Below are 64,481 nucleotides of genomic sequence, written 5' to 3' on the forward strand. Positions count from 1 at the left end.
GTGGCTTTGATCTCCTTCTAGGGTCAGGAGATCAAATTTTGGAAGTGGAGTCTAAATAGAAGTGGTATGAGTGAGATGAGAGTTTATTCTAAATTCTATCCAGAATCTGGAAGTCTCACTAACACCTAAAACCTTTTATACAAAACTCTAAATCATGCAAACAAGCACTGGAATTGTAAGGTGGGCTGTTAACTAGTGATATGAAAAGTTTGATAAGTTTTAGATTGATTTGATATGGAGAAAAACAAATATATTTTTGTTACATCAGTTTTATTCAGAGATGGCCTAATTTAGAAAATATGTGAAACCTTTTTAAATTGGAGATGATACCTGAAACAATCTAGTATAGATCAGGAGAGTTTTGTTGGGTTTGACACATTAGGGATATGAATTTGGAAACAAAAAAACTTAGAAAAGTAGAAAATAAAAACACAAGACAAAAAACTAGAGCTTTCTTTGGGCAAATGTTTCTTCAATAATTTCAACATATCATTACAAGTATTTTTTCATATTTTTTAAGTAGGGAAGAGACGAAAAGAATGAAAATAAACTTGTAATTTTGGAATTGATTTAATGGGTGAATTAGGACAAATGACTGAAGCGATAAATATATTCTATAAAAACAAAACAACAAAACAAAGGGATGACATACAAGCTTTAGAGTTTTTGTTCTTGGAACAAAAAAGTAAACAACACCACGGCACAAACAATACAAAATTTGCATGAAAGAAGTACAGAAAAATTAAATTTCCCACTCACCAAAGTAGGTTTCCAAAGAGATCACTAAATCCCTTGGGTGGTTGGCCACCAAACCTCAAAGCATAAAAGAATTCTTCATTGAAGTATCGAACACAATCAAAATTAATTAAATTTCAGAGAAGAGAGTAGTTTAAATACACATACAATACACCCTTTCATCATGTCGTTTCACTACAAGCAACTAATTCAAGAGGGAGTGGCCGACCCCTACATGTAATCACCCAAACTGCTACCTATGACCGACTCCCTTTTCTTTTACTTCATGCATTGACCTTAGTCAATGCCACACAAGCAAACCTTGACTCCACATAAGCAAATGGTCAATGTCACATAAACAAATGTTTAACTTCAACATAAAGACACAGACACTTTACATAAACACAAACAATTAACGCACACCTTAAGAGAAACTAAATAATTAATAACATAAAGGAAATAAATACAATTGAAGGTCTCTAAGGCCTTTAAAGTCATCATTGTCCTCTCAAACTTGTTTTGGCCCTTGATTTAGATCTAGTATTTGGGCCACTTCTTCTAGCTTGAGACCTAGTGATGAGGTCACCACCCTGTGCCACATCAGTTTCCCTAAACTCAGAAAAACTCCTTTCGAGAGAGTTGAAATTAACATACTCGTCTACTAAGTTTGGTTCAAGCTTTTGAAAATCCTCTCTAGTGATTCAAGCGTCATCTGTAGATAGTTTTTCCTTCCACCTTACTAAAAATCGCGAATAAGAACATATTATACCTTCCGCAAGTGAAATTATATATCAGAGATATATTGTAGATGAATGTTGTTTTAGACATTTGCTATTGTAGAAGATGGCTAATAAAGAAAGCCGTATTTGTGATGAGATGACTTGAATTACAGAGAAACAATAATATAAACAAAAAGTGTTAGTTCCTTGTGTTTTTTTTCTTCCTCCTTTTTATCTTTTCTTCATTTTCTTAATTTCTATTTCATTTTTAAAACATACACAAAAGGAGTGGGAGGAGATAGACAGAAATTAATCATTAGGGAGAGAAGCAACAAAGAAGAGTTGAGAGACGAGGCGCTTGGCTAGAGAAAGAGTGGGAAAAAAAGGGATGGGAGGGCGCCTTGGTGACAGGGTAGGGCTCTTTGGTAACAGAAGTAAGCTTAGATCCTATCAAACAACACAAACGACAACTTTAAAACTTACAGAATTTTAAATTCTTTTTCTTCCATTTTATCTTAAAATCCACAAGCCTTGAGGAGTGCTTCCCTTCACATGCCGTTGGTCTGGTCGAGCTTCTATAGCAAGTTTATGTTGTGATTTCACACTTCTTAGTCATTAAGTTGTCAGAACTTGGATAGGATTGGATGACTAGAGATAATGAGTTGGTGAATTTACAAGATGAAAGATTGAGGTAACGAGCAAATAGGAAATGACAACTAAAATAGATTTAACTTAAATCCACAATTCTCATGAACTCCTTTTCTTCGCCCAGCATTGGTCTGATTGAACCTTTGTGGCGAACCAATCACAGTTTCTCATCTCTTTGCCGAAGAGTTTATATGAATGGAAATAGTTGGGGTGTGAATGTAAGAGGGGGCTTAGCTAAAAGTGTCGGCCAGAAGTGAGTAGATCGACAATAGGCTGGGATGGACGTTTGAGAGTGTGGGATGCAAGATAGCTCTAGGGATGGAGCTCAAGGGAGACCGCAAACAGTATGAGATTGTAGGAACAATGGGATCTCCGCATGGATTCACAAGATTCCTATGAAGGAACACAAGAGACCAAGTAGAGTGGAAGTCGAGCAAGGATTGTCAGCACCGAATGATAGGTATTGGGTTTGGGCTAGGATAGCATTTTTTTTATAAGATAACCAAACATCCTTCTACGCTCAGGAATGCCAAAATGCAAGGACTAAGGCAAAATGGATACCCATATTTGTTTAGCAGGAAATTTTGAGAGATTTTTTTAATAATAATAATATTGATATTTGAAACAATATAAAGACAAAATAAAGATGAAAATTTCATTTGTTTAAAATAAATTGTTACTATTATAAATATAAGTATTTTATTTAGTAAAATTTAATTCCATTTAAACATAATAACATTAAATTTTAATTAAGTTTAATGATACATACATGTTTGCATTCCTCGTAAATTGTCGCCGTTAGGGCATGAGTTCATTTTTCATCAATGGACAAATTAAATTTCTCACAAGTTTAAATTACTTAGCATTTTTCAAACTTTTTATTCCCTTCTTGTAAGCTTTGAGTTTAAATTCAATTTGATACTCCAGTAAAGTTTTTTATTTACAAATTATCACGTGAGAAATTCTTGCTTTTCAAGATTTTGGCCTCACTTTACTATTTTGTCTATTACTTCCCAATGAGTTTGGCAGCACAAGGGATATTTTCTAGGCAATTTCGATGTTTCGGGCTTGGTTACATAGTCTGTTCTAAGAAAAGAAAAATCGTTTAAGAAATTTTGACCACAGTCGAGAAGTTTCGCAATAATTTTATGTGAGATCGCATTAGTAGTTCATAATTAACTTGCATTTAGTTTTGTTGAACAACCTCAAATAATACTTAACACAGTAGACGATCAAAGCCTAAAAAACATAGGCTAAAGAGTTATAACATATGTGTTGCAGAGAGTGAAAAAGGAGGGACCGAAAGAGGAAAGTAGAGTAAATGTACAATTTGAACAGATAAAATAAGATAAAGTGGAACTCACTTACAGGGAGTCCTAATCTTTTCAAGGAATAAACATCCATCATTTTAGCAAACTTTGACAGCACTGAGGAAAGATGACCACCAATTGCATTTTTTAAACAATCTTTGGAAGCCAAAATTAAACAATACCAACCAATATGAGGGTCTGCAAATGAAAAATAACTTTTTCTAGCATCCGCATGATTTGAACAGTGCCTTGAAGGCTCAAACAACCTTTTCATAGACTCAGAATAGTTCCCTAGGCTCCACTGCATGAATAAGATAGCACTAACTAAAGGGACAAAATGACAAATAAAACATAAGAAACTACAAATAATGATAAGACTTACTTCAAGAATGCTGGATAACCAGTAATCTTTTTTCTCAATAGCATTTGGAAGAAGGGTATTGGAAATCAGTTGTTTCTCTAATGGTCCACTATATCCCTCAAGAAGTCGACAAATAACAAGAGCAAGCTGTTCATCCCCTAGATTCTTGGCACATACAGTGATAGCAGAAGAAGGATCACCGCCTAAAAGAAAAAAAGCTACTGCAAGCTCTAGCTGGTGCATTCCCATTAAAACGTAGGCATTCTTCAAAGCTGCGGCTTTGTTTTTTTCTTCCTGTATTTAAAAAACATAAAGTAGATAAACACTGACAGTAAGATTCAGTCACTTCGGAGAAACGAGATGCATGATAATTTTTAGTGCATTGGCACAATGATACTAGTAACTAAAATCCAAATTATAGGGCATCCAAGCATAGCAGAAATCTACAATATAAAATAAGATATAGTGAGAGAAATTACAATAAACGGAAAGGAAAACCTGCGTTCTAATGTGTTGCTACTGTTAATCTAATTTTTCTAGCCAATATTAACTCAATATACTTAATACACCATTTTGACTTGCACTGGTAAAAAAAGAGTAAGGAGGTGTAGCAAATATTGGAAACAGAAAAATGCATATGCACTCTAATCCATTTCACTACAGTCATCATTATCAAACTTATTCCAACAACTTGGGTGGGATTTATGAATAATCAGTCATTCATGGGAAACTTACTAACGATATCTCTATGGCATTTCAGATTAGGATGCACAATATAAGAAGAATTCAAATTTGTATTATTATTCTTTAAGAAATGTAAGTCCTAAAATAGCATAGTGCGTAAATTCTATTAGCCTAGTGGATCTGTCAACGACAAGTTACACCAAATCACATTCATACTCTATGCAAGCTCATTAGAACCAACTGGCAGGCACCATTGAACCAATCTTGACAATCCTTCTATTTCCCTCAAATAATCAAAACTTTCCAGAAAAACCTAAAAGATAAGCAAAATAAAAAAAAAAGTACCCATTACGTCCACTTTTCCCGACAATGAGCTTCATAAATTTAAAGTTAGTATTATTCAAGAAAAATCTTGAAAATTATTATCATTATGGATCAAGAAGAGAAATTTCGGTGCATTGGAGTTCTTTATGATAAATAAAAGGCTCCTTAGAAGCATAAAAACAAGTTCCTGAAAGCACAACCTCAATAGTTATCTTTTAAGGACGTTGATGATGACAAGACTAAGTGAAGCAAAACAAGATATGCATCAACACCATATTAAGATTATTCTAGTTCAGCTGTCAAATGGAATAAATTTCCCTTTAAGGGCTATTAGGGCAGCAAACTATGGAGTTCATATACGTAAAACATAAATATTATGATACATATAATGCCTCACATTCATGTCAACGAGCCATATAAATCCTAAAAAGACAGAAATTACATCCATATACAAAATTTTGCACCAAATACAGTCAGAATGATGACCCAAATGACTGAGGAAAGGACACACTCAATAAAAATGGAAGATTTATTGAACCACACATCCTGCATAGTAGGGTCATGGATAAGCTATTAATCGAAAACAAAGTAAGAATGTTTTAGAGACAAATAATTGTTCTTCCTCCATCAGTAATGGGCTTACATCTTTTTCCACAAGTGGTATACGTGTGAACGAAGTTTGTATACTATTTGTGATCTCTTACATAAGGGGTGGAAGAAATATATACATTGCATGACCTTTAGCAAGACATGTCCCTATAGATAGATCAAATCATCATCACTTGAACATGGGCTATAGCTCTCGACATATCCATAATGTGAATCAGAAGGCCATCCTCAAAGATATGAGTGGCTATAAGAAAAAGTAAACAGACAAGTGACCCAACATGTGACACATTAAGTAGGGGGACTTTCATGCTGTAACTAAGTTCTATGTGAGGCCAAGTTTCCACTTCATTGTTATTGACAGCACTCTATATGAGTGAAACAATGTTATACGCTGACCCTCCGTATCATTAGTAAAGTGCATGCTCACAACTACGCATCACACTGCTTTGTTGTTTCCCTACATCATGTTGTAGTGCTATGTGATGAATTTCAGTTCATAACGAAATTCTGGTTCAACGTTCATGGTTCAATTTAACATATGCCGTAACAACAAGACGCATATTCTTTTTTTTTTTTATTCACTAGTTCTCCATTCTATCCTGTTGAGTTATTTTCTTCTTAGTGGTTCTTCTCATCATGCTCTCACATGCTAATTTATTTAAACAGTTTATATTGGTTCTTTTCATTGGCATTAACAGCTTCTCGCTAAAAAGTTTCTTCTCAAAAATGCTTACATATTCGTAATGAGTACTCTTGGTCTTTTCCTTCTTCTGAAAAGCTGAAATTACTTGTTATTTATCATACCATTACATTTGCTTAAAATTAATAGCTATGTGGTTTAAGCAGAATTAATCAAATTACTATTTTATGTGCATGCACGCCCACACACACACCATGCTAGTTCATAAAAAGCATAGCTTCATCTTGTGCTCTGAGCATTGAAGCAAAAGGAAGCACTGATGCACTTTGAAAGCACTGGTCTTCTATTGTGGTGGTTTTGCTGATGGTAATCCACTTCTGTAACACCCCAACAGGCCCCTTCTTAGAGGTCGGCTAAGGTGCGACAGAGGCTGACAATTTCGTCAGTCCAACTCTCACCAACACTCGTCCCGACTTTTATAATTAGAACCCAATGAGCTAGAATTAGTCTAACTGGATCGTCACAATATGTGTTATATATTGCATTTCAATTATATATTCGAAAGCATAAAAATTAAATAATCCAAAAAATGAAAACTATACAGAGCTACTAAATTCATGACAATAAAAAAACTTACCCAAAACTTATACAAATCTCTCAAAATTAACGTGCAAAAGTTGTACAAAGACACACCTGGGTACTCGCCCAGGTGCTTGTTGCCCCTACCCGAAAGGCAACAACAAAGAATGAGCAAACAATAAGCTCAGAAAAATAATCAGGATTATTATAAGATGTTACACATGAAAAAAAGCAACGCACGTGCTTGTAAAAAATTGTACATGTTTGCACACAAAGTATAATATGGTAGCATTAGAAAGAAATTACAAAAATCAAGACTATAATGTAATATGTACGTCATAAACATGAAATCATAAGGATAATCAAAAACATGTTCATTCATTTCATAGAGGTTATATCATAGTAATGTCACTTATTTAATGTATATAGTTCAGTTATTTCCATGTCTTTCATAATGAGTCGTCACCCTGCTCCAAACGCCAAATAAACCATTGATAAAGGTTGGGTTTTTCCCAACATAGCAGCTATCGACAGCCCCTCTGATACCCGCAGTTCTCTAACATTCTGACACCGTCTGATCCAAACGATTTCCAAAGTTTCGTCCCCATATAAATATCAGAAGTTGGGAATATACCTTTGCATGTAATAGTCTAACCATACATTAATCATGACATTTCCTATGGCATAATAGCTATACCACACATTTATGGATATTTAATATACATGTATAAATCATAAATGAATATGTGCACTATATCATAGTATATCATGACATGTATGAATCACAAATGAATATCTGCAATATATCATAGTATAACATAGCATCATATATATATAGTAAAAGACGTTTACTTGCATTCATACATTTTAAACAGTTAATCATCTACAATATGCATGCAGTCTAAATTCTTCTATGTCGAACAAAAAATCCTATTCAAACTTATATAAGATTATTTTTCTTAAATTAGCACAAGATTAATTCACATGATTTGATGCTGCAACCGTACGACAAGTTTCTATACACTCATAACGAGTTCGCCTACTTGTATAAACAACTTGGGGAGCGTAGACATCTTAGACATTAAATTTCAATTTCATAACATGATTTAACCCAAAACATAACTTATTCGCCCGAAACATACCTCAAATAGACTTTTCCGCATAAATCGCCCTTCCAAAGCCAACAATTCTCGCCTCAACTCCTAATGCCTTAATCTTCACTTTCACCTCGCTAATTTCGTGCTAAAACTAAAATAGAAGCATTCAATTTGCTTTCAACGATTCCGACACGAATTTAACACCTAAGACGGCTACCGAAAACAAGAAAAGTATGAAAAACGAGGCAAACATCAAAACAAAAGTGAGAGGAAGGAAATGAAGGCTAAGAATGGTCAGAGAAAGAGATTCACAATTATAGAAATTGTGTCGAAACGCTAAATCCCGAGCTACAGGATTGCGGGAGTTCGCGGCAGACGACGAGATCAGAAGGGAGGGGAAGGTCGAGAGAGAAAATTCGGGAGAAAAGGGAAAAGAAATCAAAGTCTGCAAGCCCTATTCAACTGAAAGTTATGAATGTCAATTTTCTACGATAGCAGAGTGATTAGGGAGAAAAATTATGATTTAATTATAGTTTAATTAAATTAATTGAACTTATAACTTCAACAATTTATATCTCTCAATCCGTTCATAATTCATGCGTGGTATTTTATATCAATTTGATCGATTTCATGCGTAGAATTTAATAAAATTATTTCGAACAAATTCTGGGAGATTAAAATTTTGAGGTACTTTTTAATTGTGTCAAAGTTTACCTAATTCCTTGAAATTTGAGTATTACAAAAGTAGGGGTGTCCAATGAGTATTGGGCTTGGGACCAAAAGGATGAGAGGTTCCATATGTGTTACGCAATCACTTGGAATTTTTGTTACCACTTCTAGAATTTCTCAACTGCTAAAGTATGGTGGTAAGCATCATCTAATGTAGCAAGATTGAATAAATCAACATCCCTATATATGTCAATATGAAGACCCTGAATGAAATTGGACATGAAAACCTAATCAGGCTCGCATTACAGACAAAATGAAATAATAACCTCAGCTTTATCCAAAGATGCTTTGGAAGATATGAATCATTTTTTAAGTTTGTGTGACTAAGCAAAATCTTTGCAAATGGCACAGTGAGATATATTTGGTGAAGCCGTGAAGATATTGATTGATTCATGGCAAACTGTGCATCAATAGGGCTCTTTCTGGGATATATATAGCTCATATTCAATGACTCTTTAGAAGCATTTGGCCAAATATAGCTCATATTCAATGACACTTTAGAAGCATTTGGCAACTCTTCACAATTTCATCAAACATATTTATCAAATGAAATTTTGAACCAATCACAACTTTCCTGGACTTCAGTCTATAAATCAGTGAATGCATTGGAATCATGATGACCTTAGAAGGAAGAGTGGTCAACCTTAATAAGCATTTTGGAATCATTAGTGTAATCAACCTGATAGCCACTGGACAAGCTGCAAGGATGTAATGTTTCATTTCATCTATCAGGAGAAGAATCGATGAACCAAACATCAGTGAGAACCGAAGCAAAGGGTTGGGAAGCCAAAGAGAGAGAAAACAAGAGGATCGAAAGCCTGCACAGTGAGTTCAGCTAGAAAACGAGGCGGTCAAGCAAGATTCACTTAGTTTGGAGTCAAGCGTGTGCGAAGGAGAGGACGACGACGTGGGAGATGTCCTAACCGGCAACGAGGAGGCTTGAGAAGTATCGACATTGGGGTCGAGCAGCGAAGAGGATGATGTCGACCCCTCTAGCAGGACGGAGCCAAGCAAGGAGTTGTGCGTTTTCGGGTAAGGATTTTGACCAAGCAGTGAAAAGGAAGAGAAGAAGAAGCGTCGCAGAGGAGGAAGAAGCGTCGAGTTCCTGCGGGAAGGAGCCATGATTATTTTACGCTTAAATTATAAAATGATCGAAGTTAAAACAAATTCAAAAACAAATCATTTATCATCGGGGTGAGTACTCGTACTTTTCATATATAGTAATAACTTATTTCTTCTCAACTATTTTGCAGTTAATGATACCTGCACATGTTTTATTCTTATTAAGATTTTTTTCTTCATCGATAATAGTGTTATGAATGTTATAGCTACTCTCTCATGAATTTGAAATATACTTTATATAGTATGTTGAATTGAATGTAATGAATACATGAACGATATGTTTATGTTGACTACTTGTATGTGCATGACTGACTATAATGGAGTTAACTTTTGATGGAACTAATGAGGGAACACAAAGGTATTCATGCACATATATGAAAAATAATATTGATATTGATGTATATTAATTGATAAAATTTTTAGATAGTGCTCATGTGAGTTGTAGATATATAATATGTTATTAATATAGAAATGTTTTTTGAATAGCATTAAAATTTCTGTTGATTTATTAAAAGCTTAACAGACATGCATGTTGCTTCCTTTTCTTTTATATTACTGTGATTTTTAAGCCCAGTTTGGGGCAACAATCAGGTCGCGGTGTGACTTGAAGCCGCAGAAATCCGTCGTTAAAGGCGGCAGTGTTACTGCGTCGTGGGGTGTTTCAAGTAAACTTGGGTCGCGGGTTCGAGCCCTCGTTTATTACATTACACATTACCCGCTTGCCCCTCCGCCCAGTCCTTCCTCTACAATCTCTCGCTTCCTCTGCAATCTCTCGCCTCCTCTGTTGTAACCACTTGTTCCGGGCTCCAGTATCCCTTTCCCTATTCTTTCTCGCGTACGTCATTTTGGTTTCTCGTTTCTATTGGATTTTGATGTCTCTGTTGGATTTTTTTTTTGTCTCTGCTAGTTTTTTATGGGGGTGACGAAGGCGATGTTGGTGTTTTTGTTTGTTGTGAATTTGAGATGAGTAAGGTTTGTTGAGTTGTGTTGTGGTGTTAGATTTGTTCAGTTGTGGTGTTGCGTTTCTGCTGTGATAGCGTGAACTTGTGGTTGGCCAGTGTTGAATGGTTGTGACTTTGTGTTGGCCTGTGTTCTTGTGTGGTGTGATGGTTTGCTGTGTCGTGAATTGTGTTGTGTTGATCAGTGTTGTGGTTTGGAGTTGGCTATGGTTGTGGGTTGTGTTGTGTTGGTCAGTGTTATGGGTTGAGTTGTGTTGGTCAGTGTTGAGTTGTGTCTATGGTTTGTTGTGTTGTTGTTTTGTCCAGTGTTGTGGTCGTGGGTTGTGTTGTGTTGGTCAGTGTTGTGGGTGGTGTTGTGTTGGTCAATGTTGTGATTTGTTGTTGGTTGTGAATGTGGGTTATATTGTGATGGTCAGTGTTGTGGGTTGTGTTGTGATGACCAGTTTTGTGGATTTTGTTGTGTTAGTCAATGTTGTGGGTTGTTGGTTGTGGGTTGTGTTAGTCAGTGTTGTGGGTTGTGCTGTGATGACCAGTGTTGGGTTGTGGACGTGATTTGTTGTGCTATTGTGTTGGGCAGCAATGTGGTTGTGGGTTGTGTTGGGTTGGCCATTGTTATGGGTGTTATGTTGGCCAGTGTAGTGGTTTGTTGTTGGTCGTGGTTGTGGGTTGTGTTGTGATGGTTAATGTTGTGGGTTGTGTTGTGCTGGCTAGTGTTGTGGGTTGTGGGTTGTGTTGTGATGGCCAGTTCTGTGGGTTGTGTTGTTTTGGTCAGTGTTGTGAGTTATGTTGTGATGATTAGTGTTGGGTTGTGGTTGTGTTTTGTTGTGTTGTTGTGTTGGTCGGTGTTGTGACCATGGGTTTTGTTATGTTGGCTAGTGTTGTGGCCATGGGTTTTGTTGTGTTAGTTAGTGTTATGGGTGATGTTGTGTTGGCCAGTGTTGTGAATTGTTGTTGGCTGTGGCTGTGGCTGTGGTCGTGGGTTGAGTTGTGATGGCCAGTGATATGGCTTATATTGTGTTGGTCCGTGTTGTGGGTTGTGTTGTGTTGATCAGTGTTATGGGTTGTGTTGTGTTGGTCAGTGTTGTGAGTTGTATTGTGATGGTCAATGTTGGGTTGTGGTTGTGGTTTGCTATGTTATTGTGTTGGTCAGTGTTGCAGCCGCGCATTGTGTTTTGTTAACCAGTGTTGTGGGTTGTGTTGTGTTGGCAGGTGTTGTCGGTTATTTTGTGATGTTTGGTGCTATGGGATGTGTAGTGTTGGTCAATGTTGTGGGTTCTATTGTGATTGCCACGATGAGGCTCCACAATTTCATTTGTCGACATCATTCCCTCAATGACATCGAATTCCGTCAGGCGAACGAAGATCATGAGCATGTATCTACCGAAACATTTGAGTATTGTCTGAGGCATTCTCTGTCACAGCATGGGAATAATAATTCCAACACCTGTACCTTACTCGTGGAAGGTGAAAATGAGATGACAGTTGAGGGAACAAATAACTAAGGTGATAGTAGGATGGTGATTGGAGTAATTATTCTGTTATTATTTGTATTTTATTCAGTACTGTTTGCACTTTATTTGAAATTATTTGTATTTTATTCATTTTTTGTTTATTTCTATTTATTTAAATATTTGATTTTGATTGTTTGAATTTTTTACGCTATCTGTAAGTTTTTTTTTTCATTTGCATTTCATTTATTTTTGTTTGGTGGGTTTGAGGAGTCGATGATGAAATGTTTGACTTTATAGGTTCTTCTGGATGGCTTGTTAGTTGCAGTTTGTTTGTGTCACATGTGAAATCCAAATAAATGCAACCAAGTTTCTCACTTCTTTTCGGTGCAGAGGTTTTTTTGAGATTCTTCTGAAAGGTCTTTTTTGGTGATATGCATATATGATAGACACGAGCTTGATATTACGTGGATTAAAGACAACCAAAAACCCTTTTGGTCTCCTGTCTTCTTGTTGTGACAGATTCGTTAGTTAGTATACTGATTTATCTGAGACCTCACGTCTGCACAAAATTGCAATTACTTACTTCTTTTATCAATTTCTACTTGTTTATTTTGTACGGTTCCTATTTATTTTCATTCCTTGCATATTTGATATTGATTGTTTGGGATTTTTTTGCTATTCGAATGTGTTTTTTTTCATTTGCATTTAATTTATTTTTCTTTCGGTGTGTCTGAGAGGTCTCTGATGAGACGTTTGACCTTATTAGTTATTCTAGATGACCTGTTAGTCATTGGTTGGTGTCATATATGAAATCATAATGCAGAAAATCGAGTTCTTCTCTTCTTTTCGGCAATAAGGTTTTTTAGGGTCTTCTGAACGACCTTTTTTGTTGATATGCATATGTAACACACAGAAGCTTGATTTTACATGGGTTAAAAAACAAAAAAGAATCCAGTTTTTTATAAGGTTTGTTGTCTTATTGTAGTAACAATATTGGCGGTTGGTATACTGGATTTTTTGAGACCTCACGCCTGCAAAAAACTATAATTAATTACTTTTTTTAGCAATGTCAACTTGTGTTATGGCTAATGGATTGTTTTATATAGCATTCAAGAGATTTGGGAGTTTCTTGGCTTACTCAACTCTTTAATATTATTTTAAAATATAAAAAGATGCCTGATTGAAGGAAGAGTATTTTGATTCTCATTTTTAAGAATAAAAGGGATGCACAAGAGTGTGCAAATCATAGAGGAATTGAGTTGACGTGTCATATTTTAAAATTATGGGAGAGGGTAATTGAACATAGATTAAGATGTATTACAAAGATTTTTCATAAACAATTTGGATTTACGTCGGGCAAGTCTACTATGGAAGCTATACATTTATTGAGAGGTTTGATAGAGAAATTTAGAGATAATAATGAGGATCTAGATTTAATTTTTATTGATTTAGAAAAAACTTACAATAATAATAAATATCCTTTGAAGAGTTCTTGAGAAGATAGGTGTTAAGATGACTTATATTCAAGTCATTAAATATATGTATACCAAAGTTGTTACCAGTGTTCGAACTGAAGGAGGTTGACCAAATATTTTCTTATTTTTGTTGGATTACATCAAGGATCGGCTTTAAGCCCATATCATTTTATTTTAGTTATGAATGGTCTCACTGGGCATTTACAGGAGGATGTACCTTGGTGTATTTTCTTTGCCGATGATATCCTTCTCGTGGATAAGACGAAAGGAAAAGGCCGGAAAAACTTAAATTATGGAGGTCTACATTGGATTCTAAAGGCCTTCGTTTGAGTAGAACCAAAACAGAATACATGAAATGTAATTTTAGTAGTAGTAGCTCTAGTGTGTTGACCTCATTTTTAGTGAGGTCTAGCATTTCTCTTAGGGTTTAGAATCTAGTCTTAGGAATCTCCATTTGACTATCCCAGAGACTTAGAAATAGAACCCGCCTCATTTAAGAAATTCAACCTACTTCTTTACCCTTTTAGAGTTTCGCGTGTGGTATCGACTTCTAGCACTTAGAAGGGTGAAACCAACATGAGGGAACTCAAAAGGAGTCCCTATAGGACCTTTAAGCCTTAGTGTGGCCTTTTACACAATTTGCACTTCCGCACGCACAAACTTCGCAATTCGGAGTCTCTGATAACTACAATTCGCATCGTTTGCACCGTTATCTGTTGAGGACTTGAATAGATTGTTGGAGACGATTGATCGCAAATCGAAATTTTATGAAATTTGAATTTTGATGTGTTTTTGACCCGATTGTCAACGATGTCGTCCGAGCGACCCTAGATGACAAAACGGACTGCATCGACGCGTCCGGAATGTCGATTTTGCCTAGGGAGGACACCCATTTTGCTAAAGCACTGCGCGCGAATAAATTACATGAGATTTAATATATATATATATATATATATATATATATATCTTTTTTTTTTTTTTATAGCGCTATATCTCTATACACACACACTAGTTTGACTCTGAGGAACTTGCTCCCTGGAACACTTGAGTGACAACTTTCTCTTCATCCCGATGCCTCTCTCGCTGCCACTCGGCTCATCACTTGGTCTTGGGTACTTCGGTTGCCTCGCCTTTTGTAAACAGGGAAGGCGTTCTTCTTCTTCCTTGACCTGATTCGAGTACCGAAGAGGGTGTTGGTTGGCTTCATTCTTTCCCCCTCTCTTCTCTGCCAATAAATATAGTTTCTTTTCGGTTTTGGGGTTGTTGAGAAGTTTCTTAAGGAGAGGGGAAATGGAGATCTTTGCTGTTGGAAGATTTTAGGAAGGAGATTTCTGTGGGAGCATCTCTTTGAAACAATTTTTGCAGTACAGCGTTTTAGATGTCATATTAGAGAGGTATTTGCTCTTCCCCTTTTTTCTCCTGTGCCTTAGTTTCCTGCGGTTTTCTCTCTGTAGAACCCCTTATGCTCGGTTCAGTGGATAGTGCAGCATGCTTATGTGATATCACACTTATGTTTTCTTTGAAATACTTGGTCCTCAAGCATCTATAGATAAAAATATGAGCATATTCTAGGAGCTAGACTTGGTTACTTGCTTAAAGTAGTGAAGCTATGGCATGTTTCTGTTTATTGTAGCATATTTATGTTCGAAACAATTAGAAGAGTTGAGACACGGCTTTGGAATAATTTTGTTACTCCTCTTGTAAACATGTTAGGATATGTATTATGAAGCTTTTCATCTATTTTTATTTAGCATGAGATATTAGAGAGATTATTTGGCCTTTCATGCATATTGGGGGTTCGATTTTGGCATCTTATAACTTTCTCTTGCTTAAAATGCATGTTATCTATAGTTTGCTTTAATATTTTGGTTTGACTCGAAGGGGGGATCTTTCATGCTTGGATGTTTGAGGGAAATTAGTTCATGCTTAGAACGACTATATTGGTGGCCTAAAAAATATTTTTCATGACACTGCTACAGTTTAAAATCTATTTTGGCTCCATATGCTGATGTTTTACAGGCTTGTGAGCTATTCCTTGGCTTTGAATGGCTCGGTTTTACCTTGAAATGGCTGGAAATTTAATTTCTGTTAAAGCCTGAATTTATATCGATACTTGGGTCCTGTTTTAGCCTTGTTGGACTCGGTTTTTGTGTTGGTTTGTGTGGCTGGGTGTTTTTTGTCTTAGCTACTACCCAAGAGGTGGCTTGGGAGTTTGGTTTGGTTCGTTTTTAGTCCTACCCGTGGGCTTGTTGATAGACTATTTGGTTTGGCTTTGACCACTGCTAGGCTCGGTTTTGGCATCTTGTGTGTGTTTTTGGCTTAAATATACATATTGTGGAGGAATTTATTTTGATTTGGAGGAGTTCCATAGTTATTCTTGTTTAAAACATATGGTAGTCCTATATTTTGATATCTTGAGGGCATAGAGATGTTTTCTACCCTTTTGTTGTAGCCTGAGTTTGAACCTCAGTTGTGTTTCGGTTTGGCTCTAGCTTGAAGCCCGGTTTTGCTTTGTCTTGCCCCCATCCGAGAAGTGGTTTGAGTGTGGTTTTGCTGGCTTTAGTTCCTACCCAAGAAATGACTTTGTTTTTTTTTTATTTTTGTTGGCTTCGGCTCCTACCGAGAGCCTGTTTTGGCGTACTGTGTTGTCCTTATTCGAGAATTGTTAGCTGGTTTTGATGGATTGGTTTGGAAGCTTATAAGGCTGCAGCTTTGACATATGTTTGGTTCCTTACCACGGGTTTGTGATGTTGTTGAGATTTGCGCCTCTTGCAGTCCTTACCCGTGAGATCTATTGGAGTTTGTCGAGTTTAATTTAGCCCCTCTTGTTGAGTTTGAATCATTTGAATGATTGTAAATGGATTAAACTTGTTACTTTGAGAGATTTGTGATGTTTTGTACTCTCTTATGTATACCAAAATTTTTAGGGAATTGATTTGAGTTGCCCTGAACCGTGAGCCTTACTTGTTGTGCCTTGGATTGGCTGTGGTTGTGGGTCTTAGCAGCTGCTCCTTGCTGCCCTGAACCGTGAGTCTTAACAGTTCTTTTCTGGGCCCTTTTATTAACTTAGTCGTGAGCCTCCTCTCCTTCTGCGCCTCGGGTTGCCTTGGCCGTGAGCCTCTTTTAGCCTTGAGGTGCCTTAGTTGCCTTAGCTGCTGCTTCCTCTTGTCTATTGACACCGGCCGTGAGCATTCATTTGGTTCTGTGGGAAGATTTCATGCTTATTTGATGTATGAGGCTATCTATTAATTCGAAAGTTGGAGAATTTTAATTTCGAATTTCGGCATGAGTAGTTTGGAAATATTAGTGGTGGTTTCCCCGAGATCATTTTCTTTTTGAAATTTGGGAGATTTTAAATCTTATTTTGGAAAAGTATTTGGTTGAGACGAATTAATTTCATAAAAAATGTCATTGGGGTTTGGATACCGGCGTTAGGAGGTCATTTTGACTCGGGTTGGTCCAATTTTAAAAAAAGTGAGGAAGTGATATCCATTTCGGATTGATTCAGGAATTTTCGGGTCTTACTTTTCGTATCTTTTTGTCACGAGCTTTGAGGGCTAATTCATCCTTCGTTCTTTTCGATGTTTTAGGTGAATCAGTCTCTCCTCTCTCTCACCCTATTTTTGTTCTTTTTTTTTCTTGCTTCTTAGTTCGGTTTTCGATGTTTATGTTCAATGCATAAGTGTCCACGTATAGTCTTTTGTTATACGTGAAACCATCAAATAAGGTCGTAAGTAGTCGTTTTAGGGCGTACGGTTGTGATGATAAAGGCACACCGAAGATAGAGCAGAAAGATGTCTTATCCTATAACATCAAGATCTATGTATTTGATGAACAATAGGATAACGATATCCTTCACCGATAGCGGGAGCTGGGCTCGAACCTCCTCAGGTGATTTGCAGTCCCACGCCCGAAAATGTAATCGACTTGTGGACAATAAAAATTGTTAAAATCTATTTCAAAATATATATATATATAGTTTGTTTTGGGGCGTAGGGTGTTAATGATAAAGGCACATTAAAGATAGAGCAAAAAGATGTCATATCCTATTACATCAAGATCGATGTATTTGATGAACAATAGGATAATGGTATCCTTAACCGACATAAGTCTAGCGAGAGTTGACTCAAACCTCCTCAGATGGTTGACAGTCCCACGCCTGACAGCGTAATCTACTTGTGGACAATAAAAATTGTTAAAACTTATTTCAAAAAAATAAAAATATATTTTTCGCTATAAAATAAAATTTGATAATCTCTTTTTTGAGATCTATGTACATGTCAAAAACATAAATTTTAAAAATACATTTTTAAAATTGATTGTCCACCTGACGAATACTTGTTTAGACTTGGAAAAAGTTCTCTAAGTGAGGTTCAAGACACTTCTAGACGAGTGGCGAGTTCTATACATTCGGGTGATCGAGTAGCCTTCGCGGACCCTCGAGTATAAATATATATCTCAGTCTAGCCCCATACGAGTGCTTGCGGTCCCCCTCACCCGAACTTTTTTTGTTTTATCGAAGTTTTGGGGCACTCGTGTTACTTTTCCTTTCTTTCGATATTTCTCCAAGATTTTTGAGGATTTTTTTTTTTTACTTGAGTCTTTTCTTGTTGATTTTCTTGAGTTTTCTGTCATGAGTCGTTACACTCTTCTTCGGATTTCTTGGACGACGTTTCTTCCAGACTTCGTTTTTTGCGATGCATTTAGACTTGCTATACTTAAGGAACAGCGGATCTCACGAGCGTATAGGTTTGTTTTACATTTTCCAGCACTTTATTTTTCTGTTTCTACCTGCTACTGTACCGTACAGCATGTTATACTATTCATGTTTCTGTCTGCTATTGTTCTTCCTGTATAGCATGTTATACTATTCATGTTTTTACCTGCTACCGTACCGTACAGCATGTTATACTATTCATGTTTCTGTCTGCTATTGTTCTTCCTGTATAGCATGTTATACTATTCATGTTTTTACCTGCTACCGTACCGTACAATTCTTTTTATATAGGACGTTTAAAGGACTATTACCATAGGGTCGTTTGATTTCACATCATAACTAGACACCCTAGAAAACTTAAATTCGTCACGTCGAGGAGTTTGGAGCTAGCGCGGTGGGCAGCACGACCATCTTCAACAGCAGAACATGTATTCCCCAGCTAAACAATTCTTTTCCTAGAAATTAAATAACAAGTCATAGGATTTCGAAGTAGTTTGTTCAATGCGACATAAATCCTCACTTTATCTGTTAGGCCTTTGCACAGTCAAACTGTGCAATTTAAGTCCTAACTCGTTCTAGGTTCTGAGGTTGTCGTCCGATACGACATAAATCCTCATACCTTCTAGGCGACTTGTGTGACTATATCATGCAAGTACAAGCCCTAATTAAATAAAATTGACAGGATGAAACACTTGAATAATTTCTTTTCAAAACTGAAGTCAAACCATAGGATAGACTGGGAAGTCACCGAGGTTCGCCTCCGGATCTACGACCTCCCCTAGTTCTTTCTCATTTGGATTCCTCAATAATGTTTCACATTCGAGCATTTCCCCTTTCACACATCTTCGTCTGGTTTCATTGAAAAGTTATATCCTTTTGACTTCTTTGAAGATAGTATTCCCTGTTTTTTATCGAGAGTTTTCTTAAATGACTATGGTCATTTAAAATGTAATTAATTATAGAGGTTTGTCCTTATAGGAAGTTTTTCCGAATCTAGCCAAAAATAAACCTTATTTAATTCTTTGTATTAAATAGGGGAACTTATCGGCAAATAGAATGGTTTCGCAGACCAAACGGATGTCATATATTTCTTAGTTTATTTGATCGAGTCTCATCCTCAAGTCTCGTGTTTATCCCTCAAGATAGATACAGGATTTGAGGTAGAGTGCTCTTTCATTTAAGCTGTGAAAAATATGAAGTCAGTTTGATTTCACATTTTTCTAAAATTATATATATATATATATATACGTAAATTAAAAAGTCCTTCCGAAGCGGGCCCTTTTCCGCGCCGACATAGTGACATAAGTGTAACTATGGGTGATCAAATTATTTAAAGGGGTGATCGATTTAGGTATCTCGGGCTATTGCTCAAAGCGATGGTGATATTGATGGGGGTGTTAATAGTAAAAATCAAGTTGGTTGGTTGAAGTGGAGGAATGCTTTGGTCCTATTGTGTGATAGAAAAATACCGCTTAGACTGAAAGGAAAATTTTATAAGATAATGGTGAGACCTGCAATGCACTGTGGCAAAATGCGAAATGAATATATCTGTGATAGGGTTGGTGCAGCGCTAGTGACGGACAAAATTAGAGAGTCGTCTCAGATGGTTTGGTCACATTAAATGCTGACCATTTCATGATCTGATTAGGAAAGTAGATGTTTTAGATTCAACTTATGTTAAGAGATGCAGAAGTAGACCTAGAAAAACTTGGGCGTATTGTATTAAAAATGGTCTTGATTTATTAGAATTAAATGAAAATATGACACTAAATAGGAAGCAATGGAGAAAAATGATTCATGTAACTGACCCCACTTAGTGGGTGACCCCAGACACTAAATAGGAAGCAATGGAGAAAAATGATTCATGTAACTGACCCCACTTAGTGGGATTAAGGCTATGGTGTTGTATTAAATTTTATTAATTTTCACTCTAATTTAACATAAATAAATGTAAACATTAGTTTCATATTTTAAATAAATCTTTCATATTGCTATTATTATAATATTTAATGGTATTATTACACATATACAACCTAAATGTTATATTTTATTAAAATATAATTTTAATAACGATACCTCAGCTTCAACTAGCAGGCTACTCCCTTTAATTTTCCTTCGGCTCGATCACTTAAAATTGAGTATCACTGCACATTAGGAACTCCAGCACTCGCCTCCTCTGCTCAATACCGGTGTCACCTCCTCAGCAAGGCTCAAGCTCAGCTTCGTCTGCTCGGTTTAGAGGACCTGTCTCTTACCTTGGTCAAACAGACAAGCAAAGCCACTCCTTCCTTATTTGTCACACGAAACTTCCTCGAAAGACGTTATCGTATGCTTCCCTCCCAATTGCGAGCACAGCTGCTAATGCACACACACGACTAAGGTTCTTCATTAAATTTCCGAGCATCGTCTTCCTTTCTCTCGATCAACTGTGGTGTCGACAGCAAGGTAAGACTTTTCTTCTGAACATTAGGGTTAGATATGATTCTTCTTTCTCCTTCTTCCCTCTGAGTTCGATGTCGTTGTGACGAAGAGGGGTCCGTTTCTCCTAAAAAAATTTAAATATTTGTTCATCTCGCTTGCTTTCCTCCCCCCTCCCCCCACGTTCACTTAAAAAAAAATGAGACAGAAATGCTCGGTTGTGAGGCTTTACATGCATGTTGAAGAAGTCTTGATATTGGATTAAAACAATCACCGAAGCTTAATTTGGTAAATTTATAAAGGCAATGGAAGAAATAAGAAACAAATAGAGTCAAAAAGACCATACGCTCTTCATAACATACTCACTTGATGGTAAAATCTCAATTAATAGTGTGCATATCGGCGCATGATTGTTATAAGAGATGACAATTAGCAAAAAGCTCTAGAAAAAAAATTATTGAAGTATTTAGAATTTAATGGGTTAGAAAAATTCAAATACTTCTTGGGAATAAGTGACTCAATCTGAACAAGAAATATTTCTCTCCCAACTGAAATATGTTATGAACATATTGAAAGAGACCAAGATAACAGCGAGCAAGCCGTGAGAAACTACAACTGAACCAGAATAAAAAAATAGACCTCCATGAAAGAACTGATGTAAATACGAAACAATATCAAAGGTTAATAGGAAAATTAATTTATTTATCCCACGCTCATCCTGACATCGTGTTCACGGTAAATTTAGTCATATACAAACCTAAAGAGTCATAACTTCAAACCACTTATAGAATCTTTAGATATATCAAATCAAGTTGAGGAAAAAAAAAACTTTATGCACCCTACAAGTTGAAAGATACACAAATGCAAACGAAGTTGGATCAACAATAAATAGAAGTTTTATCTCATAGTATTGTACATTCATAGGAGGAAATCTCATACCTTGGAGAAACAAACAATAACATGTGATTTCAAGATCAAGTGCTGAATCAGAATTTAAAGTTATTGCTCAAGGGATTTAAAGGTTAAAATCATATTAGAAGATTTAAAAACTAAATGAAAAAGCCTATAAACATATATTGTGATAACAAATCACCATTTACACACAATCCAAAGTAACATGATTGCACTAAGCATGTTAAAGTTAATAGGCACTTTATAAAAGACAAATTGAAGGGACATGATTTTCACTTCATATATTGAGCATAGAAAATCAATTGGCTGGCTTATTCACCAAAGGACTCGGCAACCCAACATTTAAAAATATCAAAAGCAAACTTAGAATGATAGATCTCTACCATCTAGCATTATGGAGAGTGTTGAAGCTATGCTCCAATCATAACAAAAAAATTAAGGCACAAGGATCATGACTTTGTATCATTGGATTGTTTCTCTATGACCACCTCAGATAGCAAATAATTTATGGCATGCAGATCAAAGCAATGTACTCTTAGATTTGTCTACCTATAGCCCTCATATAGCAATTCGTGTGCTTTCCTGTAGGATCACCGTCCCCAAACTATTTTTTTCTCTTTCTTTAATTTAATTTTATGTTGTGATGCCTTTAGGAGTTGTATATATAGCAAAACAATTAAGGCATACGAATCAATACTTTGTGCCATTAAATTTGTCTCCCAATAACCCTCAGATTGCAATCCACATGCTTTCCTGTAGGATCACCAGCCCCTACGTATTTTTTTCTCCTTTTTTTATTTTTTTATTTTTAATTTTGTAATGCATCCAGGATTTGTATCTATAGCCCCCCCCCAAAAAACCCCCGGCCGCCACCCGCCCCCTAACTATTTCTTGAGAATTCTTTCCATCGTTTAATTTTCTACATATGAAAAGTCATATTTTAACAAATAAATTTAAAATATTCATATACAAGCAAACCACCTATGACTAGAATGAGCTCATCCAAGAAATAAAACGCCTAACCTGAAGCAAGAATCAATTGGTAAAGCATGCGTTAACTCAATCACCGACCAGAATGTGCATAACATAAGGCACAATTAAATATCATTATGCCAGCATGGTACCTTAAAGTTTCTTGAGAGGAATCCAAATAAAATTTTGTCTTTCTCATCATTGCTGATCTTGAAAAGTCCAGCCAAAACTTGGAGCCTATTCAGTGCTAAGTATAAAAGTGCACAGTCCTTGGGATTCTTCCGCTTGAGATACTGAAGTCTGGCTAGCTTCTCCATCTGTAGCAATAACAAACGAAAGAAAAGTAATGAAGAAGTGTTGAATTATTAGCAATTATTGTTCGAGTGTCATTGTAAAATTTAAACGGAAGGATAACATTAAGATGCTTCAACCTGAAATGTTAGCATGGAAGCTCAGAAAAAATTTTGAGAAAAGTATTTCAACCATGAATAGACGTGATCAGAGAATACAGACAATTTAATTCAAGAAAATCACTTCAAAGATAGCACAAAAGAAATAACACCGCAGAGAATATACAATAAGCCTTTCCGAATAATGCTTGCATGGACTTCAGATGTTTATTGAAACAGGAAAGAAACAAACAAACAAAAGAGATTCACTTTAAATAGATACATGCACAAGGAATCAGATATTTTGCTTATATTTATGTGAAAGCTTGAGGAGAGTCAACCAAATCTACAGGGTTGTAGGAGCAGGCAAAAGGGACAAAAGTTTACAATTCTGTTTAGAACCCAAGGAAACAATTGTTATAAAAGAAAAACAAAATACCTTCCGAATGGAGGAACTTTGTAAACTTATACCACATCTATTAATTATGTTTTCCATCCTTGGGAATTTATGCTACTTTGAGAATGCTTATATCAATCCTTAGAATATTAGTTCCAGTTACAGCTTTGTCGTATGATTATGCCTCCAGCATGAATGTTCAAGTTCAAGCTTCACAGTTAAATGGAGAAGTTAAGAACAACTTGTGCTCATTGAATATTCAAGGCCCAAACAGTAGCTCAATGATGTTTAAATATACTAGAACCAGGATTTTATTCAAAAAAGTTTGCATACGGTGATATACCAGTCATTTGATTACCACAATCAAAATAATAACCATAAGATTTACTCATAGTAATTGATACAATTCAATTTAGCTGTAATGAAGCTCTGTTAAAGGAAAAGAAGTCTAGCATACTTTCATTGCCCTAAAATGGCCAAACTCCAATATCTATAAAGGAAATAGGCCACCGGCACTCTTCCAGAAAAATGAAAAGCTTGATGTCAGTCCGTAACTAACTGCAAGGAATGTATACATGATTTGAAAATTTTCCTCTTAGACGACTACTTCTAAAATGCAGAATGTCACTTCTAAAAATCTGCATAGATTGCATTTAGTGAACAGCGTAAGCAAAAAAATTAAGCATTTTTCTATGAGCTACTTATGAGTAAACTTTGTGCCTATTCATGCCAAAAACAAGGCCCACACTACCATTGCAAACTTCAACAGCGTGGATGTAGAAGGCAAGATGTATTATTTTAAAAACTGAAAAGACCCCACCATTGCAAGTACGAAAACACAGATTAAAGAAAAAATTTTGAGTGCTAATGGCCTGAAAGTATAAATAACGGGCCCATGTAAACTGGCATTCTGATTCTATGCGTTACAAGACCTTGGCAGCATAAAACCATGAGATAATCAATAAGTATCAAAACAATAAATTAGCCTGAAGCATAAATTTGCCAAAAATGAGAATAAGTTAATTTAATGTATCAACAATTTTCAATATAATACCAGTAAGACTATGAGGGATAATAAAAATGTAAATCTTAAGTATTTTCATCAAGTCAAAAAATTTTTTATAAGACCTTTCGCCGAACAAGATAAAATTATACAATAACCTTAAAAAATGTAAGACTGGCCAAGACAAACCCATTCTTACTCTTGCCCTTAGCTGGGATACATTCGTCAACCAAAATCCCACACCCAAATTGCGCAATTCTAGCCAAGAAGGTTCAGTAGACAACATCGAATTTAATAGATTTTCCTGGCAGTCAGACTGGCACGCACATGCAATCATCCATGATGCAATAGCAAATTCTTCCATGGAAGCCACTCTTCCAACCTTCCGAATAAAGTGAAAATGCTGAAATCTCACTCCAACCCAAAACCTTTGAATTGCAAAGTAATCTGATTAATACATTAATTAATAAATACATAACAGCACCAAATTCACGATTTCAAGTTAGTATTTTTATAATGACCAGAAGAAAAGGGAAAACATGGATCTCTTCTGCAGTAGAAAGAATGAAACATAGACAATATCACGTCATCCAATTATGTAAAGAAAAGTTGGACCTTTCAATTTGATAATGTTTCTTTGAGTGCAAATCCTAAATGGTAGGCATATTAGACATTAGGATAAGCCATCAAAAGGTTACCAAACAAAAGAGAAAAACATTTAAACCTGATATACCAATAACAAACACATAATTAGAAACCCAGTTTAAGACCTAGTAAATATGACAAAAATAGCAAGGCAAACCGTTTTCCAAAACAAGTAACAAATTACTCAAGAATTTTTAACCGAAGAAACTATTAAAACTCAGATACTGAATCCATCAATGCAAAACCCAAGTAATAATACACCTCGGCAGAAACCTAAACACACTATGGATATACATCAAGTACAAAACTTACCTCCAGATTTAACTTCAAGAGTTTTGGCATGTAAAATAAAGCATAAAAAATAAGATCATTAGATGAGTACATAAATTACTAAGAATTATGAGAGAGAAGGGATGGACCAAAGGTTATGCAGATAGAAGTAGTTCAAAATGATTTGTGAAGAATAAAGTTAAGAACTCAGACAGTAGAACATAATTGTGAATGATAAATGAGGATGCATAAAGCTAAAGCTAAGATGTTGGAACAAGGGTAATGATGATGACAAAATTTACCTCTAGGATGATAAGAAGCCCAAACAATGCCTATGTTGGACTAACAAAGTCAAACTTAATTATCAGTTAAGTGAGACAAACTGGCCTAGTCAACCACTATTTTGACATTTTGAGCATTAAGAAGGTGCTTCAACGAAAGAATTGAGCTTGAAAACCATTTAAAATAAATTGAGGTCTTAATAATGCATTAGCTCCAACCAAGGTAGGGTTTAAGGAAGGGTTGAAATATGCAACCTAACCCTACATTCACTCAGATTATTATGTGACTATAAGTGGTAAAGTTTTTAATAAAGTCAATAAACTTAATATATTATATCAACCTCTCCTAATATACTGCACTGGTGGAAGTGCACGAAGAGAGGCATGCAAAAGAAACATATAATCAGTATAGTGTATTCTCTTGATAAAATTTAACCCTAAAAAATGTGTCAGAAAGATCAAGAATTTCATATTAAACAAGTATCATAGCAAGTATTAATTAAAAGGAAACAAGTTGCACGACCCCAGCAAGGTCGTGACACAAGCTCCCTAGCCTAAGGCTGCAAATTGTTCTGGTAAAATTCATTCTTAGCCATTAAATTTTGAATGAATTTAATCTATTCAAAAAAAAAAAAAAAGGAAATTAACCTTAAATCAAATTCAAATTTCACCCTAAACCCGACCTTAAACAAAATCCTACAATAGTGAGCAAGGTTGGATTTAATTTTAGCATTCTTAATTGAAAATTTCTGGCATTGACCTCGCCACTAGCAAAGCCAAAACATTAAATGTGAAGTACCACAACTAAAGCTCATTCATGAACCAGAACAATGCATTTATCATCGTGGCAAGGAATGCATGCCTGTGTCAATTCATTCTTTGCTTCCAGAGTACCTAGGGAATGTCAAGATTGTAAAAATATTCATTGTTCCTAGCATTATTTAAGAGAGCCTTTACCATCAATTGATATGATGCCCAATCAATGTATTATGTCATAGAGATTTATTCAAATTCCAAATTAGGTGCTTTATAATACAATTATGTATGACATAACTATTTGCTCATTTTAAGTGATACAAGAACTATTCTACAACATCACCATCATTAGCAAACCTAAATTTTAAAGATCCCTTACATTTATAAATACCCCATCATGAGAGTCATTTAATGGTTACAGAATATGGATGAGGAGAAAAATTCCCAAGCTTTCATATTGCATTCTCCACTACAGAACCAAACCACAATGCTTCGAGTATTCTCCCTTTCACTTACAAAAGCAATCAAGTCATTATTAAATATTGGAAACTTTGTTTACATGATTACTAAAAGCTTCCATCAAGTTCTCAATAATAAACCGCTGAGGCCAAAGATACTCTTCTCGTTTTCCCATCTAAAATAGCTACTGCATTTGTATTTTTCTCTTGGACATAATATTGTAATCTTATCAGTTCACTCGAATCTCTTCCTTTCAACACTCTAGAGCAAATCCTATAAACAGTCAAGATTATTGTTGTTATCCTACATAGGTGCAAGATGGAATATTTTACTAGCTTTCTCTCAAAGTGTGCAAACCACTATAAATCTATCTACTTTTCTCAATGCTTCTCTTTTATTCTATATTTCCTCATAGAGCAACAAAAACACGATACTTTCTCGTATCTCTCAATTTGAAATGCTAAATGTCACTTTTTCCATGGTTAGCAAAGAAAAGTAACGTTCCACCATTCAAATTTCTTAGTGCCATCTGTGGAAAAATCTGTTTTTATTAGAGTGAAAAGAATCTATGGTAAATCAACATCCACCAAATGATGCTGCTCCAAATCAGTTTCATTCTCAACCTAAATTCTACCCCACCGGTTCCTCTATAAGTAATGCCTTTATTAACCAACGCTAATTTGATTACCACATGAAGAGCCTTTGCAGTAAATACCCAGCCTGCTGAAGTCATGCAAGTCTCCTTTGCCAAATAAGCTTCTCACTTTACCAGTAACAGCATGGGGGTTCAAATCAAGGATGTTCCCTTAGCATTTAACCTCAAGCTACCATTCATTCACACAAAATTCCCTTCTCCACAAAATACTGGAGGAAGTTGAAACATTGAAGTTTAAAGTTCATTAGCTCGAGACCTGTAAGAGCATTTGTTGATTCCTCTGACCAGCTGGATATTTTCAATAACATAATTTCTTTGTATATGTTTTTAATCCCATGAAGTGTCTCCTATGCACCACCAACTCAGATGCAACCCAAAGATGATTCAAGTTCCTTCCTCTTGATAGCATTCTTCATTGAAGAGTTTTCTTATACCTTTCTCAAATTTGTCTTGAAGTTTTATACATCCTTTTCCCTAGATTTTATGGCTCTAAGAATATTTTATCCCTTTAAGAACTAAAGTGGTTCCATGTTTTGACTACAAATCAAATCATAAACAATCAGAACTACAACCATTATATTTGAAGAATTTTTTAGATCATTTGATTGATACCTTTTGCATGGTTGCAAGGATGGCAATTCTAGGTTAGCCCTGCAGCATCCTAAGAAGTTTTGATCAAAAACTTCGCAAAATCTATCTTCTACTAGTAACCAAATGTAAATTCAATATAAATCTTCTTTATACGGATAATAACATCCATATATACTAGGACCCTAGGCACAACTATCCTAGAGAGTTTAGCAAAATATCAAAATCCTCATGAAGTGATTATCCAAAAATAGAACAAGAGAAAATAGAGTAGATTAGTTCACGTAGAGAAAATAAATCTGTGAAAGCACAACTCAAACAAGAGTAGCAGATAATTCCACAAAATAATCAAAATGTGGACATCACGTAACATCCACGATAAAAAAATCATTCACATAATAGAGCATGACGAAACACCCAAAAGCTTTACTAGATTTAAAATTAAAGTAATGTTAGACATTCTCAACTATTGTTGCTGACAAAAGAAGGCCACCCCTCTTCTCCTTCTATGATAGTGTGGTTTAGGTATTCAAATTAAAACTTAAAATTGTTGTGAACAATCTCTATGATAGAAATACAATTCACATTGAAGGTTAATATCCCATGTTTGAGTTCAAGCTTGAATTATGTTGAGTAAGTATGAGTGGCATTCGAGCTTAGCAAATAGGTTATCAAGCTAAGCACATTCCTATGCTAGTATCAGCTCATTTATCCCCTGTTTTTTGGGAAAGCAATATTGTACATAAGATGTCTATAGAAATTCTCATTTATAATATAAGATCAGGTTTACTATCTTCCTGTAATATCCTAGAAAAAAAAATCCAACCAACTGTCAGTCATTAATAAGTTAAGAAGGCAATCATGAAAAGGAAAAAACGAGAGAGCATGCGCGTCTTAACTCCCATAAATCATAATCGATAGCGAGAGAGGAAGAGTAGGCAAAGGAGTGAGGGCAAGGAATTGAAGGGGCAAATAAGGTGGACAAAGTAGAACGGTGAACCAATGCACCTCAATTTCCAAAGAACGAAGGAGCATAAGAGACGGAGTGGATGATTTCACCTAATGCAAAGCACAGAGTGCTTGAGAGAAAGATGGTATGCGAGTCCAGTGAGTAAGTGCATGTCGGACGAGCTCAAGCAAGATCAAGTTTCTTAGTGAAGTCAAACAATGATGAACAATTAAGTGAGTGAAGCTATTTGCGTGAGTTTCTGTGATCGAGCAACGATATAACTCGATCAATTAATCACGTAAAGGAAGAAGGCCCGAAGCAATATAGGAGTCAATCATAAATTTGTTGCAGCACTGAGCTAACGATTCTGGCGAAACCAACTTGATCAAGTAGAGCCAATAAAGCCCAACTTCAGAAGATTTTTTAAAAACTCGAAAGTTAAATAAACCAAATTTAAACACAGTCCAAATTGTTTATGTATGTTCACGAACAAATTCGTTTATAGTTTAATAAGTAACAAGTTAAATGCCCTAAAGTAAATCCATGATAAATTATGTCATATATGATATATCTTTTAAAAAAATATGATTAATTAGAACTTATTTAATTATAAGTTTAATAAATAATTTATAAATTATTATCACGATATAATATAATTCAATACAATCGCTTCTTATTTCTTTATTTCTTAACAGTAGCTTATTATTATTTTATTTAATTTGTATAAATAAGTTGGATACTAATTCAAAATTAATTTAATTACTTATATGTTTGGATTTGTAGAATTATTTGTTAATAAATTTTATGAAAATCAAGTACTCATTTAACTCGTTCAAAAACTCATTCAACTAATATAAACAAATCAAGTATAAGTCAAATACAATTATTAAAAATTTTAATAAAATGAAGATATATGTGAAAGCTCTGCTCGAGCTCAAGTCATATATAAACAACTCATAATATAGCAAAGTCAAGTCCAATGCAGGACAAACACAACTCGATTAGAGCCGTATTTACATTCAATAACAATTTATTTTATGTTATAACTAATATTTTATTTTTTTGAGAAAGAAACATACATGTCAACATTATTATATGGATGGCTACAAAATAGTTTCTCTAAGTAAGATAGTATATGATTATAGCATAACTTCTAAATTTCAGTCATTAGCAGATAAACATATAATATCTCATAAAAAATAATACATATTACGAACATGTAATGAAAAGATGTATATAAGAAAGTTCGCAGGTGATGTCGAACGAAGAAGTTCATCCTTTATGATACTAAATAAGAACACCAATGTACACATGTTTATGAGATTTCTTCCACCTCAAACAATAGCTGAAAATAAACTTGTAATGCCCAAAAGTTTAGGCTCTGTTTGAGATCACTTTCTATTTTCTGTAATTTGTTTTTGAAAACAAAAAACAATAAACAAACTCAAATATAATGTTTGTTTATTCATTTTTTTATTTTTTTTAATTTTATTTCAGAACACATAAAAAACTTGTTTTAAAAACATCAAAAACAAAGAAATTGTATTTTTGGTGTTTTAAAAACACGTTTTTCGGATGATTTTTTGTGCGAGGCTCTGCTACCCGCCGCCAGCCGCCACAGCTGGCCCACGCTCGCCTGCCTTCATCTTGTCGGTTTTCGCCCGGCGCAGCCTCTGCCCCTCGTCGCTGCCCGCCAAACAGCTGAAGGCATCGTCTGGCGCCAGTTGTCGTCGGTCGATGCCTGCCCCAGCCAGCTTCAGCAGCCACTCGGCGCACACCGCCGCTTGCTGCCTACCCGCCCACAGATAATGTTTCTTGTTCGTTAGAGCAAGGAAGACGTCATATACGTCATTGGAGGTAAAGCTTAATGCTGGAGTGTACGTAGACCCAACCATTTCATAAGTAGTAGTTTTTTTCTTAAAAAAAATAGAAATTACCCAACCAAATGTATTTTATTATTTTTTTTAATTTTAAAAACATATAAATCATAACAGTATCAAATACATTTTCTAAAAATAGAAAATAAAAATAAGACAGACTAAAAATGAAAACAAAATAGAATACAAAGTGATCCCAAAAATGCACTAAGAAATCAAGTATGACAATTGTTAACGGATTAGAAAATAAAACATTGGAGTTATAAGTATAATTAAATTAATTAAACTTCTATTATCCATAATCCTATTAATCTCGCAGCTCCACTGTTCACAACCAACATCCATACCTTTTATTCAATTCGTTCGGTCTAATAGGGCTACAAGCTTCGATTTCCTTCCCCTCTCCTGAATCCCTTCTCTCTCTCTCATTTTCCACTCTCCATTAAGGCATCGACTTGACAACAGCTCGATAGAGGAGCTATGACCCTTGCTATAGTGCAAGGGGTGCAAGCAACAAATCGGAGGCCACAGTTCACGGCAAGGGCATCGGGGACGAAATTAAAAGGAATGAATCCCTCTTTCACATTATTTGAGACTTAAATCTCCCTCCTCACCTTTCTGTACTGAAGTTTGCCTCATTTTTAAAGCATTTTTCATTTCTGACAGTCTTTAGTGACGTCGATCCTGTGTCAAAAGCATCAAAAATGGTTTGCAAGCTTTCATAAGGGTTTTAGCGCGAAATCAGCAGAGGAAGAGTGAAGAATAGGGTGCTAGGAAGAGTTGGGGAGAGAAATAGACGATTTTGGAAAGACGAATTTATGCTGAGAAACTCATTTGAGGTATGTTTTGGGGAAATAAGTTATGTTTTGAGTTAATGCAGGTTATGAGCCCAAATTTTATGAAAACCCGTGATGCTTAAGAATTTTCAGACTATCTATATGAGGCAACGAGCTCAACACGAGCGTATGGGAACTCGTCTTAGGGTTGCTCCTCCAAGTCAGGTGAAAAATCTTGTGTTAATTTAAAAAAAAAATCTTCTATAGTTTTTCATATGATTTCTCATTTGACACGGATGCATTTAGAAATTCCTGCATATTATAGATGAGTACATGCTCGGAAATGTATGATTACAAGTTGACTTCTTTAACTATATATGTGATGTTATGATATGTTATGATACATTACAGGTATTCATATGATTCATACATGTATATGAAATGTTTCTTAATCTATGTTACAGGTATTATGTTTTAAGAAATATCATGAGAAATGTTACGGGCATACTATTACATGAGTGTTTATAACTACAATGCAGAATTTCCAAATCCTAATATTTATACAGAGACGAACTCTGAGAACTGTGGGTATGCGTGGGCTATTGGTAATTTTTATGATGGGAGAAGCCAAACCTTTATCGATAATTTATATAGCCTTTAGGGCAGAATGACAACTATTGTTATAAAAGGACGTGAAAATAGTTTAGTCATATACATTAAACAAGTGATATGACTATGAAATGAAATTGTTATAATTATATATGATAAATAACTTATAAACATACTTATGAATATGTTTTTTATTATATTTATGATTTCATGTTTACAACCTATATGTTACACTACGGTTTTTATTTGTATGCTACATGCTCTATTTTCATGTTTCCATTGTGCTAGCATGTTATGACTAGTGTATAGAGATGTACAATTTCATACGGGCATTCACGTTGTTTATTTTCTATATATAAAATTTTATGTAAACTCTGATTATTTTTTTTCTTTTTAAAAAAGCCCAAGGGCTAATATATTAAAGAAGAAAATGTACAGACAGGTTGTATGAGAGGACATAAAAGAAAGCCCAACTCACACAATACAACACAACAACCCAATAAAGCAAAGACACATAATAATAAAAAACCACCAACAGGAGTAAAAGTGTTAGGGACGCCCCACTTTAGTCCTCCCTCTACCCTAGTTCTCGGAAGGGAGCCGGCTAACAAATTGGTAAGGTGCGTACCATTACCCGAAGTAACCAAAGTATCATCCATCAGATTTATGAGTTCAAGTAGGTTTCCATCATTCTTCTTCTTCCTAGATGTGTAGACCTGTCATTCCTTATCAGATGATTGACTCATCTGATCAATGAATTGGTCCAAAAGTGGTCAGACAGGTATAGGTCGTTGCACATCATGATCCCCATGAGTTTGAGTAATATTGACATCTTTCTGGACCTTATGAGGTAGTGAAGCAGTAGAAGTATTTTCATTTGTAATATCAGTGATAGGTTCTAAGGCAGGCGGAGTCTGAAGAATCTCCCTCGCCTGCACGATAGGAGGTTTCAAAGACGGGGGAGCTACAGCATTGTGTGGAGACTGAATGGTTGCATATTGTCCGCGGGGATAATGACGTCTTCAGGTGTATCATTTTGATGATCAATAGTGTCAATAACTTGGAGCTGATCAGGAGGAGATGGAATCACTGCCTATAGCGGAGCACTTTACTTTTTTGGTCTGAGGTGGGGTTGTAGATGATGGCATTGAGAACTGGAGTGGAAGAACATACGACAATTCAAACAATATGAAGGAAAAAGGCTCAATCTCTACCTTCTGTCAAAATTTTATGGTGTTGTGTGTTTAACCAAATTTCCTCAGAAGCAGAAGAAGTAATGTTTCTTTCAACAAATACTCTGGCTTCAGATGGACGGGAAAAATTAAAAGTAGGAATATCCATCTTGAGTGGCTTACCATAAGCTGAGGCAATAGAGTACAATAATTTTTGAGAAAAATAATCAAATTTTCATACCAGGGAGGTGAATCCAAAGCGGAATGATTGGCACTGTCGTTTGTGGGTCAAAATCCACAGACCATTGATTATTTCTTTGAGCACATTATTGCTCATTCTTTATTATTACCTTTCAGGTATGGGCAACGAGCACCGAGACGAGTAGTCAGGTGTGTCTTCATACAGCTTTTGCATGATATTTTTAGAGAGAAATTTTAGATACATACTTTTATTATATTGGATACATCCATATCTTCTGTTAATAATCTTTTTTCTACGGAATAATTACATCTTTATGGATACATCCAATCTTTTTTAATTCTTCCATTACTGTAACAGATCCTCTTCTTTATTGGCATTGAAGATGAAATCATTACGTAAAGGCCTGTTCAAAAAATATTATACTCTACACCTTGAAACTTTTTCTCCCAAGTAGTGAAATCTGTTAGAGGAACATCCAGCTCCAAAATTAATATTTAAATAAAATGGTAGAGAGCAATTCAATTGAACAGATAAACTTTATGAATCCAACATGCCCGTAAAGCAAGCATCCATGTAAAGGCCTGCTCGTCGGCTGGCACCATCTAAGGAATAGCGTAAGCAGAAATTTCAAGCCTCACAGGAAAGTATCGCAAGTTACAAACCATTCCAAGCGAAGAAAAAGTTATGAATCTTACAGACGAGCGAAAGGTTGATAGTCGTACGAGAGGAGGCAGACGAAGGCGATGGGGTTGAGAGATCTGTGCAAGAGGAGGAGGCAGACGAAGGCGAACGAGAGTTAGGGCAGAGGGATCGAGGGCGAGATTTGTCTTTCAGTCAAATAAAGCGCGGGTCGCATTTAATGTAAACTTGAGAACGACGTTTTTAAAAACGCCCGATATACATGATTTCCAACTGCCGGTAGCATTTTTAAAACGCCACTAAGCTCCTCCAAATGCACCCTTAGCAATTCTATATAAATTGTATGTTTTTGGCGATATAATTTCAATGCTCCCGAGAATGTATATGAATGAGTTATAAAATTCAATGTATCATGTATGTTACCATGATCTAGTTAGACGAATTCATCACTCACTAGGTATTGATTATACAAGTCAGGATGAGCACTGGTCAAAGTTAGTCTGACCAAATAACCATCATTTGTTGCACCTCGATTGACTTACCAGGGGGTTAGTTCGAGTGTAACAGAAAGTGGCATCAAAACATGATTATTGGATGAAAGGAATGATAGAAGCGTGTTGGATTTAGAAGAAATAAAAAAGAGACCAAATATGAATTGATTATACAAAGCTATAAGTTGATGAATTTGGGGTGGGTATCTAATACGACTTAAGTTATCATGCATGCACAACATAATATTATATGATAAATTGTATTTAAATAATAAATTGTACCAAGACAAAAAAATATTTCGAAAGAAAACCTAAAAGTACTGAGGATCAATCTCGTAGGTCGGGTGCATAATAAGAAGTATGATCTAGAAATGTTTTGAACAGAAATGAAAATCAAAATAAGATAATTGCAGACACCAAAACAACTGAGTTATAGGGTATATTACAATTGATATAACAAATGGTCAAAAAAATGGTTGTTATCGAAAGATTTTTCACTAATACAGGGTCCAGATCTAAACCTGGGGCAAAAGCGAATTGACACTTGAAGATATTTCAGTCTTTCAAGCCAACTGCATCCAAGGGTGCATTGACCCTACAGTTGTTGAAGATTGGCTCCTGAAGACCGAAAAAATTTTGGATGGTATGATTTGTCCGAAAAACAGAAAAGTAGTGTTTGCTACTGTCATGCTAAAGGGCGAGGCAGAAAGGTGGTAGCAAACGCAGTATAAAGAAAAATTTCAGCAAATACCTTTTCCACAAATTCAATGAGATGACTTAATCAGAGCCTTCAAAGATTGATTCATTCTGTCTTAAGCCAAATTAGAGCCGCAAGAAGTATTTTTCAATTTAACTAAGGTGTCCAAGATTGTTATGCAATAGAAGGCATAATTTACTTCTCTTTCTAAAAATGCAACTCACAGTATTAGCACCTAAAAGGAAAATGTCATAGAATTCTATATGGTTAGAGATCAGATGAGGTTGGCTTTAGCACTATTTCAGATCATTAATTTCTCAATGCTAGTCGAAAGGGCCATAACAATCAAAAATGAGTTGAATTTTTCCAATCAGCAATAGCAGTTTTACGCAAGCAAGCTAAAGAATTTCCGCAAGGGAGACTACTTCCAAATCAAGAAAATTAAATCAGAAAGTAAGCAGAAGCAACCCGAATCAGAAAAACCTGTTTGTGAAAAATGTGCAAAAAAATATTTTAGACAGTGTTTGATTGGTTCAGATACTGTTATAAATGTGGTCAATCAGGGCATATTCAAATGAACTGTCTACAAGAAAAAAAGAAAGATAGTGGATCATAGACAATTCATGTACAGGGACAGCCCTAGAAATATTTAAAAGGTAGTAAATCCAACAGAACTCAGTTTTTGAGAATTTCTTTAATGCAAATGAAGGGTGAAACTTCATAACGCAAAATTGAAACTAGTAAAAGACCGAGTTTTTGCAATTACTCATCAAAAAGCCAAAGAATCTCAAGTAGTTGCAGGTACGCTCCTAATTCAATATTAGCTTGGCACTGTTCTATTTAATTCAGGTGCATCACATTGCTTTATTTTTTATGAGCTTGTTGTCAATTTACATGATGATTTTATGCATTTTACTCCTACTTTGTGTTATTATGCCCTCGAGAAGTAATTTTTATGTCAATAAAAAAATGTGTAATGCATGTTCATGTTCATGATAAGAAGTTACCAGCAGAGTTGATTATCATATCAATTCAGACATTTGATGTCATTCTGGGGATGGATTGCTTGGTAAAGCAATTTGTTATAATTGAATGTTGGAAAAAGCAAGTGAAACTCAAATAAACTGATGAAAAATTATTTTATATTCTTTCTGGTCGAAATGCACAGTTGTTCTTGATTAGTGCAGCAAATGTTGTGAAGTATTTGTGAAGCGGTGAACTAATTATCTTAGCCAAATTAAAAGTGTTGAATAAAGAAGTACAAGAATTGAAGAAAATCCTAGTAATTTTAGAATTTTTTTATGTATGTCCTGAATAATTGTCAATGCTATCGCCATAACAAGAAGCTGAGTTCAGCAATAATGTACAGTCAGGAACATCTGCAATATTCAAATCTCTATATAGAATGGCTCCAAGGGAATTGCAAGAATTGTGGTGTCAGTTGTAGCAATTGATAGTTAAGGGTTTCATTAGGCCAAACAATTCACCTTATAGTGTTCCAGTGTTATTTTTCAAGAAAAAAGATAGATCCAAGAGGTTATGTATTGATTATAGAGAGCTGAACAAGGTGACAATCAAATACGAATATCTTTTGCCAAGGGTCAAAGATCTATTTAATCAATTAGAATGTGCTATTGTATTTTCCCGAATTTATCTGACATCGGGATACCATCAAGTCAAAGTCAAGAAAATAGGTACAATTAAAATAGCTTTTAGGACCAGGTATAATTATTTTGAATTCTTAATTGTCTTCAGGCTTAACCAATATTCCAGCAATTTTCATTATGTGGACCAGTTTGTTATCATTTTTATTGATAATATTTTAATATATTCAAGAACTGATAATGATCATTCTAAGTATTTGAGGATTGTATTGCAACTATTGAGACAGAATCATTTATATGTAAAATTTTTTAAATGTGAAGTTTGGCTGTGAAGCATTGCATTTTTTGACACATCAGTGGTCAAAGAATTTCAGTAGATCCTAGAAGATAAAGACAATTATGGAATGACTTACTCCAAATAATAGTATAGAGGTTCGTAGTTTTCTTGGTTTTGCTTAATATTACAGGAGGTTCGTCAAATATTTTTTCACAAATTGCTATGTTGTTATCCAAGCTAATGAGAAAATATGTCCAGTTTGAGTGGACAGCAGAATGTGAGCACAATTTTCAAGAGTTACGCATCATTAAGACAACTGCACTAATGTTAGCTCTTTCATCAGGCACAGAAGGATTCCAGATTTATAGTTACGCATCATTGAGGCTTAGGTTGTGTTTTAATGCAGAATAAAAAGAATATGTGAGTGATTCATACACAGCATCTCTTTCTGTTATCAAGGGCTCTACCCATTGATATGGTTTTAATGCAGAATAAAAAAAAAATAGCCTATGCATCGAAACAGTTGAAGCTGCATGAAAGAAACTATATGCGCATGATCTGGAATTAGCTAATGTGGTATTTGCTCTTAAGATTTGGCGACATTATTTGTATGGCGTAAAATACGAAGTATTCATTGGTCATTAAAGTGAAATACATTTTCAAACAAAAGTAACTGAATTGAGGCAAGGAAGATAGTTAGATGTGATCAAAGACTATGATCTGAATATACAGTATTTTTCGGGCCGAGCAAATGTGACGTCGGAGGAGAAAATGCACAAACCACAAAAATTAACTTTTATTAATAAAAAATAAGGGCCACAACACACACAAACTAGAAATAACATCACCAAAACACAAATGACATAAACAAACACCTTGAGAGTGTGCCCAATTGTGGTGGAGGTTGGTTAGAAGGTTGAGTAGCAAGCCAAGAAGATGGGACAACATATGGGAGCAGTGGGACAGACGGCTAGTTGTAGAGAAAAGTGGAAAGAAAAGAGCGGGACAGCAAGTTGCTGAGCAGAAACAGGATCGATAATGCAAGGGGCAACGGAAACGGTGGAGACAAAATAAGGAATATAAAAGGGGAGATACAATCACTACCTCGAAGTAAGATACAGTCAGAGCACCAACAACTCCTTGGATATAGCCCTAGAACAGAGAAAATGATTCCACACAAGAAATTTGAAATCAAATCACAGCAAAAACTCCCTCTAAATATAGAAAACAATTACATAAATAGACCTAGCCAAGTGGGAAATAAGAAAGGAAAGGCGACGAGAAAAAGAGGGGAAAAGATCAGGCGGCAATGCCGCCTCTCCCCAAATCTTGCTTGATCCGAGCGGGAGATGCAAAAGGAAAAGCGGCATGGACCACTTGACGTTGCTCGGCCCTCTGAAATCTTAGAATAGCCCCATATGTCAGTCGGTTCAGCCGGCTAGCATGCTTCCAGCAATCGTGCAAGAAACTCCCATTCCCGCATCCATGCGAAGGAAGCCCAGTGTCAGTCTCCCGGAGTTGGGGGAGCTATGACCACATTCGTCGAAGCTTCAGGCTCCGCGAGGCACGATGCCGAGTCCTCTGGCATATCGAACAAGTAGACGTGGTTGCTCCAAAGCACATTTTGATAGAAGAGATATCCGTCCACCTTTGGCACGACCTGAGCTAGAATTGTAGATAGACAGGTATTACTATGAATCAAGTGATGCAACAACCTAGTTGTAACCTGCTTCTTCCAATCTTCGTACTCGGCTGGGTGCAACGGATAAGCTAGTATGTGAGGAGAAATTCACTCTGGCTTCAAATCTGTGACAGGTTGTGCCACTCTCGCTAGCTCCTCCTCAAAAGAGACCTCTTCCCTACAGATAGGACATGGATTCCACTACAAAATTTTTATCCCCATCAAGCTCCTTGGGCCCATTGCAACGCTGGAGTTCATCTCTCTTGTTTGGACATCTGATGTGGGGCACCATGCAGAACAGGAAATAGACTCTGAATAACTCCACGTGATATTCCCGACATGGCACCAAATGACTCCTCTTCGAAAATGTTGGACCTTCCCCCATAGAGATAACTCAGAAAGATGTATTATCATCAGAAAAGGTTGTATTTCTTGTATTTGTGGCGGCCTTGTATCCGACATCAACTCCTCATGCTCGTGATCCTTATGGACCTCCAAAGTCAATCCTTATGTAGTTTTTCTCAACGCCTGCAAAACAATATCTTGAGGTACCACAATTTCATACTCTCTTTGAACGTTCATTACATTGAGGTCACTACATTCTAGAACGACTACTATTACCTCAGCTGGAATCTCTATCTCGGGATCCACTGGAACTGGTGGCGCCACTTCCTCGCTAGCTGCAACTAGTGACGTCTCTTCCTCACAAGTGAAAAATATTCCTGGAAGTCTTCAACTTCTCCCGTATCAACTGTCATTACCCAATTTTTCAACAATACCCTACTCGGTGAAACAGATCTCCCTTGGAAGTGCATTCTGATTCCAAATGTCATAAATCCATGGCACTTACAACACTTTCTAGCTGTGACAAATTTAGAGATGTCGCCTAGTTTCAGATGTTTTCTATTCTGACTCAGTTTGTCCTCTGACAGGGTTGTCTTCGGTGTTCCCCTTAGTGCACCCGAGTTATAAGATCCTGAGGTTGACCCCTACCTGTAAGATGTCAGGGTAGCTCGGTAGTGTGGTCCATCCACTTTTGAAGCTAGTGTCTGAAGTTTATGTCTGTAGTAAGCGGGTAGGAAATGTTACCGTCTCCTACTTCATCCTCAAATTCTCTCGATCTCCCCTTCGACTCTCCCGATCACTGTCGAGGGTAACCTCCTATTGAATTTCATCCTCAATGTCGGTAATCCACCACCGGAAGTCAGCGGATCCTCGTTGTATCTCCTTTCGGGAAGACCTGGGTATTATCTAATTAGTGGCATAGCTAAGGTTTAGAGTTGGGAGGTGAGAGAGGTTTAAAAATTTAACTTAGGACTGCTTATTTTAAAAATCAGCAAAGGGAATTGAGGGTTAAGTAAAAAATTTTGGCTATGGTTGGGGATAGGAAACAACAAATTTTTTGTGGGGGTGGCTTGAGTGGCGGCGGATGCTAAGAAACACTAAAATGGGACTAGAATTAGGCTAGCTCTGATAACAAATGATATCGGAGGAGAAAATACCCAAACCACAAAAATTAACTTTTATTAATAGAAAACGAGGTTTACAGCACACACCAACTAAAAATAACATCACCAAAACACAAATGACACAAACGGTCACCTCGAGAGTGTCCCCCAAAGGCGGTGGAGGTTGGTTGGAAGGTACGGTAGCAAGTCAGAAAGGTGCAGCAGTAATTGGGAACAGCGGTATAGCAGTTGGGACAGCTAGCTGCTAGAAAAAGTGGAGGCGAAGAGCGGGACAGCAAGTTGCTGCAGCAGAATCAGGATCAGCAACACAGTAGGAAGCAGTTGGGGATGGTCGGCTGCTACGGGAAATGGAGAAGACGAAGTAGGGAAGATAAAATAGGAGGTACAATCACCACCTCAGAGTAGGATACAACCGAAGCACTACCACCTCCTCAGATACAGTCCTAGTACTGGGAAAATGATTCCACACAGAAAATCCGAAATCAACTCCAGCAAAAACTCCCTCTAAACTAGAAAAGAAGCACATAAATAGACCTAGCTAGGTGGAAAATAAAAAAGGAAAGGCGACGAGAAAAGGGAGGGGAAAAGGTCAGGCGGTAATGTCGCCTTTCCCCAAATCCCGCTCGATCTGGGCACGAAATGCAAAAGGAAAGGCGGCACGAACCCTTTGAAATCCTGGATCAGACCGCTCGGACCGGTCCCCTATGCCAGCCATTTCAGCCGACTGGCTTGCTTCCCGTAATCGTGTGGGAAACTCCCTTTCCAGTGTCCATGCGGGGGAAGCCCTGCATCAAAATGTAGTTATCGATGCATTATGTCATAAATCCACAGGCAGTGCAAGATGAACTATCACTCAAAGGTTAGATTTTATTAAGTAAATTAATGCCCTATAGTTGGAAGTTAGAAGACCATAAGATAGTGAGTATTTACATTGATTGGCAGCTGGCTGGCTTGCTTCCTTCAATTACCATGTTCATGCAGGGGAAAGCCTCGCGTCAAAATGTAGTTGTTGATGCATTAAGTCGTAAATCCACAGGTAGTGCAAGTTGAACTACCACTCAGAGGCCAAAGTTGATTAAAAAAAGTGATGCCCTACAGTTGGAAGTTAGAAGACCATCAAATAATGGGTATTTACATCAATTGGTAGTGTAAACTACTTTGGTAAATAGAATCAAAGTAGTTCAGAAAGGTAATAGTGAATATTTGAAACTCCTTAAACCACTTCAATCAAGAAAGAGGTCTGACATGGCAATCAATTAAGATGGGGATATCAGATATAAGCTGCAGATATGGGTATCTGCTGATTCTGATTTGAGATGAGAAATTTTACATGAAGCTCATTATTCAGGCAACACAACTCATCTAGGTAGCACAAAAATGTAAAAAGAATTAAAGTTGACATTTTGGTGGTCAAATATGAAAAAAGATGTTGAATATGTATCTCAATATCAGGCTTATCAGATTGTGAAAACAGAACATCAAAGACCAAACGGATTGCTACAATCATTGTCGTTATCTGAATGAAAATGAAAAAAAAATTGCTATGAATTTGTTATATGATTTCCTTGATCTAGACAGGGTCATGACAGTATTTGGGTTATTATTGATAAGCTAACAAAGTTCGCTCATTTCTTGCCAATCAAGCAGATAGATTCAGTGTAAAAGTTGATCAGATTGTATGTAAAAGAAATTATTAAATTGTACGGTATTCCAAAAGTTATGATTTCGACTGAGACAGATGATTCACATCGAGATTGTAGAAAGGCATTTAATAATGTTTGGGTACAGAGTTACATTTCAACACAACATTTCATCCAGAATTTAACGGAATATCAGAAAGAACAATTCAAGTATTTAAAGATTTATTAAGGTTTTGCTTTATCAACTTTAAAAGCAATTAGGAAGATCACATTTCAATGATCGATTTCGCTTATAATAATAGTTATCGGTCCAATATCACAATGGCTCCTTATGAAACAATGTATGACAGAAAGAGCATAACTCCATTGAGTTGGGTTGAAGTGGGTGAACGTCAAATGTTAGGCCTTGAGCTGGTTGATAAAGCCACAAAAAAAATCAAATTAATTAGACACATTGAAAGTTGCTCAGCATCGATAGCATAAATACTACGATCTAAAGCACAAGGCAATCAAATTGGAAATTGGAGATTTCTTATTTTTGAAAGTCAAGCCAATGAAAGGTAAAACTAGATTTGGTAAAGGAAGCAAATTGAGTTCTAAGTACATCGGTAATTTTGAAATTATAGAAAAGACCGATCCAGTTGCCTATAGATTAACATTACCTGCGAATATATCAGATATTCACGATGTGTTTCACATTTTAATGCTAAGAAAATAAATTTTAAATTCAGAATACAGAAAAATCTATCATATATTGATAAGTTTGAAAGCATTATAGAACTTGATATTAAGAAGCTAAGAAATAGACAAATCTCATTTGTCAAGATAAAGTAGAAGCAAATGCCTGAAAAGAAAGCTACATAGAAAAAAAGAAGAAAAGCGAGAAAAATATCCTTCTCTATTCATGTAAAGTCAAATATTTCGTTTGATGACGAAGTAAGGAGGGGAAAGTTGTAATGCTTAAAAGTTTAGAAAGCAAGTACGCTAATTTGAAAAAGTATCCCAAATTTTTCATCTCTTGAAATTTGATCGAAATAATTTTATAAAATTCAATGAATGAAAACGATCAATTCAATATAAAACACCATGCATGCATTCCTAAAGGGTTGGGACACATAAAATGTTTAAGTTATAAGTAAAATTAAATTAATTAAACTTTGATTATCACTAATGCTACCATTAATCCCGCAACAACAATATTCACAACTGGAATCCACGCCTTTTATTCCATTTGTTCGGTCAAATAGGTCTATGAGCTTCAATTTCCTTCCCCTCTCCTAAATCCCTTCTCTCTCTCTCTTGATTCCCCCTCTCCCTCGTTACATTGACACGGCAACAGCTCGGTAATGAGTTGCGACCTTTGCTACATTGCAAGGGGCGTGAGTAGCAACCGAGCGGTCACAAAGAGGTCACAGCTCGCAGCAAGTGCTTCGGGGACAAAATTAAAAGATATGAATCCCTTTTTTACACTATTTTAGACTTTAATTTCCTTCCTCCCCCTTTCGTATTGAAGTTTGTCTCGTATTTTACGCATTTTATGTTTTTGGTAGCCGTTGGAGGTGTCGATCTTGTGTCGAGAGCCTCAAAAGTGTAAGGGTTTTGGCACCAAATCAGCTAGGGGAAAGTAAAAAAATACGAGGTTAGGAAGAGTTGGGGAGAGAAATAGGTGACTTCAAAAAGATGAATTTATGTTGAGAAGCCGATTTGAGGTATGTTTTGGGAGAATAAGTTACGTTTTTGGTTAATGCGTGTTATGAGCCAAAATTTTATGAAATCGTACGATGCTTTTGAAATCTCGGGTTGTATATACGAGGTAGCGAGCTTGAGACGAGCATGTGAGAGCTCGTTGTAGGGCTGCTCCGTCAAGTCAGGTAAAATAATCTTATGTTAATTTAAGAAAAAAATCTTCTATAAATTTTCATATGATTTTTATTTGACAATGATGCATTTAGAAATTTCTACATACTTTAGATGAGTACTAGCTTGGAAATGTATGAATACAAGTTGACTTCTTCTACTATACATGTGATGTTATATCATGTTATGACACGCCACAGGTATTCATTTATAATTCATACATGCATATGGAATGTTTATTAATATATGCTATAGGTATTATATGTTAAGAAACAATATGAGTAATGTTATGGGTAGACTATTATCTAATTGTTTGCAAGTACACAATACAGAGATGTAGTATTCTTAACTCTTAATATTTACACGAAGACGAAAGTCTAGGAACCGTTGGGTTAGATGGTGACAGAAAGTTAGGAAAGCGCGGGGCAATTGATAATAGCTATGTTGAAGGAAGCCCAACATTTATCAATAGATTATATAGCCTCGGGTTAGGGTGATGACCTATATGAAATGACATGGAAATAGTTGAATCGTATACATAAACAAGTGACATTGTCATGAAATAACCTCTATGAAATGACATTACTATGATTATATATGATAAACAGCATATAAATATCTTTTTTATTATACCTACGACTTATAATTTCATACTTACGACTTCATATTTACGACTTATACGTTACAGTGCAGTATTGATTTTTACACTACCTGCTCTCTTTCATGTTATCTACTGTGTTGTCATGTTATGACTTATGTGTAGACGTGTACAGTTTCATACGAGCATGTACGTTGTTTCTTTTCCAGTTATAAAATCTTATATTAGTCCTGATTATTTCGTTGAGCTCGTTGTTGCCCATTCTTCGTTGTTGCCTTTAAAATAGGGGCAACAAGCACTGGGGCAAGTAGTCAGGTGTATCTTTGTATAGCTTTTGTAAAATAGTTTTGGGATCTTGTACATATGTTTTGAGTATGTACTTTTATAATATTGGATTTAGAATCTCGGTGTAGTTTTCATGTTTTGAATGATATGATTTTCATGTTTTTTAGTGTGTATATAAATGCGTTATAAAATCCAATATATCCACGTATGTTGCGGCGATCCTTAGTTTTGATTTTAGAATTTTATAGCTCTTTCATTGTTCTTGGACATAGAAAATTTTTTCTTCAATAGATAATTTTTTTCTTAAATGATAATTTTTTATTTATAACAATTTAGTGATCATACTTGTAATTTAATCACCGTCAGACGGTCTATTCTTGTCTTTAAAATTTTAAGCTCTCGGGTTAGATCGGACACTTGCATTAAAATTTGATTTTGTGGTATACCTAAAATGTTGTGAAACATAGAAAGGTTCTAAGGGTACCGTACAATACAGCAAATGCAAAAGAGAAACTTCACCCATCCCATCATGTCAGCTGTCACTACTGTGATCAATAGCAACAACAATGTTTCTTTTGGCAAAATCATTCAACCTCAAAAACAAGAAGCTATCAACAAATTATAAGAAAGAGAATCAAAATATTGTAAAACATTTAGATTTAAGACCATATTCACTTGAAAAGTTTCAAGAAAGAACTTAATCTGAGACCATAGTGCTCAGTAGCCACCCGCCAAAAATAAAAAAAATCCTTTGTTTATAAAGAGTTTTAGAGCGCCAGTAAAGTATCAAAGAAAATTTATAATATTATACTTTATCATTCATACTAGCAATCCATTGTACAATTCAAAGAAAGAACAACAAAATATTAAAATACTGCACATTAGATAAAACTTAAGTAAGGCTTGTTAATGAAGTACCTTCGGCCAGGTTCATCAAGGCTCTCATATAGAGAAGTGTAGCTCGTATTGCTGAGCTCAAGCAAAATATCAAGCACGGTTAATATGTAGATTCTATCCATGTTTGTTAAAGTAACTAAGTAATGAGACTTCTCAAGGGTGTCAATAAACCCGATAAATTCAGACTTCAAGCCGTCAATCAATGGAAAATCCTTATATACTGTCTGCTTCAGAGTATCTTCCCCAAACTGAAAAATATTTTTCTCCAAGTTTGCAGATGCAAAATTACTTCCTTTACTCCAATGTAAAGTAGCACCGCTTGGCTCTGCTGTTGTTCCAACAAGGTACTTAGACAAAGATATATGTGGAATATAGCAAGGCTTTCCTGAACTGCAGCATGCAACTACAGTTGTAGAAGTATTTAAAGACTTGAGTGAATCAACGAGATGTTTCAAAACAATATAAGCACGTTTCCAGTTACCTAAATTGCCAATTGTCAACCCAATCCACAGTGTCAGCTCTTAGTACAACATTAGCTAAGTATGAAAAAAGTAATAGCAAATTCAGATTGAGAAGATAGTAAATAGCATAAAATTATGTCAAAAAAGGAAAGAAACATGTTAGCAAATCCACAAGAATGATGGATAAAATAGTTTCAAATTATATCACTAGAAAAAATATGGTATTAGGGACGCATTTAGTTGTGTTTCTCTTTTACATAATGTATCTAAGATACTTTCAAAAAGTAGCTTTATGAAGAAATTGAAAAACTTCGTTTTCAAAACTCTGTTCTAAAAGAAACTAATGTGGGGGCTTAACAGGGTCGTGGTACTATAGTTTTTATAGTATTGCGGTCCAGCCTTTCTACCTTTCCTAGTTGTTCATTTCCCTTTTTATCACTTTCCTTGCCCACCTCCCTTTCCTGTCCTAGCCTTTTCCTATTATATTACTTTTCCTTTTTATTGTATTTACTTTCCAATGATCTTCTATTCCTCTAGCTTCTATTATAAATATGTGATGTGAGCATGTTTAAAGGGGATTTTGATTGTTTTTTATTTCCGATCGTAGCATCTAAAGCGTTTTCCCTTCCGAGAGATGTATCCAAAGACGAAAATGTGTTTCAGTTGTAACTCGTTATAGGTGGTGACTGCCCCCCAAAGATCAAATGGTGCTCCAGCAGTATTTCGATCCCGCGGGGATATTTATACTTACACAACTCGTCCGCAACCTTTCCAACTATCTCCCTCGCTTCCACAGTCCCCGGACGGCGCTCCCCTTTTTTGTCCCGTAGTCCACACCACCCTTCTCCTTCGCTGCCCCTCCCTGTCCAAGTCCCTTGCTTCTTTGTTTTCGCTGTCTGAAATCCTCACCTTTGTTGTCGCAGCTCGCCAATCCTTCCTTTTGTTATTCTACCCCTGTCCCGCCATCTGACATCACCACCGCAGCCCACAAACCCTTCCTCTTGCAGTCATATCGTTGTCCATCCATCCCACACTTGTTGTCACCCTCAAAACAGTCATCAAAAACTCCTTCACAGTTATAATCGCCACTTTCCAACCAGCACCCAACCATCTCAATCATCTACCAACACTTCCAAACCCCTAACAGCTACCAACACCAACTTAAATCCACCTTAGTGTGAGTCTGTGTCGTATTTGTTGTAATTCCCCTTTCAGTGAGTGAGTTGTAACCATTTCTTTGTTTTTGAGTAATAAAATTGTTTTCCCTATTATGGTATGGGTTAAGTCTAGTATCATTAGTATCAGAACTTGTCAAATCTTAGTCCTATCATAGGGTTTCCTAACATCCGCCTTAAACCCCCCCCCCCCCCCCCCCAAGTTTTATATTCCCAGACCATAGCTAAATTTGACCTAACCTTAAATTCCCATTGTCGATTACCCCAAATAAAATTTTCTACACCCTTAATTAGTCTCATACACCCTTTTTCACCTCCCACTCCAAACCCTCACCATGGCACCAAGGAGATACATGCCCAAGCCTACCCGAGAAGACATACTGCGAAAGATTCTTCAGGTTCAGCGGAGACTTGCAAATATTGAGGATGAAACCCAGGGGAAGATTACTATCAACTGAGATTTGGGGAATCAAAGGGTAACAAGAGAAAGGAATTTGAATCCCTTCCATACAGAGGACTTTAACGATGCAGAAGAACGACCACGACGCTTTGGAATCCAATATAAAAGGAGGTCGAGAGAGGAGAGAGGAGAGAGGAGAGAGCATATGGAGAATGGGAGTAACTGATGGTAAAGCGAGAGATACAGCATCAGTTCCTATCAGCATACTATAGACAAAAAATTCAGACTCTAGCATCAGAAGTGTAGAGACCACATCACTAGGCGATCACCACGTCTTACAGGCAGTGCTCATCCTTAGATTCATAGAAGCAGATTAGACCCAGGAGAAAATCCAAATTGACCTCGTCAAAGAAAATGTTGAGTCGGAGTGGATAACAAATGAAATCAATCCACGTACCTAAATTCATCCCAACCAAGAAATGTTGCAAGTGACATGGATTTGATCATATTGAATAAAACTGCACAATTAGGGGGTAATCTGTTTCGCAAAACAGGGCATTCTTAAAAATTTGGAACACAATAGATACTGAAGTCGATGAGGACACAAAGGAAAAAGACCAGCTTCCAGTTGATGAGGAAAAGATATAAATAGATTAAACTTTAATCTGGCTTGTAGTGCAACTTTAGGCCAGTAGTTTAAACCAGACTGGAACTATAAAGGGTTTTTGGCTAGGATCAAATACAAGAGACCACTTGAGCAATTTCATAAATTTTTCATCAATTGACATATACTTCTTGGAAAATATTTTGACATAATTATCTACTTTGGATAATTGTATCATCACATGTCTCCCATCAAAGAGACCAACCTTTCAATTTCTCAATAGTTTGAGATCTTCAAAAGTCTTTCGAACTATTTCAATTTTTTGATGTCTCAATTGGAACATCCCAATGAGGGTAAATTTGCACTTATCAACCAGGTTGGAAACTTCAACATCATAGAAAATTAGAGCTAGTTTTCCACTCTTTCGACACGTCTTCTTGATGAGGTTACAGTCCCCTGGCCTTCAAATGATTCATGATAAACTTGAGAGAAAACCTGATTCATTGATCCCACAAAGCAACCATATCAACATAAGTCTTCCAAAATTTAAAACTCAAGCTGTCGGTGGTTGAGGAGGAAGAGAAGCCATTGAGCTGAGAGTCGAACAGCAAGTAGCCACAGGGCTTCAATCGTGACTTCTACCGGAGCTCTCATGCGTGTTGTTGTATAGAGCCTAATGCCTTCTCTGCTGCACAATCCACAAAGCAGAGATCAAGCGGTGCGGAAAGATCATGACACATGAAGGATCACGACACTGTGCAAGGATCAAGCTCACGACTAGATTGCGAGGGTCACGCTGCAGTTCAGCCGTTGCCTTCCTAGTTAGCTCGTGATCGAGGCAACTGCGATCCCTCATGCATGTGCCGACATTTGTTCCTCCATGCTCGAACATAAGCTTTGTCTCCCTGCACCAAATCAGTCGTCGCTGAAGCTTCTATATATATATATATATATATATATGTGGGTTTCCTCCCATGAAGTGCTTGGTTTAACGTTGTCAGCCCGACAGAGGGGGATTTTATTGTTTCTAACTTCATATTGTGGCCTCTAAGGAGTTTTTTTTCCTAGAGTTGTAGTCAAAGACGAAAAGTTGCTCCGGTTGTAACTCGCCTGAGGTGGTAATTGTCACCCTAGAATCAACTAGTGCTCTAGTTGTATTTCGATCCTGTAGGAAAATTTATCCTTACCAACTCCTCCGCAACTTTTCCAACCATCCCCTCGCTTCCACAATCCCCGAACAGCCCTCCGCTCTGTTGCCCCGCAGTCCACCGCCCTTCGTCTTAGGGTCCATTTGGGGCAGCTTATAAATGCGGAGGTGTTTTTGAAAATGTCGCGGTACTGTTTGGTTCGCGCGTTTTTCGCGCATTTTTCCCACTTATCCGAAAATGTGGTTCCAATTTTACACTAAAAGCAGGTCGTGGGTCGAACCCCACGGTCGACCCGGGCCGCATTTCAGAATAAGTTGCTAATCCTGAAACACACAAGCTGCCCCAAACGCACCCTTAGTTGCCCCTTGCTATCCCAGCCACCTACTTCACCGTTTTTAATGACCCAAACCCCCACCTTTGCGGCCGCAACCCGACAATCCTTACTTTTGTTTTTATACCCCTATCCCATCATCCAACATCACCGCCGCAACCCCACAACTCTTCCCCTTATAATCATATCATTGTCCAGCTATCCCATGCTTGCTATCACCCTCAAAACAACCACCCAAAATGACCACCACCCAACCATCCCAATCACCTACCAACACTTCCAAACCTCTACCGGCCACCACCACCAACTTAAATCCACCCTAGTGTGAGTTTTTATGTCGTATTTATTGTAATTCCCCTTTCAGTGTGTGAGTTGTAATAGTTTACTTACTTTTGAGTAATAAAATTTATTTTTCCTATTGTGATTTGAGTTAACTCTAGTATCAGAAACTATTTCAAGTCATTTTTTATAAAAAGCAACTTGTTATTATATATTTAAATTGAGTACAGTGTCAAAATAGTCCATAACTATTTACATGGAACTATTTTAATACCAAAGTTTATAGAAATGTCAAAATAGTCGCCGAACTCTTTAAATTGGGGCTAAAATAGTCCCCATTGAAGACTGTAGAGCTCAAATTTAAAAAAGTCTGAGACTATTTTAATACTTCAATAAACCCTGGGACTAAAGCAGCCCCATGTAAATAGTCAGAAACTATTTTGGCACTTTACTCGATTCAAATTGAGCGTGCCCGATACTACAAAGAAAGTAAAAAACCATAAAAATAGGCAATTTATAGAGTATGGAAATTGTATTAGGAAACATGCCTATTTAAAATATGCATGCCCATAAATGCTAAACTGGACATTACAGTATCACATAAGAGTTCTAATACCACAAAATCAGATAATAGACAGCAAGAATTCAAGGTCAGGTCAATCCTTGAAAAAAAAATGGATAATGTACTCAAATATGCACGCTTGCACATAGATAAGAAAGCATGAACACACATATAAATGTTCTCATCTATCGATACGAGTGAATCAGCAAACCAAGGAAAACATAGCCAAACATTCTAATATCCACGCTCACATAATTGGAAACACTAAATAGTATATCTTGTAGTATTAAGCAATATGTCACAAACGGCAAACCTTCACTTGCCTATATCAAAAAAGAATACTACTCTTTTTGAAGTGAATGGCTGGGAAAAAATCATTTCCGTTATATGACAGATAAACTGATCACATTAATAATTTTTTTAGTTTTACATAAATTAATCATCTTGGGGTAAAAATGTAATAGTAGGGAAAATGGATAACCAAAATGACAATAGTCCCAACTTAAAAACTATACGCTCCATTTGTGCAATTTTCAGAATGAGATTATTTTCATCAGTATATTTAAGTAATTTCAGGAATATAAATCCATTTTAAGGATATTAAAAAATAAGGCTAAAGACTATTGGATTACACGTGTATATGAAATATGTATTCCGGTAACATCTAACAAGAGCAAAAGCTTATGCATAAGGCTTCACTTGGAAGCTGCTAGGTGACTCATCTCTAGTTGGACAAAAAAAATAGAACTATGCCCGAAAATGCTAGGAAGAGCTATATTTCATTCATAGAAAAGATTTATGATTAGATTCCATGTTCATAAAATCTGGAAAGTGCTTTTCATCATCATCAAGTTTCCACAAATAAAATTAGATGTCATGAGTATAACGTTGAATGAAGATGCATAAATTTGCTTTTAAAGACAACTTGATGAACGCAGATGATATAACTAGTTATACCAACATACCTCGATATAGATATTGGAGTAGTGCCCAGGGATGATAGAATTCCAGAGGCCTACAAAGTCTCTCCACAATATCCATTAAGTTATGCAAGCCGTTCCGAGTATAAGATTTATCTTTTTGCAAGAAGCTTCCAGAGGATGGAACATTAAAAACTGCTCCACTTTCTTTATTGTCAAATTGATTTAATTTGTTGGCACCATGAACATTATTTTTGAGGGATATACAACCAGGCAAGTTTTCATTTTTTTTAGCAGTATAAACTGAAAATAGTTCTCCAGTGTGCTTAGATTTTGTTTCAGACAACCACTCGCTAAAGACTGAAATTTTCCTTTCATGAAGAAGTACGGGTGTCAACTTAGGTCCCCACAGAAAATCACGACAATGATAGTAAGAGTGTGATATCGAAATGCAACACCAAGGATGAAGCTCTTTTGATTTATCTGATTCCACAAAATTGCAATGAGATCTTCTCTCACAATATATGTGAAACTCATTTGGCATACAGACACCAAGTAAGAGCTTCCCATTTCCTATAGGTGACCATTTTAAGGCAACCACAGGCCCGTTAAAAAATAAAACATCTTCTAGTATAAAGCTTCCACCACCTATCAAGCATATTGGAGTCCAAATATTAAGGGTGGTCATGCTTTTACTGCATATGCTCACTGTAGCAATTTTACCACCACATGTCGATAATGACACTGCATTAACTGGGCCATCATGTGCAGCAAATTTGCCCACAAGAACCCAGGGTACGCACTCTGACTCGGATGAATTTGCGGATGAAACTTTCCAAAGCTCCAATACACCATCAGAAAATCCTGTTGCCATTAAACTAAAAGAATTGCCATTTGAACCGTTATCAGAAATCACATTCTTTCCAGTGGAGATCTTAGAATGATTCAGAGTAACCACCGAAACACAGATCATTGTTTCAGTATTTTGTGAGTGTGGAAAATTCCATGAGGCTGGATGGATGGCAGCGGAATATCTTCTACCACTGCAAGCCATCCATTTGCTCATATTTTCAGACCCTAAAAGGGTGTCAGAATCGGATCTAAATTCACAAGAACTTCCAGTTATATCTTCAGATTGCAGAATAATTTTCCATGTTAAAGTCCTACATTCCTTCATCCATACTCCGTAAAGCAAGAAACTTTTAGAAAAAGAAGCTGAAGGTGTTGCAAATATATGATCTGGTGAACGTTCAAAATGATTATGATCACCAAATGCTGCACAGAATATTTTATAACATACAATATCCTCTCCTTCTCTTGGGACTTCAACCAGGAAACAGTCAATGCCATCAGCATATCCCAGAAGAAGCAACGGTTTTTCATCCAAAGCAAAAGGAGCCCATCCCACGGTTAAATAATGTGAATCAGTGGACAAATCTTGTGATCTAATTTTTCCCAACAGTTTCCAAGTAGGATGAATATGCATTTGCATGCCCAAGGTGAAGTTGAAATGTTTAGAAAGGGACCAGAAGAGAAGAATACCATCAGAATCCAAGGAGACAGCCAACTCAAGTTCATAGGAACAAGGATGGAGAACTAATTGTAATATGTTTGCTGAGTGTCCATCTAGATTTAATACACCAGCTGTAAATTGAGAAAGACATCTTTCCTTGCTGAACGAAGCTAAGGATCTGTGCTCTGCATCATCCGTTGATGAACTATAGAAATACCACCAGCTCATGCAATTATTGGGAAGCAACTGAAGTAAAGAGCATGCATATGATGGACCAGACAGTTCTCTCCTCATAGCAACAACTTTTACCAAAATTGGTTTTTCTGCAGGATACAAAGATTGATAATTAGAGAGGTTGCAAGCTTGAAGGTGTGTAGGATTTTGTTTCATCCATAAAGTAACTCTTGGAGAACAAAAAGAAACCACGTCATCTAAACAGTGGATGGCCCATAAAGTAACTGAGTTCGCAGGCCCAACACTAATTAACCACTCGCAACAGGCTATCTGATCATGACTGGAACTAGCCAGTGATAGAGAATGACAATCTCCCTCAGATTTTGAAATTACACTGCCCATATCTACAGCCCAATCTATAAATATAGTTGTGCCAAGGGTTCCATTCAGGCACTGTTCTATCTCAATAACCGCAACAACTTGTAAAGGTTGTTTTATCTTATCATCAATATCCTTGTTTACTTTCCTAGATTTTCCATGGTCAATCTCACGCCATAATCTTACAGTTCCATCCAAGCAACATGTAAGCAGCACATCACTCCATGACCGTAAAGCATCATTTGTTAATTTCATTGATGTGGATGGTCTCCACCTAATAAAAGAAACAGGTTGAGGATGGCATAGTTGGAACTTCATTAATTCAGATTTCCCGTCACTGTGATAAACAGAAACATGCCTACAATCCACTTTACGTAAATTTTGTGAACCCATTTCAGCAGAATTAAACAAGCAACGTGCTGCTGTAGCAACTGAGCCTTCAGCAGACCACGTTGCCGAAACCATACCTTGAGGAACAGCTGCTGAAGACTTCCAAGCCATTTCCCATGAACTACCCTTCCTTCTCCAAAATACAACATCTACGCCAGCTGCAATCAACCCATCACCAGAACCAGTCCATTCAATCGCTTCTATAATAGAAGACTGCATGATCTCTGCAGTCTGCCTCCAGCAGAATGAACCTGTAAATATCGAATGTTATTAGATATCAAAACACTTAAGCTTCAAATAGTTGAGTAAATTCCAAATGAACTGTAATGAAACTTCAGCCTACTGTCATTGACAGAATATTACAATGGTAGAATTTGTTTAGTGGCGCAGAAATACTAAATGAGAATAACAAAAAAATTGATGGCCAAGAAAAAGGCGCTTACCCCTAGAAACTGCATTAGAAAACCGGGTAACTTTGAAATGTAGAACCTCCAACATAGGGTCAGAAGTGTAATAGTTCTCTTTCATATTCATTAGGAGGAAGTACATTCATTGAGTATTTGGAGGGGTGGAGCTTGATTTGAAAAATAAGCTATCCAATCTAACAATGATTAGAAGATAGGTCACATTTTACAAATGTCTGAGGCATAGTTTCATACAATTTTCATATTCTTTTGATATATTAATGCAAAATGCAATTTTCAATGTGGGTTTATTACTGATTTATGATACCGAAGTTAACCCAAATAACAATAAGGAAGTAACTATTATTACTGAAAAAGCAAATTGGAGATTACAACCCGACACACTGAAATAGGAAATAAAATGAAGTACGACGCAACCCCGACTAGGGTGATACCAAGTTGGTCGTGGGGGCTGTTGGGGATTAGGGAAATGTCACTGTAAGGGAGTTAAGTGGAGCAAGGGGGCGATTACAGCTGGGGAATAACAGATATTTGCTGTCATGGATGGCAGGAAGCAGGTAGGATGGCCGGGCAGCAGTGAAACAGTAAAGCAAAGGGTTTCGGGGAGGTGGCAGCGAGGTAGGGTGACCAGACAGCAGTAAAACAGCTAGGCGACAGAGTTGCGGCGCTGCGGCAATGAAGCAGAATGGCTGGACAGCGGTTAAACAGCAAGGTGATGCAGTTTCGATCTTGCAGCAGCGATGTAAAATGGATGGGAAGGCTGGAATTGATGTGGGAGAGCTGCCCCGAGCGGCAACAGCCAAGGTGTGGTTGGTCCAGAGCAACAACAGTAAAAGATGCGTGGTGTATGGATGTTGGAAGCAAGGCGGAGTGGGAAGTGGGGTTCCTGGAAGGCAGCTGCAAGCCGGAAGGGAGGAGTACAGGGTTTGGAAGGCAGCTGCAAGGTGGACTGCATAAAAACAACCAAGTAGGGTTATTCTGGGCAGCTGCAGCAGGTACGGGATGGTGACAGCGGAGGGAAAAGAAGCAGAGGAAGGGAAAGTCGAGGATAGTCACCACCTCAGAACGAGATACAACCGAAACACCACTAGCCCTTGGAAACAACCATAGAAAAAGAAATCGAAGACGTCGACGGCTGTTCTATCAGAAAACTCATCTCCGAACCCTAATACAACACATATATAGGAAATGTTTAGAAAAGAATGAAAGATAAAAGGAAACGTGCTGAAAATTGGAAAGAAATTAAAATAAAAATCGTTCGCATTGACTGTCCATTCACACGAACCTCGCGGTCACGAGATCACAAGATCTCCGACTCCACGTCCGCCTATTTGACACCTGTATCAGTATCAAGAGATTAAGACAGCTTCAAGCTCATCCATCAAAGATTTCGTCTCCTCATATAGGTCTGCCCCGATAGTTTTAAGGTTATAGTCTCCCGATAAGCCAAACCCGCAGGTGTTGTCATTCTAAAGCACATCCTGATAGAATAAATATTCATCTTTTTTTGACACAACATGGCTGGAGATGCATGTCGACATAGATTTTCATAACGTAACTCTCAACCTATCATATTTATAATTTACCTCTTCCACTCCCCGCACCCAGTGGGGGCACATCTGATTAACAAATTCAATCAAAGGAACTAACTCTGGACTGAAATCTATGGAAAGCTAGGCAATTCTCAATAGCAACCATTCAGGAGATCTCTTTTTCTTTTTTGAAAAGACCTGGATCCCATTGTAGGATGTTCTTTCCCGCAAAAGCTCCTAAGGCGATTTTCAAACGGTGGGTCATCCCTCTTGCCTGACTATATATCGGTGGTATACTTTTGAACTGAATTTAATACTCAAATGACTTCATATGGTCTTCTAGAAGTAGCTTCAGGCTTCTCATCTCTAATATTTTGAATTTTTCTTAGTAAGAGCAACTCGGGAGGTAGGTTATATATCTAAAAATTCTAAAATTCTCTCATCTGAGTTCATCCTATATATGGCATCAACTCCTTAAACTTATGGCCCATTTAGACATTCAATACCAGTCATGTTGTTGCTCTTCTAAACTTCTGCAAAAAAGAGAATTCAAGGCGCCACAACCTCATGCTCTGCATGAACACCCATTACCTCAGACTCACTCCTGTCTAAAACAATTGTTAATCACGGTGGAGTATCTCTCATGGGCTCAGTTTGAAGAACATGCATCTCTCCCTCATCAGTTGGCAGTTGGTACTTCTCTTTTGTGTCCTCACTTTCTCGAGAAGCTATTGTGTCATTGTTCAGTTCTTCAAATGCTCCCTGCTTAATGAAATAAACCATACTCTTGTTTGGGCCTGTGAAACCTGTTGCACCTCCTAGCGGGTACAAATTTGGGAATGTTGGTTGGCTTCACCTATTCTCCTCTCTGAACTAGTTTCTCCTCAGGTGGGGATAAATTGAATGCTCGATTGGGTATACTCTTACAGCTTGATTCTAAGATTAAACTGTATTTGTAAGATGCGGCGATCACCCAGAGAGGTTGTCTCAAGAATATGCCCAGTTGTTAATGAACTGATAAGTACTAGTGTTGCATCTCTTATTGGACTAGGTAGTGATATTATTTTTCGCTTCCCACTTACATAAGTACTTCGATTTTTTCCACCATAGCAACATACTCTTCTTTAACTTGATGAAGGCTAGCTTTATCATTTTGTCTAGTGGGACATCCTTGTACTCCAATACATATTCCACTACCTGAAGCCGCTCGATGAACTCGCCCGGATCCATGTGATCGTCAAAATATGCAAGTCACCTTACATTTCAAAATTTTGGCTTCTCCTATGATATTTCATGTCAAATCTCTGGGGTATTGGTTCTTCATTACTGGAAACTACTGTGAAAGGGATTTATTTTATCCCTTCGATCTGATAAATCATCTAGTCGCTAGGAGAGACCCTTTGGAATTGTCTCTTCTCGAAGGCGACAAACTTTTGTTGCAGTTGGAGAATTTTCTTAGAAAGTTCCTGAACAGCTCTTTGAAGATTTCTCATAAATGGCATTATGCAAATTCCTCCCGATCAAGTTTCTGATAATTATCTCCTCTGTGGCGTTACTAGGGTTTAGGTTTGAAGGGGTGAAAGGTATGTATGGGTTGTTTGAGTGGAAAAGAGAGAGAAGAAAAAAATATTTTGGGGGAGGGGGCTAATTTCGTAACACTAGAATAGGACTAATGTTATGCTAGCTCTGATATCAAATCATACTGGACTAGTTCAAAAAATAATATGAAAGCAAATATTATTATTAAAAAAGCAAATAGGAGATTACAACCCGACGCACTTAAATAGGGAATAACAAGTATGACACACAACCCCGACTGGGGCGACTCTAAGGTAGTGATGGAGGCTGTTGAGGGTTGGAGAAAAGTGACGGCGAGGTAGGGAAGTGGAGTAAGGGGGTGAGCGTTGCAGGGGGAATAGCATATTCTTGTTGTCATGAAAGGCAGCACGCAGGTAGGTCGGGCAAGGGTGAAATAGCAAAGCGAAAGGGTCAAGGAGGCGACAGCGAGGTAGGATGACCAGACTGCGGTAAAAAAATTAGGCAACAAAGTTGCGGGGATGAGGCAACGATGAGGTATGACTGAACAGTGGTAAAATAGCAAGGTGACGCAGTTGCGGGGCTGCAGCAATGAGCAGGACGATTGAGAAGGCCGGAATTGATGTGGGAGAGTTGTCCTGAGTGGCAACAGCCAAGGTGTGGCTGGTCCAAAGCAGCATCAGCAAAAGATGAGCGGTTTATGGCTACTTGCAGCAAAGTGAAGTGGGAAGTGGGGTTCTTGGATAGCGGCTGTAAGTCAAAAGGGAGGAGTGTGTGGTTTGAAAAATGGAGACAAGGTGGACTGCTGAAAAATGGCCAAGGAGGGTTGTTTCTGTGCGGCCGTTGTAGGTAAGGTGACGGTGGCAACAGAAGGAAATGATGCAAAGGAAAGGAAAGTCGAGGATACTCATCACCACAGAACAAGATATAGCTGAAGCACCACTCGCCCTTGGATACAGCCATAGATGGGAAAACAGAGATTGTGGCGGCTGTCCCGACAAAAAACACACCAAAAACTCTTTAAAAATACTAATACAACATATATATAAGAAAGAACTTGAAAGAAATAAAGATAAAAGAAAATGTGTTGAAAATTGGACCGAAATCAAAAGAACAATTCTTCGATTCGACACTGTCCATTTGCACAAACCTCGTGGTCACGGAAACACGAGGTCTCCGACTCCCACGCTTGTCTATTTTCCCGCATCAATCTAGATAAGAGATTTCATGCCAAACAAAATTTAGATATGTATTCGGTAGGGGAGGCTCCATCAAAAACCAAAATTTAAAGATTTATTTGAAAATGAATTATTTTCCATGAAGCACCCATAGAACAATTAAAGTTATTAACGATTCAATCTAAAGACGAACTAACCCAGCCAGAACATCATATAAAATTCATTCTATCAAAAATCTCGCATCAGGTGAAATCTAATTACAAATTAGGTTCATCCTTCATTCAAGCTAGGGATGGCTCATTACATTCAATCCAACTGATATTCAAACCAAAAAATTGATATGTTTTACTTTTTAAGGCAAGTTCCTAGTCCAAAATACATACATATACTTCTTCATATAAAGATTCATATAAATAAATGTATAAATGCATTTATAAATTCTACCTATATGCATTTATAATTACAAACATATAGTATTTGATTTGTCAACAAGATTGCTCTATCCAATCCAATCTCAAAATTCAAGCCTTCCCATAATCAGATTTGGCGCATTAGTTGGCCCAGTATACTATGATACAGGCTCAATTTGTTCCAACAGTTGATCAATTTTTTTAGTGTTTCATGATTCTCAAGAGAAATTCATAACCCAAATTATGGATATGGATTATCAAAAACAGTGGTGCTACTTATCTTATAACTTGATCTACGAAATCATATATCACTCAAATTATTATAACTTCCCACTGTCATGAATAGTTGTTACAGAAAAACTATAAATGAAATTCATTTGGCCATTATTTCACAGTAAAGAAAGAATGTGTGCATTTTTTCAACATGTTACTAATTCGTTGGTTAGAAAATCCAGAATGGCATGAAGAACACCCTAAATCTTGTAAATTCAAACTTAGTCAATTTTGAAAGGAATAAAACATAAAAAATTTATTGACTGACAGCCATAGAATCTTATTATATTCGCATAAAGAGTTTGATATGTGTTTAAGAATTTAAGATTTACGAGGGGGACAAGTCCTTTGATCAATTAAACCCTATTAATGATGGGACTTAACAGATACTGGATTTAACCAATAACGGCCAGAAACAGCAACTACCAGAACATTACAATCTAGGAAGATTTACCTACATACCATGTAATTCTTATGCATATACATATCTAACACCAAAACTTCAACTTGTACATACATGCCACGGTAACTATGCAAAAAAAAAAAAAGGTGTATTTCACTATTTTTATGCATAGAAAAGGTGGCATGTATGTAAAAATTGAAGTTTTGGTGTTAGATATGTATATGCATAAGAATTCCGTGGAATGTAGTTATAAAATTCCTATAACTTGACGTGTCTAAAACTCTCTGTCTTAAAAAAGGATGCCAAACAGATCCACAGGAATGATCAACGAGTTTTTTCACAATTCTATATCTCTGCTGCTTTAACGCAAGGGAAAGGAATAAACATGAAGCATTAACTAGCCCTAATAAGCCTCAATCAATCGGAGAAAGCACGCCTATTATCAGAAGGCATCACAGTCAAACAGAACGACAACTCTTCAAACCTGTATCATTGTCGGGTTGAGGCTCGTAGAGCGAAATAGATTTGCCGTGCGATGCTGCGACCTCGCCCTCCGAAGGAAGAACGGGGCACCAGGTGACGGCGTCTACGTCAGCGAGCACGTTGGCATCGCCGCTGGAGGACGGCTCAATGACCTGGAGAAAAAATGGACCGACTAGGGTTTCGTGCTCAGGGAGAGGCGAAGGGAAGTGAGAAATCACGAGGAGGGAGGAAGCACCATAGGCAATCCAGGAGGAACCACCGAAGTCATACAGAAAGTCAACCGCCGACGACCGTCGATTGGGAGGGGGAGGGATGAGCTGCGATCTGAGTAGCGAGAGAGGGAGTAGCCTCGATACTTCTTCGGCCTCCTCGGAGACCGAGGGCGTAGGGGAGGCCCCGCCGGTAACGGCTTCGTCGATCATGAAGTCTCACTGAGGCTCATAACCAGCAACGGCTGTCCCAGAATGGCGAAGGTCCGGTTTTCGATTAATAAGTTGGACCAATATGCTGCTCCACGAGTTATTCTTAGTTTTCCAGCTGCTCCACGAGTTATTCTTAGTTTTCCATAAAAATTCATAAACCAAATGAGTTTGTATACGAAAAATACGACCTCACAATTCTCAAACTAATCTGAAGGCCAAAATAGAAGATGATAGAATAATTGGGGCTAAACAATGCTCATGGATGTCAGAAAGAATGACAACTAAAGAGGAGGAGATGATCGTTGGTAGATTGAACCATCGGATCGAAAACCGGCACACTTGTCGATCGGTTACTGACGCATAACCCGAATTCGATTGACCGACTAAGCTTGACGATCGACGGGCTCACTATCAGTCGAGCAACCTGATCTAATATCTTATTATATTTTCTCTGTAATTTACTAAAATAGCCCATCAAAAGATAATGATTATAGTGCAATATGTAGTTGTAACATTCATATCACTATGTCTATAAATAAAAGTCATTTCATGGTAAACAGTTATGCATTTCAAGTTTTTTTTTTTTTTTACTTTTTCTACTTGATCTTGTTTACGCTTTATTCCTTGAGTGTGTTTCTTGGACACTCTTAGATTATAAAATCATTTCAGATGTGTTGAGCGTGGAACCATGTCATCAACAAGATGAAAAGAACAACAACACAGAGAAACTAGTCAGAGAAATATAGTAGGTGGGATGCACTAGAGAGTTTGTGAATGAATTCATCCAACATAGACTGCAGGACTTGAGAACTTAGATCACCAATCAGATGTCAAGACAATTCGCAAAAGCGCTCAGATCAGTTGCAACCTTGGGGGCAACCCCCGTCACAGGAGGAGAACAAGCTCAACATGAGACACCCGACGTCCCTCGAGAGGAACCCCTGCCGCCTAATGGGAGGAGAACAAACCATCTAGAAAGATTTGAGGATGTGCGGTACCAGTACAGTGACGGATCCGCCCGTGGTACAAAGACATTGACTTGGGCAAGCCGAAGTGCTAAAACAACCAGAGAACACTTTCCCTTTACTAATCTCTAGACCTAAACCTTTGGAGAAGTTTAAACTACCAGCCTTTGAGTCATATAAGGGACGGTCGCATCCCAATGACTACCTCACGTCTTTTAAATCCTCAATGTGCCTATTAAGGATCTCTGATGCCTTTAAGTGTAAAATGTTCTTTCTAATGTTGAGATTGTCTGCCCTAAGATGGTTCAACGCTTTATCGGTAAGGGTAAGTACCTGTTATGCATAATTCAAGAGGCTTTTTCTGACACAGTTCACTAGTGCACTAAGACCTAAGAAAAGTTTTTCATCCCTATGGCAGTTGAAACAAAGACCCAACAAGAGGTTGTTCTCCTTTATTGTGTGGTTCCAGAGAGAAACACTAGATGTGAAGGACTTAAAATTAGATATTGCTCGAGCCGCTCTAACCCAAGGTTTGAGGTCCGAAAGTTTTTGTTTTGACCTCAACCTTATGGAGCCCCAAAACTTGGTCAAATTGTTGGATACGACCAATAAATACATCAGTGCATATGATAACGCTTCCGAGCCCTTCGAACAAAGACACCAGGAGCGACCACCACAAAACAATGGGTGGAAACCAAGAGAGAACGCACAACTATCCATCCAACCATACTATGAAAGTCATCCCTACATGTCAGCGCTATTTTTGGTTGGAGGAGTTGCCGGTAAGAAGTTGTCGGTCACCGGAATCAAAATCCTGTCACCCGCTTTGGAAGGACGTTTTAATTTACATATATATTTAGTTTTAGAAAAATATGAAATCAAACTGACCTCATATTTTTCACAGTTTAAATGAAAGAGCGAACTGTATCTATCCCGAAGGATAATTCTGAAAGATAAACGTAAGACTTGAGGATGAGGCTCGATCAAATAAACTAAGGATGACATCTGATTGGTCTGCGAAACCTTTGTATTTGCCAACAAGTTCCCCTATTTAATACAAAGAATTAAATAGGGTTTATATTAAGCTGGATTCGGACATGCTTCTTATATAGGCAAGCCCCTATAGTTAATTACATCTTAAATGACCAAAGTCACCTAAGAAGACTCTCGATAAAAATTAGAAAATATTATCTTCAAGGAGTTTCAAAGGGTTGGACTTTTCAATGAGATCAAACGTAGAGGTGTGAAAGGGGATGGGTTCAAATTTGGAGCATTTTGTTGTAGAGACTAAAGGAGGAAAAATTAGGGGATGTCATGGATCCAGAGGAGAACCTCGGAGACTTCTCGGGCTATCCTAATGTTTGGCTTCAGTTTTGAGGAGAAATGTTTAAGTGTTTCGTCCTGTCAATTTTATTAGTTAAAGCTTACATTCGTGTGAAACTATCACACAAATAGCCTAGAAGATGTGAGGGTTTAGGTCGTGACGGACGATAACCTCGGAATCCTAAGACGGGTTAGGGCTTATTTTGTATAGCAGGGTTATACAAAGGCCTAAAAATAAGATGAGAATTTACATTGCGTAGGCAAGCAACCTTGAATTCCTATGGCTTTGTTGTTTATATCTAAGGAAGGAAGATTGGTTTAGCTGAGGAAGACAGATTTTGCTGTTGAAGATGGCTGTGCTGCCCATCATGCTAGATCCAAGCTCCTTGCCGCGACGAGTTTGAGTTTTCTAGTGTATCAAGTTATGATGTCAAATCGTGTGGGCCTATGGTTGAAGTTCTTTAAATTTTATGGGGGCATGTTAAAGTTGATTAGAGCGACACCGGTTAGGATCCTACGGTTCCCTCGTTCCGACACCACTATTTTCTATTAGATTGACTTAGTCCAAATGAATTTACTAAACTCAACTTAATGAGTTCCATAATTTCATTTAGACTGTGGGAAGCCTCGTTAGCATCCGTAGGTTACCTCCTCTAAGGAATTTCCGATCATCTGATATAGACGTCTTAATTTAGTTAAAGTTGTAGTTTTGTGTGATGTTTGTGATTAAATTTTGAGTTTTTTTATATTTTGAAAGTTGTGGAGATCAATTTTATCTTGGTTGATTTTAGTTTTAGTTTTGGTTTTGGTTTTGTGGTTATCCTAATAGTTTTAGCTTTCATGCAGGGTGGTCTTGTTGTTTAGCATGCAAGTTTGCATGTATAAAAGTACAGTATGAAAGTACAAGAAAGACAATGCTGAAAACTGTAAAAGCGTACCTAGCGAGTCTTCTCGTTCCACCACCTGAAACTCAAAAAGCATGTTAAGGCAGTTTATATGAAACAGGGAAGTAAAATTTTGACAACCAATCTAATCCTAGGTCATATCTTGGTGGGTCCTTAGGAGTTTAATTAAGGATGATGTCGTCAAGCAAAATATATTAAGTTCAGTAGATCTCTGAGGTATCCAACAGATCTAGAGAAAGAAGCAGGTCCGTGCTACTCTCTCGTTGCTTGGTGGAAAATTCCGAGTTCTTTTAAACTTATTATGTCACTTAATAATTCATCCTGTAAATACCCTTAGTGATCAAATGAACATTGATGTCTCAATTATCCCTAAGAGTAGGAAAATTATTATCTGTAATTTAATTTTGAAGATTATGTCCCTATATTTGACAAATGCTAATAAGGAATGTTTATTTTTTGCCCAATTTACTGCTTGCCTTTATTCGCAATTAGTCTTGTAGTGTTTGAAAAATGTCTTAGTTTTAATTGATAATTACTTTTCTAATCCTCATTTAAATGAAACTTGATTTAGCCTAAGTCACTACTAAGCCCTTAAGACCTAGGTGAGTGTCTTAGTTAGTTTTGAAAAGGTTAAGCTTTAGGTGGTCATGATTCATGATTTGAATTT

General features: G+C 36.9%; 1 protein-coding gene across 4 annotated transcripts; it reads right to left on the bottom strand.

Annotated features, from left to right (window-relative positions):
- Positions 1-22,681: 22,681 nt before the first annotated feature.
- On the bottom strand, positions 22,682-60,710 carry LOC110033754. Of its 4 annotated transcripts, XM_020737829.1 has the most exons (5): positions 60,201-60,710; positions 51,550-54,210; positions 45,646-46,105; positions 24,409-24,678; positions 22,682-22,778 (listed from the first exon to the last, which is right to left on the bottom strand). In XM_020737829.1, the coding sequence occupies exons 1-5, from the start codon at positions 60,619-60,621 to the stop codon at positions 22,766-22,768; spliced, it is 3,825 nt and encodes a 1,274-aa protein (XP_020593488.1). In that variant the 5' UTR covers positions 60,622-60,710; the 3' UTR covers positions 22,682-22,765. The 4 variants fall into 4 exon arrangements, with proteins under 4 accessions (XP_020593488.1, XP_020593492.1, XP_020593489.1 ...); XM_020737833.1 differs by lacking the exon at positions 24,409-24,678; XM_020737830.1 differs by lacking the exon at positions 22,682-22,778 and having other exon boundaries at positions 24,470-24,697.
- Between the last annotated feature and the right edge of the window lie 3,771 nt (positions 60,711-64,481).

This window comes from Phalaenopsis equestris, unplaced genomic scaffold, assembly GCF_001263595.1.
Source record: "Phalaenopsis equestris unplaced genomic scaffold, ASM126359v1 Scaffold001278, whole genome shotgun sequence".
In the NCBI taxonomy this organism is placed as follows: Eukaryota; Viridiplantae; Streptophyta; class Magnoliopsida; order Asparagales; family Orchidaceae; genus Phalaenopsis; species Phalaenopsis equestris.

What these genes read in the sequence shown, in the direction of transcription:
- LOC110033754 (XM_020737829.1), bottom strand. Translation starts at nt 60,621, where the DNA reads ATGATCGACGAAGCCGTTACCGGCGGGGCCTCCCCTACGCCCTCGGTC. An exon ending in ACTCCAATATCTATATCGAG is followed by an intron (nt 46,106 to 51,549) that starts GTATGTTGGTAT and finishes TTGGCAATTTAG; the next exon opens with GTAACTGGAAACGTGCTTAT. An exon ending in CTTGATGAACCTGGCCGAAG is followed by an intron (nt 24,679 to 45,645) that starts GTACTTCATTAA and finishes TGCAATTCAAAG; the next exon opens with GTTTTGGGTTGGAGTGAGAT.